At 42.1% G+C, this 60,542-nt stretch overlaps 1 protein-coding gene and 1 non-coding gene across 2 annotated transcripts; both read right to left on the minus strand.

Moving 5' to 3' along the window:
• Positions 1-21,281: 21,281 nt before the first annotated feature.
• LOC106579937 (protein O-linked-mannose beta-1,4-N-acetylglucosaminyltransferase 2) lies at positions 21,282-44,975 on the minus strand. Its single transcript, XM_014160377.2, has 2 exons — positions 44,682-44,975; positions 21,282-27,891 (listed from the first exon to the last, which is right to left on the minus strand). The coding sequence occupies exon 2, from the start codon at positions 27,815-27,817 to the stop codon at positions 26,042-26,044; it is 1,776 nt and encodes a 591-aa protein (XP_014015852.1). The 5' UTR covers positions 27,818-27,891; positions 44,682-44,975; the 3' UTR covers positions 21,282-26,041.
• A 3,760-nt stretch (positions 44,976-48,735) lies between these two features.
• Positions 48,736-48,808, minus strand: trnat-ugu (transfer RNA threonine (anticodon UGU)). The gene has a single exon. It is a non-coding gene; the product is annotated as a tRNA-Thr (tRNA).
• Positions 48,809-60,542: the final 11,734 nt, after the last annotated feature.

The following is a 60,542-nucleotide window of genomic DNA, read 5'->3' on the forward strand; positions in this document are numbered from 1 at the left end:
TAACAAAGAGTTGTAGTCTGTTTTGGAATGGGTGGCTAGTAATAAACTGGTCCTGAACATCTCTAATACTAAGAGCATTGTGTTTGGTACAAATCATTCCTTAAGTTCTAGACCTCAGTTGAATCTGGAATTTAATGGTGTGGCTGTTGAACAAGTTGAGGAGACTAAATTACTTGGCGTTACTTTAGATTGTAAATTGCCATGGTCAAAAAATATAGATTCAATCGCTGTAAAGATATGGAGAGGTCTTGCCATAATAAAGAGATGCTCTGCTTTTTTGACATCACATTCGAAAAAGCAAGTTCTGCAGGCTCTAGTTTTGTCTAATCTTGATTATTGTCCAGTCATGTGGTCCAGTGCTGCAAGGAAATACCTAGTTAAGCTGCAGCTGGCCCAGAACGGAGTGGCACATTTGCTCTTAATTGTAATCAAATGGCTGATATAAACACAATGCATGCCAGTCTCTCTTGGCTAAGAGATGAGGAGAAACTGACTGCATCACTTCTTTTTTTATAAGAAACATTCATGTTTTGAAAATCCTAAATTGTTTGCATAGTCAACTTACATACAGCTTATACACACACACTTATCCCACCAGACATGCCACCAGGGGTCTTTTCACAGTCCCCAAATCCAGAACATATTCAAGAAAGCGTATAGTATTGTATAGAGCCCTAATTGCATGGAACTTCTTTCCATCTCATATTGCTCATATAAACAGCAAACCTGGTTTCAAAAAACAGGTAAAGCAACACATCACGGCACAATGCCTCTCCGCTAATTGACCTAGATAGTTTTCTGTGTATACATTGATGTGTAGGCTACGTGTGCCTTTTTAAAAGAGTATGTAGTTCTGTCTTTGAGCTGTTCTTGTCTATTGATGTTCTGTATTATGTCATTCTGTATTATGTTTCATGTTTTCTGGGGACCCCGGGAAGAGTAGCTGCTGCTTTTGCAACAGCTAATGGGGATCCTAATAAAATAACAAATAACAATAACAATACCTCAAATCACTCTCATCCACTGTGTTGCTAGTCCAAGTGGCACAACATCAAAGCACTTGAATTACTGTTCTATTTTTCACACTTTCTCTACTAATATCTTAGTTGCCATATTTGATAATTAGGGCTTTTTTTTTTTTAAACACAGTGGTCGATCTACATTTTGTAAATACTGAACTACTGTGTTTCATCTGCATAAACGCCTACTTCGGTACTTCCGTGTCTTTCCATCTTATCTCACCATGTTAGCTAAAATATGGTTATTATTAGCACTGTCGTTGTATTTGCTAAGATGACTTCTTGTTTTTCATTTATTGTCCCATGCTGTTGTCATAAAAAATGTCAGAGAGAGAGAGAGAGAGGGGGAGAGAGACCAATCTAGTCAACAAATTCAGAACACTTGTTTTATGAGAACTCAAGTGGTCTTAAAATATTATCCACTGTTAAGACAATTAGATCCGGAAGGGTGAAGTTAAGATCAGAATGAATGGTGGATTGGTCGCTGTGGGTTAAAGAAAGAGGAGCACTTCAAGAAAGAGGAAATTAGGAATATACTGTATGTATAATTATTTAACTACAGGTACCATAGATGTGAGCGAAAATAACTGTAAGTAACAGTAGAAGTATTGTTGTCCGTTAGTTTACTCCAATCAGGGTACGGATGGTAGGGCAGGAAAGAAAAGAAAAGAAGAAGAAAAAAGATTAGATCCTTCATACATTATCTATGATCAGATAATGGTTGGCACCTTAACCCTGAGAATCTGCAGTACACAGATGTTAAACAGGTCTGTGTCCTAAATGGCACCCTATTTCCTAGTGCTTTTCCTATGTAGGAAATAGGGTGCCATTAAGGATGCGGCTTAGTCATATTATTATAATGCATAGCTAGGTGAGTCATCATCATGGTGGATGTGTTGTGAGTAAGATCCTCTGGTCTGGTGTCTTGTCAACCCCGCTATGTCAGACAAACACGCATACACATTCTTAAGGGAGGAGCACAGCACAGCACTCTCCATGCATAATTGAAGTAACAGGAGACAGGTCAGGGCTAGCATGCTATGAAAACTCAACATTAAACGTGGAGAAAATCTCCTCCCAGCTACAATGTTATTCATCATGACAGACTGACCATCTGTGTGTGGAGCGGTAGTGTATTGCTAGTCCATTTCTTTGTTACTGCAGGGTGAATAGTAATCGTTACATAGCCAATGCGTATGAATTGGGGACAGAATACAGATTGTTTCAGAAAAGAATATCTCACAATGAGACGGAAAACTATTTTGTAAGGCATAAAGAGGCTGAGAAAACATTTAAAAAATGAAATGCCTCTAAAAGAGATGAGTCACAAATTGCATTCTTTGATTGTGTTCAATATAAATTCTTTCACTTTGGAGGCTATTACAGCGTTTTATCCATGCTACCCATTTTATTAAAAATAGAAAACTATTTAATAGAACACCCAACCACTGAACCCTCAGCGGTAGAAAAATCTGATAAAGATAAAGATAAAGAAAGACTGTCTTATCTCTCTGTGAGATGGAATGGAATGGGTAACTAAAGTGTTTCCTATATAGTGCACTACATTTGACCAGGTCCCTGGTCAAAACAAGGGCACTATTTACAATAATAATATTAATAACAATCTTTTTGAGGCTGCTTATATTTGTCCTGCTACACACAACCCACTTGGCACACACTGGTTGAATCAATGTTGTTTCCACATCATTTCAAGGAAATGACGTTGAACCAACGTGGAATAGACGTTGAATTGACATCTGTGTCCAGTGGGAGGTATGTAATGGAAATATGTTTCTTGCATATCCCAACTCCCCCTGAGACACCGCAGGGATTGGGGTCATGGCCAGGGTCACCATTGTACTGTGCCCCTGAAGCAATTTGGATTTAGTGCCTTGCGTGTGCCATTCGGGACTGTCCCATGGATGGTACTGTAGTATCCATCTACAGTCCAATGGCTTAGCAGTCAGTCAGTTGTTCACAGTTGTGCTCTTATTATAAGAGCTAACCTGATCATTGGTAAAACATTTATGACAACTTTCTTGCATGCTCTGTGTTAAAAAACAAATATTTATTGCATGAAGTTACTTCATAATATCTACAGATTTAAGTAGTCTCTTCCTCAAAAAATTCTAAAAGCTTCAGACAGTGGTACTCCCAATCCATGTGAAAAGATTAAATTGGATCACAGACATTGAGGAATAGTGATTGAGTTTGCTCCCTGACATTACATTCACGTTGATTCCATATCGTTCCAACATGAGAGGAAACGCCTGAATCTGAATGATAACCGTTAGGTCTCTAAGTTCTATACGTCTTTTGTAGTTAAATAAAGTTGTGCACTTTTTCAATTAATCACGATAAGAGGAGTGTTATCATATTTTCTTGTCAGTTTGATGTAAATGTGCAGAAAGGATATTTGTCAGTGCTTATACTATAAATCCTGATTGTTTCAACAGTGCAAATCTTTAGGCTCAGCTCATTATATAATCTAGGAGTTCCCCCTGAAATCTTCCCTTGATTGGTAGTCCATTCCCTGCATGCTATTATTACTGCTACCCAGACATGAATAAAAGACATTTACACATTTGCTGCCATCTTCAGATTTTGAAATGTTCTTGACAGACGTCAATGTACCACAAATAAACCCCTAGTAGAGTGCTTGTGTAAGAAGTGGTCCAGAACCATGCTTGCCTGATGACTAACCTTGCCTGAGATTTGAGGACTCGCATTAGCTCCTGTGAGCTAATGCCTAGGCCTCAGCTCAGCGGACTAACTCAGTGTTGATGCTTGGAGGACTTGCCGCTTACCAGTTAATTCGCATGTAAATGTTAAGGTTAGTCAGTGCAGATAGACATGGCCCCAAGCCACCTGTCCCTCCCTCTTCAATCTGACTCATCCTCTGCCATTGGGCCACTTTGTAATTTGGCCTCAGATAAGGGCAACATTTTAATGGCTTTAAAAAAGCAATGATCTCCACTTCTCATCTCTGATCTTCACTTGGAAAACATGATTTATTGTCCTCTTTTGTTATTTTCAATATCCTCCATCATGTCTTATTTTTCTATGATCTGTTTGCCAATGGGTATGTATAAGCCTTTCCACAAAAGTTGCATTTTAGTGGATCTATTTACCAAAACTAACATTTAGTCTTTTAGGGGAGAAAAACCACACCACCAGACATAACATAAATAAAGGCACAGCCTCCAATCAAATGGAATGCACTGTGGTTTCAAGCTTAGTCCTTACAACAGAAGTCTCCAATGTGTTTCCTGAGCTTGTAATTATTTTTATGGCAAACTTTCAATTAATCATAACTAGGGGAGCAACTGTTATAAACACAGAGATTATGATTACACAAAAAGAGAGAGAGAGAGAGAGAGAAAGAGAGAAAGAGCGAGAGAGCGAGAGTGAGAGATGCTTTGAGGTAATTATACATCTCTCAGAGAGCTAAGGCTTCGTTCTCTTTGTAATTGCGTCTGCTGACTGGCAGGCCCATCAAGAGAAATTCCTCCAGGCAAACCAGCACTTAGCAAAGCTATAAAGTTGCAGTGCAAAACTGAGGATCCTAACTAATGTAACCTCACACCAAACACCAGTCTGGTACTTTGTCAAATAAAAGCAGACTTCCATTTCACCTGAAATCACCATGTGAGGCAATGACAAATAGGCTACATGGAAAAGGGCTGAAAGCAAAATATGTGTAAAGATATGCAGCTTTGTAAACCTCAATAATCAATCATGGAATATATCATGGAATGGTGAAAGGGGTTGAAATTAATAGTTGATGGACCAATGAAACTGGAAAAAGAGGATATTCAACAAGACATGCACACTGGAGAACAGCATGTTATTTTCACAACCTACAGTACACTCTCATTCTGCTCACTCCCTCTCCCCTCTGGAAAGTATGAACTGTTCCGGTAAATTTGCCAGTTTGGAAGTGTTTGGATGATATTAACCAGTGCACTGGCAGAGCTAGTTTCCTGTTACTAAATTGTACCGACTGCACCCAAGAGTGTTGGGACTATGTCAGCTGAGCTCAGTATAATATGGGTCATTATGGGGCACCTTGCAACAAAAACTCATAATGCTAGGGGCTAGATGTTGTAGCGGTTGCCATTTGAAGGTAATTTCCGACTGAGCCGACATATGCAGCTTTTACCGTGAATGCAGTCTCCGCAAACACAGGAATATTGCCTTTAAATGTCAGTCACGCTTTAACTCAGATCTTTCGCACAACGGATTGAATCTAGGCCTAGGTCATGATAAGTATTACTGAACTAGGGTTAGGGATAGGGTTGGTGTTAGAGCTGTGCATAGTGTTAGGGTTGAGGCTTCATGTCCACATCCCGGTTCAACCCTAACCAAAGCCTCAACCACAACCCTAACCCTAGCTTCATGTCCACATCTCAGTTCAACCCTAAACCTATCCTCAACCCTAACCCTAGTTTCATGTCCACATCCCAGTTCAACCCTAAATCTACAGTGAGGGAAAAAAGTATTTGATCCCCTACTGATTTTGTACGTTTGCCCACTGACAAAGAAATGATCAGTCTATAATTGTAATGGTAGATTTATTTGAACAGTGAGAGACAGAATAACAACAAAGAAATCCAGAAAAACGCATATCAAAAATGTTATTTGCATTTTAATGAGGGAAATAAGTGTTTGGCCCCTCTGCAAAACATGACTTAGTACTTGGTGGCAAAAGCCTTGTTGGCAATCACAGAGGTCAGACGTTTCTTGTAGTTGGCCACCAGGTTTGCACACATCTCAGGAGGGATTTTGTCCCACTCCTCTTTGCAGATCTTCTCCAAGTCATTAAGGTTTCAAGGCTGACGTTTGGCAACTCGAACATTCAGCTCCCTCCACAGATTTTCTATGGGATTAAGGTCTGGAGACTGGCTAGGCCACTCCAGGACCTTAATGTGCTTCTTCTTGAGCCACTAATTTGTTGCCTTGTCCGTGTGTTTTGGGTCATTGTCATGCTGTAATACCCATCCACGACCCATTTTCAATGCCCTGGCTGAGGGAAGGAGGTTCTCACCCAAGATTTGACGGTACATTGGCCCGTCCATCGTCCCTTTGATGCGGTGAAGTTGTCCTGTCCCCTTAGCAGAAAAGCACCCCCAAAGCATAATGTTTCCACCTCCATATTTGACGGTGGGGATGGTATTCTTGGGGTCATAGGCAGCATTCCTCCTCCTCCAAACACTGCGAGTTGAGTTGATGCCAAAGAGCTCCATTTTGGTCTCATCTGACCACAACACTTTCACCCAGTTGTCCTCTGAATCATTCGGATGTTCATTGGCAAACTTCAGACGGGCATGTATATGTGCTTTCTTGAGCAGGGGGACCTTGCGGGCGCTGCAGGATTTCAGTCATTCACGGCGTAGTGTGTTACCAATTGTTTTCTTGGTGACTATAGTCCCAGCTGCCTTGAGATCATTGACAAGATCCTCCCGTGTAATTCTAGGCTGATTCCTCACCATTTTCATGATCATTGCAACTCCACGAGGTGAGATCTTGCATGGAGCCCCAGGCCGAGGGAGATTGACAGTTCTTTTGTGTTTCTTCCATTTGCGAATAATCACAACAACTGCGGTCACCTTCTCACCAAGCTGCTTGGCGATGGTCTTGTAGCCCATTCCAGCCTTGTGTAGGTCTACAATCTTGTCCCTGACATCCTTGGAGAGCTCTTTGGTCTTGGCCATGGTGGAGAGTTTGGAATCTGATTGATTGATTGCTTCTGTGGACAGGTGTCTTTTATATAGGTAACAAGCTGAGATTAGGAGCACTCCCTTTAAGAGTGTGCTCCTAATCTCAGCTCGTTACCTGTATAAAAGACACCTGGGAGCCTGAAATCTTTCTGATTGAGAGGGGGTCAAATACTTATTTCCCTCATTAAAATGCAAATCAATTTATAACATCTTTAACATGCGTTTATCTGGATATTTTTGTTGTTATTCTGTCTCTCACTGTTCAAATAAACCTACCATTAAAATTATAGACTGATCATTTCTTTGTCAGTGGGCAAACGTACAAAATCAGCAGGGGATCAAATACTTTTTTCCCTCACTGTATCCTCAACCCTAACCCTAGCTTCATGTCCAGATCCCAGTTTAACCCTTAACCTATCCTCAACCCTAAGCCTAGCTTCATGTCCACATCCCAGTTCAACCCTAAACCTATCCTCAACCCTAACCCTAATCCTAGCTTCATGTCCACATCCCAGTTCATCCCTAAACTTATCCTCAACCCTAACCCTAATCCTAGCTTCATGTCCACATCCCAGTTCAACCCTAAAACTATCCTCAACCCCAACCTTAACCCTAGCTTCATGTCCACATCCCAGTTCAACCCTAAACCTATCCTAAACCCTAACCCTAGCTCCATGTCCACATCCCAGTTCAAACCTAAACCTATCCTAAACCCTAACCCTAGCTTCATGTCCACATCCCAGTTCAACCCTAAACCGATCCTCAACCCTAACCCTAATCCTAGCTTCATGTCCACATCCCAGTTCAACCCTAAACCGATCCTCAACCACAACCCTAACCCTTGCTTCATGTCCACATCCCAGTTCAACACTAACTCTAGTCTCAACCCCAACCCTAACACTAGCCTCAACTATAACCCTAACCCCAACCCTTAAGCGTTAAGCCTAACCCAAGCCTTAACACCATCCTTGTGTGAATACAGTGTAACAATGAGTAAATACAATACAATACTTGTTTCACTGTATTTATACAAATAATTACACACTAATAACACAGTAATAACAACAATGCAATGTAACGCGTGACCAACAATTAACATTTTAAACCCATTTTTGTAGCACTTGCAAACTCATCACTCTTTGCCCTTTGGAATCCATTTTGTGATCTTCTACCTGTTTGTGGAATACTATTTTCTGGCTCTTGGTTTTTTCCAATGGTCTTTGCTTTGTCCCTCACTTAAAGATTTTTTTTACGGACTACACTCTCTTTTGGCATTGGGGGATTTAGTAATGGTACACCACCACGTCTTATTGATGATGATGTCTTTGGGCTTGTTCCCTCGGCATGGAGGTAAGGATGGAGGGATGAGGAAAAGGTCATGATGGAACAGAGGGAAAGGAAGGAAAGGAAAGGAATGGAAAGGGAAAGCAAAAGGAAAGCAAATGAAAGGAAAGAACAGCAAGAAAAGGGAAAGGAAAAACCTCATTCCCTTTCTATTATTCCAGGTACAGTGCCTTCAAAAAGTTCACTGGCCACAATGTCAATGTGGAATAATGTTTTAAGAAATGTTTGCAAATTCATAAAAAATTAAAAGCTGAAATGTCTTGTGTCAGTAACTATTCAACCCCTTTCATCATGACAAGCGTAAATAAATTCAGGAATAAAAATGTGCTTAACAAGTCACATAATAAGTTGCATGGACTCACTCTGTGAGCAATAATAGTGTTTAACATGATTTTTGAAAGACTACCTCATCTCTTTACCCTACACATACAGATAATCTGTAAGGTCCCTCAGTCGAGCAGTGGATTTCAAACACAGATGCAACCACAAAAAAACAGGGAGGTTTTCCAGTGATTCACAAAGAAGGGCACCTATTGGTAAAAATAAAAAAAGCAGACACTGAATATCCCTTTGAGCATGGTGAAGTTATTAATTAGACTTTGGATGGTGTATCAATACACCCAGTCACTACAAAGAGACATGCTTCCTTCCTAACTCAGTTGCCGGAGAGGAAGGAAGCCGCTCAGGGTTTCACCATGAGACCAATGGTGACTTTAAAACAGTTACAGTTTAATGGCTGTGATAGAGAGAACTGAGGATGGATCAACAACATTGTAGATACTCCACAATACTAACCTAAATGACAGAGTGAAAAGAAGGATGCTTGTAGAGAATAAAAAATATTTCAAAACATGCATCCTGTTTGTGGCAAAGAAATAAACTTAATGTCCTGAATACAAAGTGTTATGTTTGGGGTAAATCCAACACAACAAATCACTGAGAACCTCCCTTCATATTTTCATGCACGGTGGTGACTGCATAATGTTATGGGTATGCTTGTCATTGGCAAGGACTAGGGAGTTTTTTTTAGGATAAAAATTAATGGAATAGAGCTGAGCACAGGCAAAATCCTATAGGAAACCCTGATTCAGTCTGCTTTCCACCAGGCACTGGGAGACAAACTCACATTTTAACAGGACAATAACCTAGTTGCTTACCAAGACAACATTGAATGTTCCCGAGTGGCCTAGTTACAGTTTTGACTTAAATCGTCTTGAAATCTATGGCAAGACTTGGAAATGGCTGTCTAGCAATGATCAACAACCAACTTGACAGAGCTTGAAGAATTTTAAAATATTAATGTGCAACTATTGTACAATAAAGGTGTGCAAAGATCTTAGAGACTTACCCAGAAAGACTCACAGCTGTAATCGCTGCCAAAGGTGATTCTAACATGTATTGACTCAGGGTGTGAATACTCATGTGAATTAGATATTGCTGTATTTAATTTCCAGTACATTTTCAAAAATTTCGAAAACATGTTTTTACTTTGTCATTATGGAGCATTGTGTGTAGATGGGTGAGAAAAACAATACATTTAATCAATTTTGAATTCAGGCTGTAACACAACAAAATGTGGAATATGTCAAGGGATATGAATACTTTGTGAGGAAATGTACCCAAGGCTCTCTCAAGTAGGAAGTTGTCTGTGATAATAATGAGAGAATCTTTACGGCTCCTCTCTCAGGTATGTTGCTGTAGTGATGAAAGGTGCATTGCCATAACATCATTTACAGCACCTTCTTCAGGCTGGTCTCAGGTGTTCTGCTAATGAACATGTCAGCGTGAACGTTTTTGAAACTTCTCAGGTGTGCTGTGGGAAAATATCAGGTGTGGAAATGAAAACCAACTCAAGCTTTCAATATCAAGGGCTGAATATGGTTTGCACATAAACCAAACCAGGCCACAAAGTGTTTTGTTAGCAGCATATTTTGTCAACATAACCTTGAGTTTACTATGAGGATATTATTGTGATATCACAGAGGAAACGTATTGTATACTACAGCACTACATTATGTTGTGTGCTAAATCCCCAAAGTCACCTTAACCCTTTACTAAGCAGTTCAAAGATAAAACACAGAGAGATGGAAAAGCTGCATTATTTTGAGTTCAAAGTAGCCTTGAGTAGCTTTCCCCTTTCGTGTATAGTCAATGAGACATAACCCTGACTTCAAAAGCCGGCAGATTAACCTTGTTTCAGCGTTGGGGCATTTCTGCAAATATAAAAAGAAAACTACTGGTGAGTCACTGTTCTCTTTTGGAGGAAAACGAGCCACTGATTTAAGACGGCAACACAATCTGAATACAAATAAGAAAGACTCATCCACTCCCTCTGCAGTCGGACACACAGGCCTACACGAGCAATTCAGTAGCTGCTACCTGCCAACTTCTGACTTCCCTAAATAACATATTTTGCACTTTGAGTGGCTTGGCTTGAGTGATGCTCACTGGTGGGACCTTGAGCAAACAAAAAGTAATACATTTCTACATCCTTTGTGACCAGCTGATTAGAGACAATGCGGCCGACGCCCTTATATTTAGACTGACACCAAGTCTGCATGGATAAATGGCTTTCCAGAAGGTTTATCACCACGGCGGCTACCATCACATCAGGCTCGCTTGTTGCTTCGCGTCATGGAGAGGGAGTAGAAGAGAAGAGTCATAAGCTTTTCATGATGAGCATCTTCCCACAAATCATATAGTCACACTAGATGTTATGTCCCTCCAGCTTGCCTTTACACTAAGTAAGGTGAAAAACCTCTAGCGCTGAAGGTTAAAGAATGGATTGGAGGATGGGGTCCACTTAAGCCTCAGCCCCTGGCTCCTTCTGTTCTGCTTCTTCATAGCCACTGTGAGAGTTATTCTCATTCTTCCTCCATCAGCCACTCACTCCCAAATGGCACCCTATCTCCTACATACAGTGAGGGAAAAAAGTATTTGGTCCCCTGCTGATTTTGTACGTTTGCCCACTGACAAAGAAATGATCAGTCTATAATTTTAATGGTAGGTTTATTTGAACAGTGAGAGACAGAATAACAACAAAAAAATCCAGAAAAACGCATGTAAAAATGTTATAAAATGATTTGCATTTTAATGAGGGAAATAAGTATTTCACCCCTCTGCAAAACATGACATAGTACTTGGTGGCAAAAGCCTTGTTGGCAATCACAGAGGTCAGACGTCTCTTGTAGTTGGTCACCAGGTTTGCACACATCTCAGGAGGGATTTTGTCCCACTCCTCTTTGCAGATCTTCTCCAAGTCATTAAGGTTTCGAGGCTGACGTTTGGTAACTCGAACCTTCAGCTACCTCCACATATTTTCTATGGGATTAAGGTCTGGAGACTGGCTAGGCCACTCCAGGACCTTAATGTGCTTCTTCTTGAGCCACTCCTTTGTTGCCTTGGCCGTGTGTTTTGGGTCATTGTCATGCTGGAATACCCATCCACGACCCATTTTCAATGCCCTGGCTGAGGGAAGGAGGTTCTCACCCAAGATTTGACGGTACATAGCCCCGTCCATCGTCCCTTTGATGCGGTGAAGTTGTCCTGTCCCCTTAGCAGAAAAACATCCCCAAAGCATAATGTTTCCACCTCCATGTTTGACGGTGGGGATGGTGTTCTTGGGGTCATAGGCAGCATTCCTCCTCCTCCAAACATGGCGAGTTGAGTTGATGCCAAAGAGCTCAATTTTGGTCTCATCTGACCACAACACTTTCACCCAGTTGTCCTCTGAATCATTCAGATGTTCATTGGCAAACTTCAGACGGGCATGTATATGTGCTTTCTTGAGCAGGGGGATCTTGCGGGCGCTGCTGGATTTCAGTCTTTCACGGCGTAGTGTGTTACCAATTGTTTTCTTGGTGACTATGGTCCCAGCTGCCTTGAGATCATTGACAAGATCCTCCCGTGTAGTTCTGGGCTGATTCCTCACCGTTCTCATAATCATTGCAACTCCACAAGGTGAGATCTTGCATGGAGCCCCAGGCCGAGGGAGATTGACAGTTCTTGTGTGTTTCTTCCATTTGCGAATAATCACACCAACTGTTGTCATCTTCTCACCAAGCTGCTTGGCGATGGTCTTGTAGCCCATTCCAGCCTTGTGTAGGTCTACAATATTGTCCCTGACATCCTTGGAGAGCTCTTTGGTCTTGGCCATGGTGGAGAGTTTGGAATCTGATTGATTGATTGCTTCTGTGGACAGGTGTCTTTTATACAGGTAACAAACTGAGATTAGGAGCACTCCCTTTAAGAGTGTGCTCCTAATCTCAGCTCGTTACCTGTATAAAAGACACCTGGGAGCCAGAAATCTTTCTGATTGAGAGGTGTTCAAATACTTATTTCCCTCATTAAAATGCAAATCAATTTATAACATTTTTGACATGCGTTTTTCTGGATATTTTTGTTGTTATTCTGTCTCTCACTGTTCAAATAAACCTACCATTAAAATTATAGACTGATCATTTCTTTGTCAGTGGGCAAACGTACAAAATCAGCAGGGGATCAAATACTTTTTTCCCTCACTGTAGTGCACTACTATTGAGCAGAGCCCTATGGTCAAAAGTAGTTCACTTTATATAGAAAGGGGTGTTATTTGGGACGCACACTCACTCTGCTGTGCTCTGCCACCCGGCTCCCCCTGCCACTTCTCCACTCTGGGAGCAGGCCACTGTCACTTACACCCGTATGCCGGCGCTGCCCGTCTGGGCTTGTCAGAGCGCATCTCATCTCCCAAGCTAAGCTGGCAGACAAAAGCCCAGTGGACGAGAGGGAAGGATGGGAGGGAAGAGAATTAGGAATGCCGGGAGGCGACTTGTCTTCCAAGGGAAATGCAGGTAGTCTACTTTTTATAGGACAACGTATGATGATGAGACCAAGAGTGCGTCCATTCACTTTGTCTCAGATGTTTGTTATAATTACATTTTGATGCAGTACAGTTTGTTCTGGAGGGCATGTGTAATTAAATAACCTGTATGTATGGCCTAAAATATCTTTAGAGCCCCAAAAAATGAACCAAGGTAATGCCCTTATTTAGAACCTAAAAATAAGCAGGTAAATACTGCTTTGAGTTTCACTCAGTCTCGGAATATCAGTTATAGAAGTTTAGGTCGCTCTTCTTTTTCGTCTGTGCAATTTCCTTCTCAATCAAACATGATATTGATGACATATGTAATATGAATGTAATTGCTTAGAACGCTTATTCTCATGAGATGTTTGTCAGAGATATGAAAAAGGGCAATATACAGTACCAGTCAAAAGTTTGGACACACTTACTCATTTAAGGGTTATTCTTTACTTTACTGTTTTCTACACTGTAGAATAATAGTGAAGACATCAAAACTATGAAATAACACATATGGAATCGTGTAGTAACCAAAAAAGTGTTTAACAAATTAAAATATACTGCTCAAAAATTAAAGGGAACACTTAAACAACACATCCTAGATCTGAATGAAAGAAATAATCTTATTAAATACGTTTTTCTTTACATAGTTGAATGTGCTGACAACAAAATCAAACAAAAATAATCAATGGAAATCCAATTTATCAACCCATGGAGGTCTGGATTTGGAGTCACACTCAAAATTAAAGTGGAAAACTACACTACAGGCTGATCCAACTTTGATGTAATGTCCTTAAAACAAGTCAAAATAAGGCTCAGTAGTGTGTGTGGCCTCCACGTGCCTGTATGACCTCCCTACAACGCCTGGGCATGCTCCTGATGAGGTGGCGGATGGTCTCCTGAGGGATCTCCTCCCAGACCTGGACTAAAACATCCGCCAACTCCTGGACAGTCTGTGGTGCAACGTGGCGTTGGTGGATGGAGCGAGACGTGATGTCCCAGATGTGCTCAATTGGATTCAGGTCTGGGGAACGGGCGGGCCAGTCCATAGCATCAATGCCTTCCTCTTGCAGGAACTGCTGACACACTCCAGCCACATGAGGTCTAGCATTGTCTTGCATTAGGAGGAACCCAGGGCCAACCGCACCAGCATATGGTCTCACAAGGGGTCTGAGGATCTCATCTCGGTACCTAATGGCAGTTAGGCTACCTCTGGCGAGCACATGGAGGGCTGTGCGGCCCCCCAAAGAAATGCCACCCCACACCATGACTGACCCACCGCCAAACCGGTCATGATGGAGGATGTTGCAGGCAGCAGAACGTTCTCCACGGCGTCTCCAGACTCTGTCACGTCTGTCACGTGCTCAGTGTGAACCTGCGTTCATCTGTGAAGAGCACAGGGCGCCAGTGGCGAATTTGCCAATATTGGTATTCTCTGGCAAATGCCAAACGTCCTGCACGGTGTTGGGCTGTAAGCACAACCCCCACCTGTGGATGTCGGGCCCTCATACCACCCTCATGGAGTCTGTTTCTGACCGTTTGAGCAGACACATGCACATTTGTGGCCTGCTGGAGGTCATTTTGCAGGGCTCTGGCAGTGCTCCTCCTGCTCCTCCTTGCACAAAGGCGGAGGTAGCGGTCCTGCTGCTGGGTTGTTGCCCTCCTACGGCCTCCTCCACGTCTCCTGATGTACTGGCCTGTCTCCTGGTAGCGCCTCCATGCTCTGGACACTACGCTGACAGACACAGCAAACCTTCTTGCCACAGCTCGCATTGATGTGCAATCCTGGATGAGCTGCACTACCTGAGCCACTTGTGTGGGTTGTAGAGCATTCAAAAGTGACCAAAACATCAGCCAGGAAGCATAGGAACTGAGAAGTGGTCTGTGGTCCCCACCTGCAGAACCACTCCTTTATTGGGGGTGTCTTGCTAATTGCCTATAATTTCCACCTGTTGTCTATTCCATTTGCACAACAGCATGTGAAATTTATTGTCAATCAGTGTTGCTTCCTAACTGGACAGTTTGATTTCACAGAAGTGTGATTGACTTGGAGTTATATTGTGTTGTTTAAGTGTTCCCTTTATTTTTTTGAGCAGTGTATATTTCTGATTTTAGATTCTTCAAAGTAGCCACCTTTTGCCTTGATAACAGCTTTGCACACTTTTGGCATTCTCTCAACCACCTTCACCTGGAATAATTGTCAAACAGTCTTGAAGGAGTTCCCCCATATGCTGAGCACTTGTTGGCTGCTTTCCCTTCATTCTGCGGTCCAACTCATGCCAAACCATCTCAATTGGGTTGAGGTCGGGTGATTGTGGAGGCCAAGTCATCTGATGCAGCACTCCATCACTCTCCTTCTTGGTCAAATAGCCCTTACACAGCCTGGAGGTGTGTTGGGTCATTGTCCTGTTGAAAAACAAATGTTAATCCCACTAATGCAAACCAGATGGGATGGCGTATTGCTGCAGAATGCTGTGGTAGCCATGCTGGTTAGGTGTGCCTTGAATTCTAAATAAATCACTGACCAGCAAAGCACCCTTTTTTAGCGTTTTGTGTAACTTATTTTTTACTTATTGTGTACATAATGTTGCTGCTACCATCTCTTTATGACCGAAAAGTACTTCTGGACATCAGAAAAGCGTTTACTCACCGCGGACTGGAAGAAACTTTTTCCTTTAACGAGTCTGATGAGAAGGATATCTTGCTTTCACTGGAACAGGCCCAGATCCACGCCTTTTGCGTGAAGAACAGACGCCGGAAAAGGGGACGCAGATCGGGGATCCTTCTGAGAAGCCGAAGGCAAGTGAGTAAACTCCCAATGTCTTCCATTCTCCTTGCTAAGATGCAATCATTAGAAAATAAAATTGTGGACCTACTATTAAGATTATCCTACCAACGGGACATTAAAAACTGTGACCTCTTATGTTTCACCGAGACGTGGCTGAACGAAGAAACGGACAATATAGAGCTGGCGGGATTTTCCATGTAGAACAGAGACGCTACCTCTGGTAAGACAAGGGGTGGGGGTGTGTCTTCTTGTCAATAACAGCTGGTGAACGATGTCTAATATTAAAGAAGTCTCGAGGTGTTGCTTGCCTGAGGTAGAGTACATTATGATAAGCTGTCGATCACACTATCTACCAAGAGAGTTCTCATCTGTATTATTCGTAGCCGTCTATTTATCACCACAACGCGAAGCTGGCACTAAGACTGCTCTCAACCAACTCTATAAGGCCGTAATCAAAGAAGAAAATGCTCACCCAGAAGCGGCGCTCCTAGTGGCCGGGAACTTTAATGCAGGCAAACTTAAATCAGTTTTGCCAAATGTCACATGTGCAACCAGGAGGGAAAAAATCCTAGACCACCTTTACTCCACACACAGAGATGCATACAAAGCTCTTCCCCACCCTCCATTTGTCAAATCTGATCACAATTCTATCCTCCTGATTCCTGCTTACAAGCAAAAACTAAAGCAGGAAGTACTAGTGACTCGCTCATTACGGGAAGTGGTCAGATGACGTGGATGCTACAGTACAGGACTGTTTTGCTGGCACAGACTGGAATATGTTCCGGGATTCATCCAATGGCATTGAGGAATACACCATCTCAGCTTCATCAATAAGTGCATCGATGATGTCATCCCCACAGTGACTGTACGTACATATCCCAACCAGAAGCCATGGATTACAGGCAACATCCACATCGAGCTAAAGGCTAGAGCTGCTGCTTTCAAGGAGCGGGAGACTAATGCGGACACTTATAAGAAATGCAGCTATGCCCTCAGACAAACTATCAAACAAGCAAAGCGTCAATACAGGATTAAGATTGAATCCTACTACACTGGCTCTGATGCTCGTCAGATGTGGCAGGGCTTGAAAACTATTACGGACTACAAAGGGAAACCCAGACGCGAGCCTACCAGGTGAGATAAATGCCTTTTATGCCTGCTTCGAGGCAAGCAACACTGAAGCATGCACAAGAGAACCAGCTGTTCTGGATGACTGTGTGATAACGATCTCGGTAGCCGATGTGAACAAAACCTTTAAAAAGGTCGACATTCACAAAGCCGGGTGGCCAGATGGATTACCAGGACGTGTACTAAAAGCATGCACGGACCAACTGTCAAGTGTCTTCACTGACATTTTCAAACAAATGTAATACCCACATTTCAAGCAGACCACCATAGTCCCATTGTCCAAGGAAGTGAAGGTAACCTGCCTAAAGGATTACCGCCCCGTGGCACTCATGTCGGTAGCCATGAAGTGCTTTGAAAGGCTGGTCATGGCTCACATCAACAGCATCCTCCCGGACACCCTAGACCCACTCCAATTCACATACCGCCCCAACAGATCCACAGATGATCCAATCTCAATCGCACTCCACACCGTCCTTTCTCACCTGGACAAAAGGAACACCTATGTGGGAATGCTATTCATCGACTACAGCTCAGCATTCAACACCATAGTGCCCACAAAGCTCATCACTAAGCTAAGGACTCTGGGACTAAACACCTCCCTCTGCAACTGGATCCTGGACTTCCTGACGGACCGCCCCCAGGTGGTAAGAGTAGGCAACAACACGTCTGCCATGCTGATGCTTAACACTGGGGCCCCTCAGGGGTGTGTACCTAGTCCCCTCCTGTATTCCCTGTTCAACCACGACTGCGTGGCCAAACATGACTCCAACACCATCATTAAAATTGCTGACAACACAACAGTGGTAGGCCTGATCACCGACAATGATGAGACGGCCTACAGGGAGGAGGTCAGAGAACTGGCAGTGTGGTGCCAGGGCAACAACCTCTCCCTCAATGAGAGCAAGACAAATTATCTAATTGTAGACTACAGGAAAAGGTGGGCCGAACAGGCCCCCATTAACATCGACGGGGCTGTAGTGGAGCGGGTCGAGACTTCCAAGTTCCTTGGTGTCCACATCACCAGTGAGCTATCATGGTCCAATCATACCAAGACAGTCGTGAAGAGGGCACGACAAAACCTTTTCCCCCCTCAGGAGACTGAAAACATTTGGCACGGGCCCCCAGATCCTCAAAAGGTTCAACAGCTGCACCATTGAGAGCATCCTGACCGGTTGCATCACCGCCTGGTATGGCAACTGCTTGACATCTGACCATAAGGCACTACAGAGGGTAGTGCGAACGGTCCAGTACATCACTGGGGTCAAGCTTCCTGCCATCCAGGACCTACAATTGAAGTCGGAAGTTTACATACACCTTAGCCAAATACATATAAACTCAGTTTTTCACAATTCCTGACATTTAATCCTAGTAAAAATTCCCTGTCTTAGGTAAATTAGGATCACCACTTTATTTTAAGATTATGAAATGTCAGAATAATTGTAGAGAGAATTATTTATTTCAGCTTTTATTTCTTTCATCACATTCCCAGTGGGTCAGAAGTTGACATACACTCAATTAGTATTTGATAGCATTGCCTTTAAATTGGGTCAAACATTTCAGGTAGCCTTCCACAAGCTTCCCACAATAAGTTGGGTGAATTTTGGCACCATTCCTCCTGATAGAGCTGGTGTAACTGAGTCAGGTTTGTAGGCCTCCTCAATACTAATTTTTTATAGGATTGAGGTCAGGGCTTTGTGATGGCCACTACAAGACCTTGACTTTGCTGTCCTTAAGCCATTTTGCCACAACTTTGGAAGTATGCTTCGGGTCATTGTCCATTTGGAAGACCCATTTACGACCAAGCTTTAACTTCCTGACTGATGTCTTGAGATGTTGCTTCAAAATATCCACATCATTTCTGAAGTGCACCAGTCCCTCCTGCAGCAAAGCACTCCCACAACATGATGCTGCCACCCCCGTCCTTCACAGTTGGGATGGTGTTCTACGGCTTGCAAGCCTCCCCCTTATTCCTCCAAACATAACGATGGTCATTATGGCCAAACAGTTCTATTTTTGTTTCATCAGACCAGAGGACATTTCTCCAAAAAGTACAATCTTTGTCCCCATGTGCAGTTGCAATCCGTAGTCTGGCTTTTTTTAATGGCAGTTTTGGAGCAGTGGCTTCTTCCTTGCTGAGCGGCCTTTCAGGTTATGTCGATATAGGACTCGTTTTACTGTGAATATAGATACTTTTGTACCTGTTTCCTCCAGCATCTTCACAAGGTCCTTTGCTGTTGTTCTGGGATTGATTTGCGCTTTTCGCACCAAGGTACGTTCATCTCTAGGAGACAGAACGCGTCTCCTTCCTGAGCGGTATGACGACTCCGTGGTCCCATGGTGTTTACTTGCATACTATTGTTTGTACAGATGAATGTGGTACCTTCAGGCGAAATTTCTCCCAAGGATGAACCAGACTTGTGGAGGTCTCCAATTTTTTTTCTGAGGTCTTGGCCAATTTCTTTTGATTTTCCCATGATGTCAAGCAAAGAGGCACTGAGTTTGAAGGTAGGCCTTGAAATACATCCACAGGTACACCTCCAATTGACTCAAATGATGTCAATTAGGCTATCAGAAGCTTCTAAAGCCATGACATAATTTTCTGGAATTTTCCAACCGACTTGCCAAAACTATAGTTTGTAACAAGAAATTTGTGGAGTGGTTGAAAAAAAAGTTTGAATGACTCCAATCTAAGTGTATGTAAACTTCCGACTTCAACTGTATATAATAGGCAGTGTCAGAGGAAAGCCCATAAAATTGTCAGACTCCAGTCACCCAAGTTATAGACTGTTTTCTCTGCTAGCGCACGGCAAGCGATAACGGAGCTTTAAATCTAGGACCAAAAGGTTCTCCAACAGCTTCTTCCCCCAAGCCAAACTGCTGAACAATTCATAAAAATTGCCACCGGACAATTTAGGGAAAAAAGTATTTGATATCCTGCTGATTTTGTGGACAGGTGTCTTTTATACAGGTAACAAACTGAGATTAGGAGCACTCCCTTTAAGTGTGTGCGCCTAATCTCAGCTCGTTACCTGTATAAAAGACACCTGGGAGCCTGAAATCTCTCTGATTGAGAGGGGGCCAAATACTTATTTCCCTCATTCAAATGCAAATCAATTTATAACATTTTTTACTTGCGTTTTTCTGGATTTTTTGGTTGTTATTCTGTCTCTCACTGTTCAAATAAACCTACCATTAAAATTATAGACTGATCATTTCTTTGTTAGTGGACAAACGTACAAAATCAGCAGGGGATCAAATACTTTCTTCCCCTCACTGTACATGTACAGATTACCTCAATTAGCCTGTACCCCTGCACAGTGATTCGGTACTGGTGCCCCCTGTATATAGCCTTGTTATTGTTATTCTTATTGTGTTACTTTTTATTATTACTTTTTATCTTAGCCTGCTTGGTAATAATTTTCTTCTTCTTGAACTGCACTGTTGGTTAAGGGCTTGTAAGTAAGCATTTCACGGTAAAGTCTACACTTGTATTCGGCACATGTGCCAAATAAAGTTTGATTTGACTTGATATGTCCATTGCTCATGTTTCTTGGCCCAAGCAAGTATTTTCTTCTTGTTGGTGTCCTTTAGTAGTGGCTTCTTTGCAGCAAATCGACTATGAAGGCCTGATTCATGCAGTCTCCTCTGAAAAGTTGATGTTGAGATATGTCTGTTACTTGACCTCTGTGAAGCATTTATTTGGGCTGCAATTTCTGAGGCTGGTAACTCTAATGAACTTATCTTCTGCAGCAGAGGTAACTCTGGGCCTTCCTTTCCTGTGGCAGTTCTCATGAGAGCCAGTTTCATCATAGCCCTTGATGGTTTCTGCGACTGCACTTGAAGAAACTTTCAAAGTTCTTGACGTTTTCTGGATTGACTGACCTTCATGTCTTAAAGTAATGATGGATTGTGATTTCTCTTTGCTTATTTCAGCTGTTCTTCCCATAGTATGGACTTTAGGCTATCTTCTGTATACCGCCCCTACCTTGTCACAACACAACTGATTGGATCAAATGCATTAAGGAAAGAAATTCCACAAATGAACTTTTAACAAAGGCACACCTGTTAATTGAAATGCATTCCAGGTGACTACCTCATGAAGCTGGTTGAGAGAATGCCAAGAGTGTGCAAAGCTGTCATCAATGCAAAGGGTGGCTACTTTGAAGTCTCAAATATAAAATATATTTTAATTTGTTTTTTGGTTACTACATGATTCCATATGTGGTATTTCATAGTTTTGATGTCTTCACTAATATTCTACAATGTAGAAAATAGTTTAAAAAAAGAACCCTGGAATGAGTAGGTGTCTCCAAACTGTTTACTGGTACTGTATATAAAACAATGTTGCTTTATTCAATAACTCACAATTACTCAATGCTCTTACTTTTTTTTATCATTATAGTAAACATAATACATATACACTAGTTCCTGACACACTTCAGTCTTAGCAAATATAATTTATTTACTGGAGGTGGTATACACAACCTAACAAGCATAACAAAACACAGAAAATACAACATCACATTGAACTACAACAGTTCAAAATAATCTCTTGAATACAAACACTGACAGAACTGCATTTGAGAACATCTTTTTTTTAAACATTTCAAGTTGACTTTCAAACCGAAACATCTCAGTCAAAAAGGGACAAATTCCAGTTAATGTGAAATTTAGTTCATCAGTAGAATACCTCAATGGGTACAGCACAATTTGTAGGATATTCACATACTAGCCAGCCAGCACTGCATTTAAATCCCTTTATTATGACACCATTAATGTCCATTAAATTATTACACCAATAATCAACAATGCAACGCATTGCAAAGTCTATGAATTGGCACTGGTGATCTGTGTGTCACTAGTGCTGTTTTAGGGGAAGAGAGAAACCCAATCCAATGCTATTGATTCAAAGATTCCTGTCACCACTCTCAGTTGCCTCAAAAACCGTCAAACTAGTTTCAAACCTGTGCCCTCTGCTGAAAACTCAACCTCGGGACAGAGAGATCTGGGGCCGCATGTCAAGCGCTCAGAGTAGGAGTGCTGATTTAGTACAGTTTAACCTTTTCGATCACAATACAGTGCCTTCAGAAAGTATTCACACCCCTTGACTTTTTCCACATTTTGTTGCGTTACAGCCTGAATTTAAAATGGATCCAATTTAGATTTTTTTTTCACTGGCCTACACACAATACACCATAATGTCAAAGTGTAATGATGATTTCCCAAAACATTCTAAATTATACTGAACAAAAACATAAATGCAACATGTAAGGTGTTGGTCCCATGTTTCATGAGCTGAAATAAGATCCCAGAGCTGTTCCATACGCACAAAAAGCTTGTTTCAAGTTGAGGAAGCATGCAATTAGCATTCTGACTGCAGGAATGTCCACCAGAGCTGTTGCCAGAGAATTGAATGTTAATTTCTCTACCATAAGCCACCTCCAACAGTTTTAGACCAGACCATATGTAACCATGCCAGCCCAGGATCTCCACATCCGGCTTCTTCACCTGCGGGATTGTCTGAGACCAGCCACCCGGAAAGCTGATAAAACTGAGGAGTATTTCTGTCTGTAATAAAGCCCTTTTGTGGGGAAAAACTCATTCTGATTGGCTGAGCCTGGCTCCCCAGTGGGTGGGCCTGGCTCCCAAGTGGGTGGGTCTATGCTGTCCCAGGCCCACCCATGGCTGCGCCCCTGGCCAGTCATGTGAAATCTACAGATTAGGGCCTAATGAATTTAAATTGAGTCATTTCCTTAGAACTGTAAGTCAGTTAAATTGTTCATTGTTGCATTTATATTTTTGTTCAGTATAATTAAAAATGAAAAGCTGAAATGTCTTGAGTCAATAAGTATTCAACCCCTTTGTTATGGCAAGCCTAAATAAGTAAAAAATATATATATATAAAATAAACAGACATTGAATATCCCTTTGAGCAGCTGTGAGAGGTGAAAACTGAGGATGGATCAACAACATTGTAGTTACTCCACATTACTAACCTAATTGACAGGGTGAAAAGAAGGAAGCCTGTACATAATTAAAATATTCCAAAACATGCATTATGTTTGCAACAAGGCAGTAAAGTAATACTGAAAAAAATGTGGCAAAGCAATTCACTTTTTGTCCTAAATACAAAGTGTTGTATTGGTGTGGCAAACAAATATAACACATTACTGAGTACCACTCTCACTTTTTCAGGCATAGAAGTTGCTGCATAATATTATGGGCACACTTGTAATCGCTAAAGACTGGGGACGTTTTCAGGATAAAATAGAAATGGAATGGAGCTAAGCACAGGCAAAATCCTAGAGTAAAACCTGGTTCAGTCTGCTTTCCACTAGATACTGGGAGATGAATTCACATTTCAGCAGGACAAAAACCTAAAACACAAGGCCAAATCTACACTGGAGTTGTTTACCAAGAAGACAGTGAATGTTCCTGAGTGGCAGAGTTAAAGTTTTGACTTAAATCTGCTTGAAAATCTATGGCAAGACCCGAAAACAATGATCAACAAACAATTTGACAGAGCTTGAAGAACTTTGAAAAGAATAAGGGGCAAATGTTGCACAATTCAGGTGTGAAAAGCTGTTAGAGACTTGCCCAGAAATACATGTATTGACTAAGTGGGTTGAATACTTATGTAATAAAGATATACTGTATTAGTGTCATTTTTCTTCCACTTTGACATTAGATTATTTGTAGATGGATTTAATTGTACGGTTTTTTCCAACGATTTTAATCCCACTTTGTAACAACAAAATTTTGAAAAAGTCAAAGGGTGTTAATACTTTCTGAAGGCAATGTATATATGCTTAGTAGGACAGGAGGGCTGCAGCTGATCCTACATCAGCACTCTTACTCTGGGGGCTTGGCACATACTGGGAAGCTAGTCATTACTTTAGTTTTGCACACCACAAGGCAATGAAATGTAACAGGCAGCATTGCACACCATCATGTAGACTTGGGCTGAGTCCCAAAATGGCACCCTATTCCCTATAGAGCACAACTTTTAGGCTTTGGTGACCTTTATAGCTCTTGGTCAAAAGTAGTACACTATAAAGGGAAGAGGGTGCCATTTTGGATACAACCACTGAATCACGCATGGTTAGCAGCACTGATGAGCCATAGAATGGGCTATTCCTCCAGTTTGATTCAGGGCATAGTAGCCATTACCAAAGCATCACAGGCTAATTATTTCACAAGTTTATGCATGCATATAACCTGCGCTAAATTTCTATGATCACAATCAGAAATGGTACCCATTAATAGTAAGTAAGGAATTCTGATCATTTTCTGCAATTGTGTGGACTGAATAAAAATAAAAAAAATAGGACAATTGAACTCAGAATTGCTGTAATGGGGACACTGAAGTAACATTAACCTTTTTGTATTTATCTTTTGACACACAGGGCAATGACAAAGAAACTGATTAAAGAAGCTCCAGTTTTTCTGAAATAAATAGAACTAACCCTCGCATATCTAGCAACTGCACCGCATAGCAACAGAACCTTTCACATAAATACATGATAATAGATTCTCTTTATTTTCATTTAGAGGAACTCTGTTCTTAAAATACTGCTAAATTTTAAGGAATGCATGCATGCTTTAGTCAGCATCTTTAGAAAACTGCCAACATATTTTCCTGGACACACTCTGAAAGTTTTTATCTGCCTTGAATTAATATCTCAAATAATCTAGAAGAGGAATAATTTATTATCCATGGGCCACAATAGTTCAAAAAGGTAACTGGCAAATATTAAAGCCTCAATGAAGCACAAGATAATTCAATTACAACTAATAACACATACTTATTGGTACTGTAGACTGGTAACCACATTTTCAAATTCACTTTGGTTTCTCTTAAAAGGGATACTTCGGGATTTTGGCAATGAGGCCCTTTATCTACTTCCCCAGGGTCAGATGGACTCATGGACACTCTTTTTATGTTTCTGATTGCGGTTTGAAGAAAGTCGCTAATTAGCGCTAGCATACATGCTAACTGGCGTTAGCGAAATGACTGGAAGTGTATGGGTATCTGCAGCTAGCAGGCCTGGGCAAGTCCAGTCCTCTGGGGCCTGATTGGTGTCACACTTTTGCCCCAGCTAACACACCTGACTCCAATAATCAACTAATCATGAGCTTCAGTTAAACATGTAATTTGTTTAAATCAGGTGTGTTTGCTAGGGATGGGGGAAAAGTGTCACACCAATTAGGCCCCCGAGGACTGGAATTGGCTAGGCCTGAAGCAGATACTCAGCTAGCAGATACCCATAGACTTCCAGTCATTGTGCTAATGCTAGTTAGAAGTAGTTTCGCGAGCCAATCCTAACAGCCTTCATACTGCACGCAGAGGCATAAATAGGGTACCCACGAGGTCATCTGACTCTGGGTAAGTAGAAAATTGCCAGAATCTTACAGTATCCCTTTAAGGTTTTGGCAACGTTCTGCAAACAATTACGTAAATTGCCAATTAGAAAGGCAACATGACAAAGCTACAACTTTGTGCAGGAGGGTAGGCTAAGCCACAAAGTTGTGATTTATCAGATAACAGTATAACAAATCACAAACCAATCAAATCTGGGCTTTGCTGAAAACCTACATTACATACTCAAATAAGTACAGATATAGATAGGTTCAGTGTTTAAGCCTAATCAAAAATGTTTTTGCTCATAAATAAGTATATTAAAGAAATTCCTATATCTCAAAAAGACACGTTGTATAGTACTTTCTGCCTAAGGTACAGACAATGCATCCTTAAATAGTGACTCGTGTTCCTGCGTCCCATGCTAAATGCCATTGAATTTCCATTGCATTTCACTCTCTGTGTGAGGACATGGTTGTCTCAAACAGCACAGTCTCTCATCCTAGATACAGATTATATCATATCAACTATCCTCAATCACAGATTTTCATATTAAAGAGATTGAACGGGATCTTAAGCACTTACAAATTCGTAACATATCACACGAATTGTAGGAAACATACATTTTTTGTGCAGGACGTAACATATCGTACGAAATGGATGACATCGTATACAACTGTGCACAATTTTCTGGGACCCATTTTGGCTCGGGAGCGCTACTTTCAAAACTACTGGCTGAAATTATACAGAACCTTTCTAGCATCACCTTCAATAATCCACAGTCCCAATATCTGATCATCTGGAACAAGCAGTCAAACTTGAAACTGTATATATCAACACAAATTATGTCCTGCACATGAGTACATCGGCAAAGGGCCCCAGGAGGTTTTTATTAAAGATGCAGCGCACCCACACCAGGTACGTCGTAAAGGGTTTGATGTTTTCAGAGAAGGTATAGTTCTGGTGGGGGAGAATATAAGGCATGTACGTGTTCTCTCCTTGCTCCTGGATCCACACTTCGTACTTCACTTCTCTCACCTTCAGATACTTTAGGTTCCAGGGGATTTGCCAGGATACAGTCAGCTTGGCCTCGTTGGTGGCCTGGACCGACGTCTGGCACTGGGGCTCTCTGACCCGGCCCGGGTGGACCGTGCTGGCAGGCTTGGCCTTCTTCAGGTTGGGCCTGGTTTTCACGATCGCTCTGATAGCCTCTAGTAAAGAAGGGATGTCCACTATGGTGTCCTGGTAAATACGATAGAGCCACTCAGGGTTGCGGCAGCACAGGTGTCTGGGTACTTCCTTACTGGCCAGGATGTGATCCTGCTCTTCCTTATCCAGGTGGGCTATACCTCCCTGCTCCCAGGGCCTCTCTGGGTAGGCCACAGAGTTCTCCTCCACCATGTTCCTCCAGGCCACATACTGCAGGTCCATGCCTGGTAGAGAGGTCAGGGTTTTGTAAGGGGTGTACTGCTCTGGGTTGACCGCATAGGGGAAGAGCTCCACTACGACGGCCCCCCGGGGGAGGAAGAGAGAGGAGACCAGCTGTGCCCCGTGCATGCTGACCAATATGGAGGCCCCGCTGATGACCTTGACGATTCTGGGGAAGTTCTGCTCCTCCAGAGACACCGTCACAGCTCTCATCTGGAACTCCTGCACTAACGCCAGGATCAGCTCCGCTTCGTTCAGGATGAGTCTGTTGATGGAGCGACTGAACACTACGAAGTACTCGTCCTTTTCCTCCGCCGCGCTCTCCTCTCCTCCTCGCGTGGTGATATTGAGCTTCTCCATCAGCGATGAGGCAAACTGCCGGATCTCGTTCCCAGAGACCAGGATGTTGGCTTTGGGGCCCTGTGGCTGGACAAAGCCGTATTGGTACCATGTGGTCATCTTGGACAAGCCCACGTAGGACTTAGTGAAGCACATAAGTTTGCCAAAGTTCCTCAGCTGCTCTTTGAGAAGTGGCTGCTTGCTGCTGAGCAGGCGGTAGAGGTCAAAGTGTGCTCCCTCACCCCAGCCCTCCATGAAGACCAAGCGGGCCTCATCGTCCAGGTCCGAGTACTGCCGCATGGTGTAGAAGATGGGCAGCAGGTCATCGTGGAACACGTGCATCAGGTTATCCGGATTGAACCGGTTGAGGATGAGGGTGACGTCAGGGACGAACACAGGCTTGGGCATGAACTTGAGGGCAGCTGCGGGCAGCTCCAGGAAGTTGAAGTACTGGGTGTTGTGATCCTCCACAGAGGACAGGTCCAGCAGGGCCGGCTGGAAGCGCCGGGGCCCCAGGTTGGGCAACATGAAGGAGGAGTTGCTGTGGAAGAAGACAAACTCTTCGGCCTCGGTGCAGTAGCACAGGTAGTCGAAGCGACAGATGCGATCAGTGTGCATCTTGCCGGTGCAGACCATGCGGGTGCCATGCTCCTGGAGGGCCAGCAGAGCGGCGTGGTAGTCTATCCGGGCCTGGGACAACTCCTGGGACTGGCGGGTCAGCTGCAGCTCCTCCTCCAGTACTGCAGTGTGCTCACTCAGCCTCACATACTTCCAGAGCAGTGCTGCCACCACCGACACCAGCAGGCCATTCAGAATGGCCGCCACGTTCATCCTGCAGCTCGCCGCACGCATCACAGCTCCACGTCCAATCTGATCTCTGATCTCACACGCATGCTCCGCCTCCCGCTAGCCAGGCGCCGATACACCTGGAGAGGAGAGAGAGAGAGAGAGAGAGCGAGAGAGAGGGGGTGGGGGGAGAGAGATTCTTTTTAGCATATTACTGATATCATGTTTCCAACTGAACATACTATATTTCAGACTTAGTAATCATAGAAATAATATCAAACAATGCGTAAGCCTATTATTTACAGTGCTATTGATGAAGGTCTACATACCGGTAGAACAATTTCAAATTTAGGGATCAAAGCATGGCTCAAAGTCCCTTCCCTTGGAGAACCCTTTATTTGCGTCCCAAATAAAGGGATACTCCGGGATTTTGGCAATGAAGCCCTTTACCTACTTCCCTAGAGTCAAATGAACTCGTGGATACCATTTTCATGTCTCTGCGTGCAGTTGGAAGGTAGTTTCTCACTAGCTTTAGCTCAATTGCTAACTACCATTAAGGCAATGACTAGAAGTCAATGGGAATAGCTAACAACTCTAGTTAACAGTGGCTTCGTCTAACTTCCTTCATACTGGACGCAGAGACATACAAATGGTATCCACAAGTTCATCGGACTCTGGGGAAGTAGATAAAGGGCCTCATTGCCAAAATCTCATAGTATTCCTTTTAAGTGCACTACTTTTGACCAGGACCCATATGGCTCTGATCAAAAGTAGTGCACTGTATAGGCTAGGGAAAAGCATGCCATTTGGGAGGTATCCTTTGTTTACCTTGGTGGATAAGCACAGACATTTCTAGAACCTCAAATCACATTCCCCTCCTGGTTATGTCTTGATGAATGACATTGTGAGGAGAGAAAGGGGAAAAGAAAAGTTCCTCTTAAAACTACACTAATCTGCATATTGAGAGAACAAGTGACTCGTGGTGAGACAGACTATTTGCGTCCCAAATGCTATTCCCTATATAGTGCACTACTTTTGATCACTCCAGGACTCATAATGCACTACTTTTTACTGCAGCCCTATCTTGGGAATACAGTGCCATTTGGGATGCAGCCACTAATTTAGATCCCAAGCAGCTGCTTCCAGACTGTGGGTAAATACTCATCTAAAGGTTGACTGCTACAAGAACAAATGTTTCTATAGGCTAGCCTCTGCCTGGAATAATATAAATATCACTTTCCATAATAGCGGCTGAGATTAAAATAATATAATTATTCTAGTATAAAAAAGTTGAGTAAATAACATACAGGTTTGAGACAAAGAATTCATTTAAAATATGCTTTATATCACCATGATAGCTTAGCAATACTCAAAAAGAAGAGTCAAGAGAGTTAGCGTAGTCATTGGCATCTATAATATTCATCAGAATCTACGGACTATCTCCCTAACCTTCAACTTTGGGCTGCAGACACTAAATACACTCCCTTCCTCTCCCTGGAGCCAGACTGTCTGCAGTAGGCTTGGTCGGTATACTGTATATGCCGTATTCCAGAGTATTTGGTAATAGCCACGGGATGGTTTTTCCAATACCAAATACTTTTTAAGTAAATACCTGCAGTCAACTTGTGCAGTATGTTAGGAAATATAGTAGATCACGTTCTTCATTTCACCTGTCAGATTATTTTTCATTGTGAATTTTAGGCCTACCGGTAGTCCCCAGTTACGTTTGTTTACAAGCACACAACAACAAGAGATCGGAGCTTTGTGAGTCACATTGTTGTGCAGCACACGCCAGGAGATCTAGTTAAAGTATGGAATTCACAACTAAATGTTTGCCAGCTAGATATCTTATAACTACTAAAGGAAAACTCCACCCAAAAACTATATTTTGGTATTGGTTTCAATTAGTCCATTGTTGATATAGTCCCAAGTTGATAAAGTCCCAAGTTTTCAAGATATGTAACTTTCAAAATAAAGAAATCTGGCCCGTATGATGAATTTTGCATCATATGATGCTGCGTTTTGCAGAGCTAAATGCTCTGAAGTTGTGCATTTGGTTTGCTGATTTAGTACCTAGCTATCTACTAAAATGGAAGTATCAATGAACATGATTGTGGGAAATTAAAGAATGCTCAGTTTGTCAGGCGCGGCACTGGAGTAGCACGTACCGCTAGCAGCATTTTAGCCACAGACTTAAGTGCTAGCCATCTAGTCTATGTTTTATAAATGTGCAATGAGTATAAAATATGATTCTGGTTAAATTTGTAACAAAAAGGGCATTTTCATATGAAGCTTTGAAAGCCAGATCAGTGATTATTGCAAAAAGCAGGTTAAACTATTTTGATAAAATAATTAAATTATTAGTGGGTCAAAGGCTTATATTTAGCCTAGGTATAATAAAGAAATCCCTGAATTCATTAGATTATTCCTGTTTGAAATCCAGTGTATTGACCTTTAATTGTGCAACAAAGCTTATTCAGAGAAAAAGTTTCAAAAATCAAGAATCGCCCATAAACTTGAAAAAGAATCTAGATATGGTTTTTAGGCCATATCGCCCAGCCCTACCTTGCTGTCTAATATAAGTTTTGTGCGTGCAGCAAACCGTGAGTAGCATTTTTTGTTACTTTTATAAACTTTATGAGCTGTGATATCTGTCCTGCAAACAGTTTATCAGAGACTGTATAAAATGTTTGCATGCACTCATTTGCATTTAACTAGCAATCGCTATGGAATTTTCCATGTACTTGTTAGCATTGCTAACCTTGGTATGACAGAGGCTCAGTGGGGGTTGAAAATAGCGCCCCTTGTGTGCGGTGCCGGTATTTCCGAATATCCCAGGATTGCACAAGGTCGGTTTGAAGGTAGGACAATCTGAATACCACCCAAGCCTATTTTGCAGCCAAGCCTATCTATCCTTCAATCCAATGTTGAGTAAAATAATTCCAGTTTAACCCTACCTCAATGTCTCTAATGCTTTGAGCAGCAGACATGGAGCACAAGATTCTTACAGCAAAAATCATGGAAACATAATGAACGGGCATTGCCACTTCTAACACACATTTGCACAGACACACATGCACCTCTGATTTCTTAAATTTTTCCTTGGTAAAATCACTCTATCCTAAAAACTCCTGGAGAATCCTCCTTTGGTACTAGCATCCCCAGAGAGTAGCCATTCCCCCACGGTCTTCCTGTCTCTCTCTCCTCTCCAGACTGAGCTCATAAAGAACTCCAGTATCTCTGGCCTGACTCGGTCTCAGTCCCAAATGGCACCCTATTTCCTATTTGGTGCAATACTTTTGACCAGGGCCCATAGGACACAGCCAGCCTTACACTCTCCTAAAGCCCCGGACTCTCTCTCCTCTAACAGCCAGCCAAGCAAAGGGCCCTGGAGGATGAAGCCGGACTGAACAAAGACATAATGGCTCCATCTCTCCCTCCCTGCGCTCTCTTTCACTCTCTCTCTTCTGCTCTCATTCTCTCTTTCCATATCTGCTCTCATATGCTGCAATAGAGGCAGGCAAAAAAAAAGTCCTCAGGCTATTTTGACATCCAAATACATAGCCTACTACTACCACTGACATATTGTAGCCTGAGTCTTTGTGGTAATACCCTGCAGTTGTAGCTAAGTTATAGGAAAAAGATCAGTTACCCAAGAGCTTTTTCACTTGTTTTCATTACGATTTGAGATTTAGTTAACCAAAAGAGCAGGTGGGAAAAGTCTTATTGTATTTATAGACGGAGATAAGGGATACAACATAATAGCAATGCAGATGTACTGGTACTCATAATACTCATATGTGAACTGCTCTACATGTGAAGATAAACAGAGACGCCCATCGTTCTTTTGGGGCCTCCTTTTTTCTCCTCTCCCCCAAATATTTGACTTGGATCGCCATTCGCCAAGGGCACTGGCAGAGGAGACAGGTTTGGTTAACTCACCTCTGCCCACTGACCCATATTGTACTGACAGGGGGCTAAAGCCCATAATTAGATACTGCTGGTGACCTTGACAGCTGGGCCTATAGGCTTCATGACCTGGATGTCATCAGGAGGACACAGTTGTCCCAAATGGCACCATATTCCCTTTACAGTGCACTACTTTTGATGTGACCTGATCAGAAGTAGTGCACTACAAAGGAAATAGGGTGCCATTTGAAAAATAAATTACCTACAGGGTTCCTCTGAAGTTTGACCAAGCCCCCTACATGGGATTTAGGTCCAGAAATTCCTTCTAAGATTTTAAATGTACCTGTATAGGCAGATAGCACAAACCCCTCGGCTTTCCCTTTTAGCCTACCCATTTAACCATTTCCTACATGCGTTTAAGTTGGTATGCTATTCAGACAATACCACTTCATTTTACTCATTCACATTCATGAAGGATGACAAATGGGCTAATAGTGGTCAATGCATTTTTTAAAGCAGCACCCTCCAATCCATGAGGACAAGGGAAATGGTGCCAGTGGTGAGCATTAATCCTCCTCAATGCACACAGGCGGCCCACAGGGATGCGTGCAGGGCCCACTGCAATTCCACTGTGCCAAGTACGGAAGGTTTTTCCAAAGGTCAGCCTGCCTCTGTGATAAATTAGCAGGCAATTCCATGGCACCATCTTCAGCTAACACTGCACTGAGCCACTGAGGTTTCGGCTTGAGATCGAAAGTTTTTGTGAGCGAAAATGTGGATCCAAACTCCACTGCTCCGCTCCCCAGTGTTCTCCCTAAAGAGGCACCCCATGATGCTTTCCATATTAAATATCCTGTTGTGTAATAGTTTATTCCAATTCGGAATTATACAGATGTATAGAAAAGAATGGTAGGATGTATTGGGACAGGCTAGCACTATGGAAAAACAGAACACTGTCTCAATTTAAGAAGTGGATTATTAAATGATTACATAGCGTAATGGAAAGTCTCGCACAGTTTGACAATAAATCTGGACTTTCTAAGAAAAGACTCTGGCACCGTAACCAGCACACAGAAATGACAGGACAAGTTAAAAAAAAAGCTTAGCCATCCTGTTACTAGGAACACAGAACAAGAAAGAGATTCTAGATAAGATTTGTTGCAAAACCGTTCACTCTCATAACCATTCAGGCACAATGACTTCAATTAGCCTACATTTTGGTGCTCCAGATAATATTGCGGTACACACACTACTAAGAGACAGCCTTCAAGTCCATTATATGTAGCTAAATACATTTTCTATGTAAAGTGTTTTTTGTGAAAAACAGACAAAGTAGGCTATATCTAATCTATCTAATCTGACTAAATCAGGGGTTTTCAAACTGGGGTCAGCAAAATATGTTTTGTTAATGGTGGGAGGGTCTTTTGGGGGATTTTGTGTGAAAAAGTATTTTATTAAATATTACTAGCTGCAACAGAATACCACCATGGCAGGGTTTCCGTTAGGAGAATATGGCACCTGACATTTTGACCGGCTGCATTTAAAATCAGGGTGTACACCCATAATGCTGAGAATGACAGATTACATTTAGATTATGGTAATTCATATTAAGAGAACATGCAAGTCGAGGATGCAGCGATGTGCAGTGCTTCTTACCTAATTCTGTTGCGCACTTTGAAGATGTTAGAAGAACTGTTCAGAGCTGAAATAAATATGAAGCATGCCAGTCTCTCTTGGCTAGGAGAGATGAGACTGACTGCATCACTTATTTTTATAAGAAACATTGTGTTGAAAATCCCCAAATGGTTGCATAGTCAACTTACACACAGCTCTGACACACACTTATCCCACCAGACATGCCACCAGGGGTCTTTTCACAGTCCCCAAATCCAGAACAAATTCAAGAAAGCGTACAGAATGACTCCAACGAGTTTTAATGACTCCAACCTAAGTGTATGTAAACTTCCGACTTCAACTGTATATAGGTTTTCAAAATGCAGTCTTCAGCTCATTGCAAAGTGTGTGACACGCTGATGAAGCCCGCCTTCCGTTGACTATGCATTTGCTGTTTGAGATGCTGTAGCAGCAGCTTCCACGCTGTCTGACAGATTTTCCGCTCAAAGGCTCTGTATATGTATGCTGTACGAGTGTGATAAATAAGATACAGTTGAAGTCGGAAGTTTACATAAACTTAGATTGGTGTCATTAAAACTCGTTTTTCAACCACTCCACAAATTTCTTGTTAACAAACTGTAGTTTTGGCAAGTCGGTTAGGACATCTACTTTGTGCATGACAAGTAATTTTTCCAACAATTGTTTACAGACAGATTATTGCACTGATCATTCGCTGTATCACAATTCCAGTGGGTCAGAAGTTCACATACACTAAGTTGACTGTGCCTTTAAACAGCTTGGAAATTTCCAGAAAATGATGTCATGGCTTTAGAAGCTTCTGATAGGCTAATTGACATCATTTGAGTCAATTGGAGGTATACCTGTGGATGTATTTCAAGGCCTACCTTCAAACTCAGTGCCTCTTTGCTTGACATCATGGGAAAATCAAAAGGAATCAGCCAATACCTCAGAAAGATAATTGTAGACCTCCACAAGTCTGGTTCATCCTTGGGAGCAATTTCCAAACGCCTGAAGGTACCACGTTTATCTGTACAAACAATAGTATGCAAGTATAAACACCATGGGACCAAGCAGCCGTCATACCGCTCAGGAAGGAGACGCGTTCTGTCTCCTAGAGATGAGCGTACTTCGGTACAAAAAGTGCAAATCAATCCCAGAACAACATCAAAGGACCTTGTGAAGATGCTGGAGGAAACGGGTACAAAAGTATCTATATCCACAGTAAAACGAGTCCTATATCGACATAACCTGAAAGGCCGCTCAGCAAGGAAGAAGCCACTGCTCCAAAACCGCCATAAAAAAGCCAGACTACGGTTTGCAACTGCACATGGGGACAAAGATCATACTTTTTGGAGAAATGTCCTCTGGTCTGATGAAACAAAAATAGAACTGTTTGGCCATAATGACCATCATTATGTTTGGAGGAAAAAGGGGGAGGTTTGCAAGCCGAAGAACACCATCCCAACCGTGAAGCACAGGGGTGGCAGCATCATGTTGTGGGGGTGCTTTGCTGCAGGAGGGGACTGGTGCACTTCACAAAATAGATAGCCTCATGAAGCTATCTTTGGGGCTACAGGTTAGCAATGAACCCCGAGTCGGGATTGCTAACAAGGCTGGAAATTCAAAACATCAAAAATCTAATAATTTCAATTTCTCAAACAATCAACTATTTTACACAATTTAAAAGATAAACATCTCCTTAATCTAACCACATTGTTCGATTTTCAAAGAGGCTTTACGGCAAAAGCATAAAGTTAGATTATGTTAGGACAGTACATAGCCACAAAAGTACAAACATCCATTTTCAATTCAAGGTCAGGCGTCACCAAAAGCAGAAACCAGCTAGAATTATGTACTAACCTTTGTCAATCTCCATCAGATGACACTCCTAGGACATTATGTTATACAATACATGCATTTTTTGTTCCATCAAGTTCATATTTATATCCAAAAACAGCATTTTACAGTAGCGTGAAATTCAGATTTTTTCTTCTCTGAAATGCTTCCGGTGAACATAACAAAATTACTATTCGAAAACATTGGTAAATTATAATATTGTCATTCAAAGAATAATATATTATCATCTCGTAATTGCTAGCGAATGGCCAGATCTCAAAATAACTTTACTGGGAAATCACATTTTGCAATAAACGGGGTGCTATGCTAAGAACAATAAGCTATGCTATACAGTTAGCATCATCTAAAATCGATAATAACATTGTAAATATCCCCTTACCTTTGATTATCTCCATCAGAAGGCAGGCATCCCAGGTCCGGAAGGCATCCCAGGTCCGGAACAAATGTGGTTTCTTTTGACAAAGTTCATAATTTATGTCCAAATAACACCAAGTACTTAGCGTTCATTATGCTCCCACAAAACGTGGTGGGGGGAGTGTAAAATCACACCGAAAAGCTAAAAAAACCTAGTAAATAATCTATTTACGTTCGTTCAAACATGTCAAATGTTGTTTAGCATTAATCTTTTGGTCCATTTTTAACGTTAAACATCAGTAATATTTTCACACAACCTATCCTATGTCTAGATAAACAATGATGACAAACTCACGCTTCTCAGATTTATGCGCAGGCGCAAAAAAATGAAGTGATGACATGTCAACTTCCTTGGATTCTAATTTGCTCTCTGTTTATCATAGACGCTTCAAACAACTTTATAAAGATCGTTGACATCTAGTGGAAGCCGTAGGTGTTGCGAAATGAATCCTTTCTCACTATGGTATCTATAAAACAATGACACTAAATAGTACAGTCACAAAATGCACATTTTTTTGGGATCTATTTTTCACAGGTTTTTGCCTGCAATATGAGTTTTGTTATACTTACAGACACCATTCAAACTGTTTTAGAAAATTCAGAGTGTTTTCTATTCGAATGTGTTAATAATATGCATATCCTAGCTTCTGAGTTGGTGTAGGAGGCAGTTAAAAATGGGCACATATTTTTTTCAAAATGTCTCAATACTGCCCCCGAGCCCCAACAGGTTAAAGCTTGGTCGCAAATGGGTCTTCCAAATAGACAATGACCCGAAGCATACTTCCAAAGTTGTGGCAAAATGGCTTAAGGACAACAAAGTCAAGGTATTGGAGTGGCCATCACAAAGCTCTGACCTCAATCCTATAGAACATTTGTGGGAAGAACTGAAAAAGCACGTGTGAGCAAGGAGGCCTACAAACCTGACTCAGTTACACAAGCTCTGTCAGGAGGAATGGGCCAAAATTCACCCAACTTATTGTGGGAAGCTTGTGGAAGGCTACCCGAAACGTTTGGCACAGTCAAACAGTTTAAAGGCAATGCTACCAAATACTAATTGAGTTTATGTAAACTTCTAAACCACTGGGAATGTGATGAAAGAAGTAAAGCTGAAATAAATAATTCTCTCTACTATTATTCTGACATTTCACATTCTTAAAATAAAAAGTGGTGATCCTAACTGACCTAAGACAGGGAATTTTTACTAGCATTAAATGTCAGGAATTGTGAAAAACCGAGTTTAAATGTATTTGGCTAAGGTGTATGTAAACTCCCTAACCCTAACTGTACATAATGAATATACTGTAAACACGGCAATTTAATTCCACTAAATTATGCAAAATAACAGACCGATATGCATGACCAGTCAAATGTACACCGAACAAAAATGTAAATGCAACATGTACAGTGTTGGTCCCATATTTCATGACCTGAAATTAAAAAATCCCCAAAGTCTTCCATACGCACAAAAAGCTTATTTCTCTCAAAGTTTGCGCACACATTTGTTTACATCCCTGTAAGTGAGAATTTCTCCTTTGCCAAGATAATCCCTCCACCTGACAGGTGTGGCATATTAAGAATCTGATTAAACAGCATGATTACACATGTGCACCTTGTGCTGGGAACAATAAAACACCACTTTAAAATGTGTAGTTGTCACATGACACAATACCCCAGATGTCTCAAGTTGAGGGAGCGTGCAATTGACATGCTGACTGCAGGAATGTCCACCAGAGCTGTTGCCAGATAATTGAATGTTAATTTCTCTATCAAAAGCTGCCTCCAACTCCATTTTAGAGAATTTAGCAGTATGTCCTCACAACTGCAGACCACGTAACCATGCCAGCCCAGGACCTCCACATCTGGCTTCTTCACTTGCAAGATCATTTGTGCTGGGGAGTATTTCTTTCTGTAATAAAGCCCTTTTGTGGGGAAAAACTAATTCTGATTGTCTGGGCCTGGCTCCCCTGTGGGTAGGCATGGGAGGGCATAGGCCCACACACTTGGCAGCCAGGCCCAGCCAATCAGAATTAGTTTTTCCTACAAAAGGGCTTTATTACATGGCTGCAGGGCCTAATGAATTTATTTCAATTGACTGATTTTCTTATATGAACTGTAGAATCTCAGTAAAATCTTTCAAATTGTTGCATGTTGCGTTTATACTCTTGTTCAGTATATTTCCATCAACTGATATTTCCATCAATGAATAAGCTAAAAAAAACATTACTTCGCAATGGGATTCCCCCCCCCCCCCTTCTCCCAGATAATTGGCCGGCACCAATTTTAATTATCGCTTTTCTATTACTTTTATTATTTTGTATTGGCCAAAAGCCAGCTTTTACCAGTTAATCGAAACCCTGCACCGTGGTTACCATTTGTGCTTTCGGAAAGTATTCAGACCCATTGACTTTTTCCACATTTTGCTACGTTACAGCCTTATTCTAAAATGTATTAATGTTTTTCCTCATCAATCTACACACAATACCCTATAATGACAAAGCAAATGTTTGCAAATGTATATAAAAAAAAACCCACTGAAATACCTTATTTACATAAGTATTCAGACCCTTTTCTATGAGACTCGAAATTGAGCTCAGGTGCATCCTGTTTCTATTGATCATCCTTGAGATGTTTCTACAACTTGATTTGAGTCAACCTGTGGTAAATTCAATTGATTTGACAGGATTTCGAAAGTCTATATAAGGTCCCACAGTTGACAGTGCAAGTAAAAGCAAAAACCAAGAGAGCTCCGAGACAGGATTGTATCGAGGCACAGATCTGGGGAAGGGTACCAAACAACGTTTGCAGCATTGAAGGTCCCCAAGAACACAGTGCCCTCATTCTTAAATGGAAGACGTTTGGAACCACCAAGACTCTTCCTAGAGCTGGCCGAGCAATCAAGGGAGAAGGGCATTGATCAGGGAGGTCACCAAGAACCCGATGGTCACTGACAGAGCTCCAGAGTTCCTCTGTGGAGATGGGAGAACCTTCCAGAAGGACAACCAGCTCTGTAGCACTCCACCAATCAGACCTTTATGGTAGAGTGGCCAGACAGAAGCCACTCCTCAGTAAAAGACACGACAGCTCGCTTAGAGTTTGCCAAAAGGCACCTAAAGACTCTCAGACCATGAGAAAAAAGATTCTCTGGTCTGATGAAACCAAGATTGAACTCTTTGGCCTGAATGCAAAGCAACACATCTGGAGGAAACCTGGCACCATCCCTACGGTGAAGCATGGCGGTGGCAGCATCATGCTGTGGGGATGTTTTTCAGCAGCAGGGAGGTCAGGGCGTCGTGATGGCCACTCCAATACCCTGACTTTGTTGTCCTTAAGCCATTTTGCAACAACTTTGGAAGTATGCTTGGGGTCATTGTCCATTTAGAAGACCCATTTGCGACCAAGCTTTAACTTCCTGACTGGTGTCTTGAGATGTTGCTTCAATATATCCACATCATTTTCCTTCCTCATGAAGCCATCTATTTTGTGAAGTGCACCAGTCCCTCCTGCAGCAAAGCACCCCCACAACATGATGCTGCCACCTCCGTGCTTCACGGTTGGGATGGTGTTCTTCGGCTTGCAAGCCTCCCCCTTTTCCTCCAAACATAACGATGGATATTATGGCCAAACAGTTCTATTTTTGTTTCACCAGACCAGAGGACATTTCTCCAAAAAGTATGATCTTTGTCCCCATGTGCAGTTGCAAACCGTAGTCTGGCTTATTTTTGCGGTCTTGGAGCAGTGGCTTCTTCCTTGCTGAGCGGCCTTTCAGGTTATGTCAATATAGGACTCGTTTTACTGTGGATATTTCCCCCGCATCTTCACAAGGTCCTTTGCTGTTGTTCTGGGATTGATTTGCACTTTTCGTACCAAAGTACGTTCATCTCTAGGAGATGGAACGCGTCTCCTTCCTGAGCGGTATGACGGCTGCGTGGTCCCATGGTGTTTATACTTGCGTACTATTGTTTGTACAGATGAACGTGGTACCTTCAGGCGTTTGGAAATTGCTCCCAAGGATGAACCAGACTTGTGGACGTCTACAATGTTTTTTCTGAGGTCTTGGCTGATTTCTTTTGATTTTCCCATGATGTCAAGCAAAGAGGCACTGAGTTTGAAGGTAGGCCTTGAAATACATCCACAGGTACACCTCCAATTGACTCAAATTAAATTAGCCTATCAGAAGCTTCTAAAGCCATGACATCATTTTCTAGAATTTTCCAAGCTGTTTAAAGGCACAGTCAACTTAGTGTATGTACATTTCTGACCGACTTGCCAAAAGTATAGTTTGATAACAAGACATTTGTGGAGTGGTTGAAAAACGAGTTTTAATGACTCCAACCTAAGTGTATGTAAACTTCCGACTTCAAGTGTATGCATGCATACATGCATACATACACTTTTTTTTTTTTTACATACATACATACATACACACACACACACACACACACACACACACACACACACACACACACACACACACTTTTTTTATATAGATACATGCATACATACATGCATACATACATACATACATACACACTTTATTTTTTATAATACCATCTTTGAGAACTAACAAAAAAAGCTATACAGTCAAGGAGAGGAGAAACTGGGCATTCTGGGCACATGCCCATTGATTTTTTGCAGAGGAACACAGCACTAGCCATTGCAAAATGCATAGAAATGCAGGAAATTCGCTTTAAAACTGCAAAATTGTCTCAGCTCCATGAAAAACTGTGTAGAATTTCAGAAAATTAGCTTCAAAACCTCAATGTTCTGAGCTCAATGGAAATGTGTAGAATTGCAGAAAATGTGGTTTATAACAGCAATATTCTCTATGCCTCCAAGATACCTTTCTTGCTAATAGACTGTTAGTTTACATTTCCTCTCCCAATGAACTGTGGGGATGTCAAAACAACTGTCTACCAAATCGCTTCACTTTAAATGTTGATTTCTTCTACTTGCCATTTACCTGATAAGACGTGATTCGATTTTTTCCTAACATATGATGAGGGTCCCTGGTTTGCCTGGCTGGGGGTCTCTCGGCAAGGAAAGTTTGAAAACCCTGGACTAAATCATAATAAAAAAATATATATAATGTGTATTGTATAGAACTACACGTCTACTAAACAAATGATTAGGCCTAAATAGACATTGACAGCCTGTGTTGTTTGAAAACTGATGTCCTTACATAGCTTAACTTCTGTTGCTACAGGGAATAACACACTCTGAATGAAGAGTAAACAGAGCGCTTTTTGCTTGACATTTTCTGTGTGAGGAAGTAAATGTTACATTAAGAGTAAAATTATCCAATTGGAAAAAGGTCACCATAGTTCCCATCATAATCATATGCATGCATGAACTCGGGCTACAACTGGGAATGCTTCACATTTAAATTATATTTCTGTCTGGCGTAATGTTACCGCTCCAGCTCCACTTCATCAGTATTCAGCCAGTCTCCCTAGAGCTTCCACCCACCACGCTTCTCAGTCAACCAACTCACCCACATCTGCTTTCCCCTAATAGTCCCAAAATCTTTGTTATACTGAATGCTGCTTATAAATAATGAAACGGGCATTAAGAAAAGTAAATATTCCCTTAGAAGGCAGCAGGCAGGCGATACAGTAAGTAAATATGCTGCGCGTAGAAAAACTGTTAAACCAGCCAGACTGGACAACACATTTCTAGCCTGAGGTTTCACCTGACTTCGCTCTATGCTTTTACAGTAAAAACAGCTTTCTCCTTTTGTCTCTCTGAGAAGACAAAAAGCACAAAGCCTGGAGTAGTTCTGTCTTTATAGATGTCCCTGGGTGACCTAGTAATCCCAAGCCTCTTTCTCAATTGTCCTGATTCCTCAGATCCTCTCTCTTTGCCTCCTCAAAATGTACAGAAGATCCTAGGTTCCTTTGACTAATCTTCTCCTCCAATGCATGTCAAGGAGGCAAAGAGAGAGGACGTGAGGAATCAAGAAAAGACAATTGAAAAATAGCCCTTGTTTCACGGAAGCTGAAAAGGTCTTTGAAATAGTAAAGACAATTCAGCATCTGGGCAATTCCCCAGTAGAGCTCAGTAGAGTACAGCACAGCAGAGAGCATTCGAGTACAGCAAAGTACAGTAGTCAAGTAGAGTACAGTAAGTACAGTACTATAGTGTACCTAACTCTAGTGTGCTCAACTAGAGTATAGTTCAGTATTCTTTACTGAACTCTACTGTACAGTACTGCCCTGTGCTATACTTTTCTGTAAGGTACTTTGCTGTCCAAACTTCTGAACCCAACTATGGTTTGTGATTATTATGATTTCCCCATTGTGGGCAATTCAACTGCAGAAATTCCGTTAGCGATTTTTTTTATTCCGTTACCAATCAAGTTATAAATCACAATAATTCATAAACAAAATTGATATCAGTAAAATAAAAAATAAACACTGACTAATTAATAGATCTACCTTTATTTGTTACTTCTGAACTTTCATTATCCTCCCCTCCTAATGAGGGAGAGAAATTAGAAAATATCTTAAAGATATGTGGGTTTAGACTATTTCTGGTAGATGTTTTCCAAAAAAATACCCCTTTTCCATCTTTGCTTACTCCTACATTTTATGATGGAAAATGTTTAAAAATTGGATATATCCCTTAATTAATTAAAAAAAGATTTGACATACTCCTATGAACTTCACATGTTGCTGCTCATGGGTTCTTTTAGATGGAAATGACCATATCCTTTTTACATAGTCACTAATCTCTTTCATCTATACATGATCAAACCTCTGACATTTGTAGTGATGGGAGCAGGAGACAGTAGTGTTTCCAAACTGCTCCTATATGGGTTTGGTTACAAAAGGGTGAGCAGCAGTAACCAAGGAGAATGTTGTTAAGCCTCTCTCTGATGACATCACAGCAGTAGCGACTGAGCTGAGGCTGAGCAGGTCTCTCTATCAGGACTTGGCTGACAGGCCTTGCACGGCTCCCTAGTGTTTTGTATTGCCGTTTGCCTTGGAGATGATAAGCACCCTGATGATGGGGATGGGAAAAGCAGCATAGAGAGGAGCAGCCTGGAGATTCTAATGCATTTTAATAAGGCTCCCGCTCCACGATAGGCAAACAGGGCTGTTAGTATCTTACTCTGGCATTTCTACTCACTGCCTGTCGCTGGCTTGTCCCTTCAGGATCACCTTGGAGATTCCCTCCCTGCTCTGCATCCTCATCCTTTTGAAGGACAACTTGCTCACCACTCCGCTCTCACAAAGAACCACTTAATAGGCCGCTCTTCTCAGCTGCTTTATTGCCTGTGTCCTCAAGGCTCGTTTGAGGCGTCCCCGTTTGTCATTTTTATTCCTGGCCCAATTGTGGCATGTCAGGTTGGATCAAGCCCCCTAGCGCTCATGTTAGCTAGAGCTACAGCCCAATACACAACAATAGCAGCTGTACCATACTCTCCCTCTCTTTCTCTCTGCTGGGGACACACAGCCTGCCACTGTCACAAAAACTCAGATGCAGTTAAAGCCACCGTAGTCTAAGGTTTCCAATCATTTAAAATGCACCCCTTGAATTATATATTTTTTTAAATCACTTATAAACCCCTGAAATAACCTAGATTATTTTCCTTAAAGTTGAGAGTACTTGGTTTGTTTCCAGTTATTGTTGCCCCAGGGGGCCCATGAGAAATGCGGGCTGATGCATCCATTCCGCAGGTTCAGGAGAAATGTCAGACAGAAGCGAGGACAGAACATCCCCTGGAAACATTGCAGCATAGCGCATTATAATTCAGCCAAATGACAGACTCCTAAAAGGCCAGAAAATAAATGCAATACTATGAGATAGAAAAATAGAATAGTTCTCATATATAGGCCTAAAAGGAAGTGTGCATTACACAGATCTTCCTAAAAAGCAGAAGCGGTATTGTCAATAACACACCAACAAATTTGGTGATAGCAAAATAGGCTACCTTCCTAATATTCAGATACACACACACACACTTCTCTCATCAACTCCCCCAGACTTCCACTTCATCTACCTCAACTACAGGCTGCCGGCTGAGCTCCCATTCACTATAGATTACCTTCCTAACAGAAGTACCGAGGCAATGAAAATTAGGCATTCATATGTAGGACAGGTTGGCTGTTTTCATGATATGTAGGCTATAGCAGTACCCACTCATCTGAGACCAAGAGCAACAGGTGAGAGAGGTCCATATTGCAGAAGAAGTCATGATAGCCTACTTTAAAAAATGAATCATTCATAGTGTTGGCTTTGGCCTATTTGTGAAACTATTAACTTAATGTGTAATCAAACGGGGGATTCAAGTAGGTCTGGACAGGGGTGATGTTTGTAGGATGTAGTCGTTGGTATGTGCTGTATTGTTTAAGACATCAAATAAAATCTTGTAAAAATGAAGGGAAAAAAAGGTAGATTCAAAAACGAAATATGAAAACCTCAAGATAATGCTGGTTTTCAACTTTAGTTGGTGGGATTTTCATAAACGTCATCCTCAGTCAACATGGATTTGTCTGTATGCGATTTAGGAAATTCTTGAAAATGTAAAGGTTAATTACTTGCGTTTGTGAGTACCCTGGTGTAGCTAAATCTCTCCAGGATTAATGATTTGAAGGAAAAACATTCAATCCCAGACCAGAAAATATTACCTGACCAAACTGTGTTAGCAGTTACCCTTTAAGTCATCCAGAGCTGAGTTGAACACAGAACCCTCATAACGACAGGACAAACGTGTTCACTTCAGTCTTGTTTAGGCCTAGACAAAACTGTTCAAGAAGAATCGCGATTGATAACAATGTCAGGGTTCAGATTACCATAGTTGTGATTAAACACGTATAGCCTTTGTAGAAATAAGCTTGACTGATATTCATGAAGACTCCATGGGCTACTTAGAAACAGGTCCTGTTCATATTTGAAGCCATAGCGTAATTTGTCCAGGCAAACTGCTAACGTTACATTCTTGCGTTAAAATAATGTGTCATGCCATGAGCAGAATACATTGATACAGTAGCGTCAAGACAATTTGCCAATGGCCAAGGTGCTTTTGAATTCGAAACTTTGTCTTTAAACTAAGTTTTCAAACATCACATTGAAAACATGACATGCACCGATAATAAACGTCTATTATTCTTACCGGGGAGTTTCGATAAAACTGAAAAGGTATTTTCTTCACTGCAGCTGAAACGTTTCAGCTAAAGCAGCATTACTAGCTCCAGAGCATACTCTCCGCAGAAACGTTCCACAGGATTGACGTGATAGAATGAACCTCCGTAACGATATGCCTCGATGTAGGTGCAACAGTACGAAATACCAATGCATTCATTCATCAAGTTTAAGTTAACCAGTATTTTTTATGTTAGCTGTCAAAAAGGCGACTTCGATTCTACTTGCTATCCTGTCTCCACCCACTGCAAAGTCAAATCCCATATCCAAAACTCGCGAGATGTTATCGGCGCTTTCTCCACACTCCTTGATGTGACCATCATGAGAACGTAAGAGGACATAAAATGTATTTTTTTTTAATATAATTCCACATAATGTGAGGTTCAGGAATTTGCACAACGATTTGATTGTATATTTTATGGAGACCAAATTATGGAAAAGTAATAATTTTCTCTTGTATTATGTTAATCTTGCATAGACCACTAGTTACAATTCAGTCATGTGCGAACTACTTTGTTTTTCAGGACAAGCTATATACACACATATCACAAATTGCATAGAGACTGTTTATATAAGAAAACATTTGCACATACTGCATTGCTTTCCTTAGCTCCATATTACCTTTGGCATTTCATTAATCACAGTTTGCACCCTACTGACAGGGGGTTAGGGGACATTACTTTTGCATTAATCATGCTCAATCTCTAAATAAAACAGAGTGGCTGCATTTATACTCTGACACACACACACAACAAAAAATATCAAATGCAACATGTAACAATTTCAAAAATGTTACTGAGTTTTACAGTTCATATAAGGAAATCAGTCAATTGAAATAAATTAATTTGGACCTAATCTATAGATTTCACATGACTGGGAATACAGATATGCATCTGTTGGTCACAGATACCAGCGTGCCAGTGGCCATCAAAGGTGAGCATTTGCCCACTGAAGTCAGTTACGACGCCAAACTGCAGTCAGGTTAAGACCCTGGTGAGGATGATGAGCACGCAGATGAGCTTCCCTGAGACAGTTTCTGACAGTTTGTGTAGAAATTCTTTGGTTCTGCAAACCCACAGCTTCATCAGCTGTCTGGGTGGCTGGTCTCAGACGATCCCACAGGTGAAGATGCCGGATGTGGAAGTCATGGACTGGCGTGGTTACATGTGGTCTGCGGTTGTGAGGTCGGTTGGACGTACTGACAAAGGGAGAGTGAAACAAATGCTCAAGTAGGGCTGCTTTCCTACTGCCATATACATTGATCTCTACCAGAAAAAGATCAATGAAAATAAAATGCAGAAACAAAACAAATCTGTAGTGGTGACATGATCAAATACAACGACATCCACAGATTCCACACATTCATCTCATATGTCAACATTGATTGCATTGGTCTCTCAAGCAAGGCCCTTCCCCCTGGGGACAAAGCTCCACACACGCCCCACCCCAGCTCCCGACCTAGGCATTAAAGATGTTAATAAATATATCTGCCCACAGGTGGAACAGTAGGCTACTCTGCCGAATTTCAATGATGTGTTGTCTGTCCATCAAATCGTGCGGCGTTGAATGATCATTGAGAAGCAAAACAGTTGTATGTTATTTATGGTTAATACGCACATTGTTTTGCTCCAATGCAATGTGTAGACAAGGCTGCATGTTAGGCTACACGTAGGCAGTGTAGTGCTGCCGGAGCACACGTCAGCCAGGCCGAAGCATATGACCCCTCATGGAAGGCCCCAGCGCGATCTGAACTCACAACCCCTGGTTTACAAGACCAGTGCACTAACCATTGAGCCATGACTGATAGAGGTCGACCGATTAATCAGAATGGCCGATTTCAAGTTTTCATAACAATCGGTATTTTTGGCCACCGATTTGCCAAATTTTAATTTTTTTTTTTTACACCTTTATTTAACTAGGCAAGTCAGATTAAGAACAAATTCTTATTTACAATGACGGCCTAGAAACGGGGGTTAACTGCCTTGTTCAGGGGGGATTCGTTTTTGCAACCTTCGGTTACCAGCCCAACGCTCTAACCACCTGCCTTACATTGCACTCCACAAGGATTAACAGGCTGACTACCTGTAACGCGAGGGCAGCAAGAAGCAAAGGTAAGTTGCTAGCTAGCATTAGACTTATAAAAAACTAACATAATCACTAGTTAACTACACATGGTTGATGATATTACTAGTTTATCTAACGTGTCCTGCGTTGCATATGATCGATGCGGTGCCTGTTAATTTTCATTGAATCACAGCCTACTTCGACAAACGGGTGTTGATTTAACAAGCGCATTTGCGAAAAAAGTACTGTCGTTGCACCAATGTACCTAACCATAAACATCAATGCCTAACAGGAATATTTAGACTTAGTCACCCGTTAGATAAAATACGGAACGGTTCCGTATGTCACTGAAAGAAAAAATCTTTTGTTTTCGAGATGATAGTTTCCAGATTCGACCATATTAATGACCCAAGGCTCGTATTTCTGTGTGTTTATTATATTATAATTAAGTCTATGATTTGATAGAGCAGTCTGACCGAGCGGTGGTAGACAGCAGCAGGCTTGTAAGCATTCATTCAAACAGCCCTTCGCTGTGCTTCAAGCATTGCGCTGTTTATGACTTCAACCTGGGTGGGTATAATTTGTGGAACGTTCCAACAGGAATCTATTCCAAAAACTTCGTAAATAACAAGGTTTCCAAAAAACAACGCATACAAAGTTGTATAGCGGCAGAATAAGATACCGGGTAGGGAGTGGTCTATTTCATTGCGTTTTTCACTCATCACGTTTATTCCGAAAAATGTCTGTCCTCACATGTCTGTTTGCCTATGGACAAACATTAAGAATAAGCTACGTGGTGAGTTGATGCCTATTCGGCAGCTAGTAGGTTTGTATGCGTTGCTACTTTGTATGCGTTGCTACTTTGTATGCGTTGTTGGTTGGCAACCTTTTACTTTACGTTTTTTGGAACAGATTCCTGTTGGAACGTTCCACAAATTAAACCCACCCCTTCAAGCCTATCAACTCCCAAGATTAGGCTGGTGTAACCGATGTGAAATGGCTAGCTAGTTAGCCGGGTGCACGCTAATAGCGTTTCAAACGTCACTCGCTCTGAGACTTGGAGTAGTTTTTTCCCTTCGTCTGCATGGGTAACGCTGCTTCGAGGGTGGCTGTTGTCGATGTGTTCCTGGTTTGAGCCCAGGTAGGAGCGAGGAGAGGGACGGAAGCTATACTCTTACACTGGCAATACTAAAGTGCCTATAAGAACATCCAAAAGTCAAAGGTATATGAAATACAAATAGTATAGAGAGAAATAGTCCTATAATTCCTATAATAATATAATAACTACAACCTAAAACTTCTTACCTGGGAATATTGAAGACTCATGTTAAAAGGAACCACTAGCTTTCATATGTTCCCATGTTCTGAGCAAGGCACTTAAACATTAGCTTTCTTACATGGCACATATTGCACTTTTACTTTCTTCTCCAACACTTTGTTTTGCATTATTTAAACCAAACATGTTTCATTATTTATTTGAGGCTAAATTGATTTTATTGATGTATTATATTAAGTTAAAATAAGTGTTCATTCAGTATTGTTGTAATTGTCATTATAAAAAAAAGAGAAAATAATAAAAATAAAATAATAATAATAATAAAATAAAAAAATCGTCCGATTAATCGGTATCTGCGGTTTTTGGTCCTCCAATAATCGGTATCGGCGTTGAAAAATCATAATCGGGCGACCTCTAATGACTGATGCCATAAAACCCAGTAACTCGCCACAAAAATGTAACAGTAAGTTTAAATGTTCTTCTGGGTGTTTGTGAAAGCTTGCATCGATAATGTCAAATGGTTACATGTTAACCTGATAGAAATGTAATTTCTGTGCTGGTTATTCTGTTGACACGAGACAAATTACTACAACAACGTAATTCTTCACAAGGTATGTATACATGAGGAGCAGAATTTAACACAAATCGGGAATGTACTGGATTAAAACATGTGACCCTTTAGTCAAGGCCCCAGCGAGAATTGAACTCGCGACCCCTGGTTTACAAGACCAGTGCTCTAACCACTGAGCTATGGAGCCTTACCTACTCACACCTTGAGACAACAGGTAATTTACATATCACAACAGATCTTGCCAATTCACAGACAGAAGGCCACACCTCATGCCACTCACTCCACCACACAGCTGTTAGTGCAGTCTGGCCCAACCAGCTAAACAGGCTGCTAGCATATGAAGCAAAGTCAACTACTCTAGGCTTGAGTGTCTGCTGGTTTTCAGTCTTTGCATTACATCATGATCTACACTCACCTCATCTCTGTGGCACTGCCAGGACTTGCCACTAGAGAGCAGCAACAGACCATAAAATGCATTGCCATTGACAGAACATCTACGCCTACAAATGATCGCTGCATTTTATTGTCTGTTGCTGCGCTCTAGTGGCGAGTCCTATCAGAGCCACAGAGAGTTTATTAGTCACATGAGCAGGGTTGCAGATGTAAATGCAGGGTACAGTGAACATCTTAAGCTCTTACAGTCCATTGGGTGGGGGCAGGTTAAATATCAGTTGAGATGGGGGGGGGGTCAAATCGGGGGAGCATCAATGTATAAACTTAATCTCCACTACAAAAAGCATCTAGACATTATCTCCCACTTCTTTTAGACTAGCGTTTAGTTCTCAACAGCAAAGATTTGTATAAACCGGTCTGTCTCTCTGACGTTTCCAATATTGAATTGCAATCTTTTTATTTAACCAGGTAGGCTAGTTGAGAACAAGTTCTCACCGTCTCACTATCTCCACCGTCCCATATAAAGTGAATGTGTCCGAACGAGACAGACCGCAAATTAAGCTGGTTATCATACAGTAGCAACATACAAAATATTTTTCAGTCAGCTGGCTAAATCAATACTTGATTGCAAAAACTAAAATGGATGAGTGGAACATTTCTTTTGATCTTCTGGCAGCATGACTATGAATGATTGGGAAAAAGAGATGGCAATAAAACCCAGGCATGCAGATTTGGGGGATACTGCATTGAATGACCTAGAGAGTAAAGCCACAATGAATAAAAACAGTTAAGAATACAAACTAGGCTGTGCATTGCTTCGAGGGCTGGCTAGCAGAGAAGAAAAAAAAGTTGTTGACTTAAACTGTCACTAAGGAAGAGTTTAACCTGTTGGGGCTAGGGGGCAGTATTTGCACGGCCGGATAAAAAATGTACCCGGTTTAATCTGGTTACTACTCCTGCCCAGTAACTAGAATATGCATATAATTAGTAGATTTGGATAGAAAACACTCTAAAGTTTCTAAAACGGTTTGAATGGTGTCTGTGAGTATAACAGAACTCATATGGCAGGCCAAAACCTGAGACGATTCCATGCAGGAAGTGGAAATCTGATTTGTGGAATCACCTTCAACACTTTGCCTATGAAACACACCATGAGTTAGGATTCATCCACTAGATGTCAAGTCTTTACAAAGTGGTTTGAGTCTTCTCCGGTAGAAACTGACCGAACGAGAGGCCTGGAAAGTTGGTCATAGGGGGAGGGCCATTACTACGACGCGGGCGCCCGTGGGTACCCTTTCGTTCCGAAACGTTTAGTAAGACAATGCAATCGTCCGCCTTGAATATTATTGAAGCTCTGATTGAAAAAGGCCCTAAAGATTTGTTATACAACGTTTGACATGTTTGAACAAACGTAAATAAATATTTTTTGCACATTCGTGACGACAAGTCCCGCGCTTCAGTACATTATGAGTAGCCTTCGGAACGCGCTAACAAGAAGGAGCTATTGGGACATAAATTATTAACTTTTTCGAACAAAACTACATTTGTTGTGGACCTGGGATTCCTGGAAGTGCCTTCTGATAAAGATAATCAAAGGTAAGGGAATATTTACAATAGTATATTTGATTTTAGATGGTTCCAAGATGGCGCTAACCTGTATCGCCTAGCCTATTTTTCTGAGCATAGCACCTCGTTTATTGCAAAGTGTGATTACCCAGTAAAGTTATTTTTAAATCTGGCAATGCGGTTGCATTCAAGAGATGTTAATCTATAATTCTTTGAATGACAATATTACATTTTAACAATGTTTTCGAATAGTAATTTTGTAAATTGTAGCGCTGATCACCGGAAGCATTTGAGGGAAAATATTTTCTGAACGTCACGCACCAGTGTAAAATGCTGTTTTTATATATAAATATGAACTTTATCGAACAAAAAAATGCATGCATTGTGTAACATGATGTCCTAGGAGTGTCATCTGAAAACTCCAAAACTTCCAGGCTCTGAATCCCAGTACACCAAGGGGTCTGGTCCAGAAAGTGTGGTTTGACCTCCAGTTACATCTTGGTCGAATAGGAAAAGAGGGGAACAGACAACTAAAGCCCAACTCATTCCTTGTAAAAAACAGAGGAGAACAGTCTAAGGTATGTTGTTCATAGCCTGTGTGTTATTTCTAAGTTGCACTCGTAATTAGGCTACTGGAAAACAATATTATAACATCGCATTCTCTCAGTTACGCCACTCTCGCATATAACGAGGCCACAAAGAATTGTCTGGACCCAAGGGAGAGGGGCAGGGACTCCAAGAGGGGATTCGTGTTTGAGCAGCCAGGGAACCCACTATGCCCGGTGGCATGACTAGATAAATATCTATCGAATTGCATGGAGAATGCCCTTGCATTTTAGCTCCACCCAAGGAGAGGAGTGTATCGGGGACTTGATCTGGTACACGTTAGAGCCGATGGGAGTCACAAATGTATTAACTCACGGCCTGTTTGCAATTATATGGTGTTGTTTAGTCTGGGAATCAGTGATTTACTGTCTAAATTGGTCTGGGTTCAGTTCAGCTGTCCTGTTGCACTTACCCAATATGACCACTAGAGGGTACCAAACATCCAGAAGAGTGCCTGCTTTCTCCACCACACACTGCATGCAGAAAACACAATGTTTTAGGTCTGGGAGAAGAAAAAAAATCTACCCCCCCCGGGGGAGAAAAGTTGGAAACGCTTCCGGTTATGCATGTCATCCTAATCTTCTCTGTATCATTCCAAGCACAAATAGTCAATTTTTACAGACTCTACCTTTAGGACCAGACTAGACTAGCAGTCTCATTTGACAGTTAATCTCTGGAACCACCCTGATACTCACAATTACTTAAAACACAGTCAACCACCGCAATACACACACAGCACTTTTGGAGGTGCTATCTAAAAGATTCTAACAGTTGCCTTCTACAGAGCCGGAGAGCAGGCTGGGGGTTATGTAGAGTAGCGGGCTGTGCTGGGCCTGTGATTGGTGTCGTTTGACAAAAACCAGGCTGTATACCCCCCCTCCCTCCCTTCCCCCATAACACTATTTGCTAGGCTAGTAGAAAATAAACTTATCTTAAATCTTTATCTAGTGGCATCTTTTACATAGAGTTATGACAGATCAAGCTTAGTGTGTGTGCCTTGAACTCGTTCACATATGTAAACAGCAGAAACTCTTACCAACAAGGAGGGTTATGAACTAAAGACATTTGTGCTACACTCAGAATTCGCCATCTTGGATTCTTTTTAAACCAGTCTTCTTTCACGTCCGCTTGTGTAGTACTCATTTTGTCCGCCAGATGGGGCTCCATCCACAGCAAATAAGACTTGGGGGTGCGCAGAAGACTGATAAACGCTGTTCCACCGAGCCAGAAAGGCAAGTCTGTTGACAACAGATAGACATTTTATAAATTTCACACGTTTGACATAACACATTTCTACAATTTTGGATATATGACAAAACATGGTCAAATACAACAATCATGTTTTCCCAGACGAATCTATATATTAGAAGACAAAGTTCAAAGTAGACAACACTGACAAACCTCCAAAATGGAGGGGAGTGAAACAGTTTTCATATAAATGGGTTGCACTTTAAAATTACAGCAGCCCTGAATAAAGTGGTGGTAATTACATGTGGTAAGCAACAAGTTATAGCTAGCTACTCCCACCGAAGTGCAGCGAAACGTGTGTAGCTAGTCTGAAGGTGCCCCAGTATCTGCGCGTTAGAGATGTCGACATCTCTAAAGAACAGATACTTCGGCTGTCTGATGGGAATGCATGGCCATAACGTAGTTAACTTTGACTTTTTCAACAGCAGTAGCTAAAACATTAGGTATTTTATAATTCCAGAGCAACTCAATCTTACCTTACGCAAGCATAAAACTTTCAAGGTGTGATTCTGGTAGCTGCTAACTCATATTTCTCGATAGATTACAATATCCCAAATGCACTACCATCAGAATAGTCCAACGCCAGTCAACGCTCGAGGCGCCCCATCACCGCAAATTGTCTACATACACCTGGAGATGGTTGAAAGAAATAGAGCCTGCTCTGTATGCACACATTATGCAAATATCCATGTACACACTAGGCCTCCACACAAAATAAAATGTGGCGGTTGTTACTCCAGTTTTTGAGTAGGTGTTCTAGAGGCATGTTTCTAATATCAGTGCGCCATAAAAAAATTATATCTGCCATTTACAGAGGCAACGTGCAAAAACAACGGTATTCAGACTGACGTCAACGTTGAAGGAAGGATCCTACTTGAAATATGGATGTCATCATGTGAACCAATTTTCAACATAGATGGAAAATATTGTAGAATGTGTTGACTTTGTAAATCTGAAAAACGCATGATCAGCTAATGTTTACTATCAGAGAAAGCAACAAACTGGGCATATATACACTACATTACCAAAAGTGTGTGGACACCAGCTCGTGGAACATCTCATTACAAAATTATGGGCATTAATATGGAGTTGGTCTTCCGTTTGCTGCTATAACAGCCTCCACTCTTCTGTGAAGGCTTTCCACTAGATGTTGGAACATTGCTGCGCTGACCTGCTTCCATTCAGCTACAAGAGCACTAATGTTGGGTGGTTAGGCCCTCAGTCTGAGTTCCAATTCATCCCAAAGATGTTTAAAGTGGTTGAGGTCAGGGCTCTGTGCAGGCCAGTCAAGTTCTTCCACACTGACCTTGACAAACCATTTCTGTATGGCCCACTTTGTATGGATCACTTTGTGCATGGGGGCAACGTCATGCTGAAACAGGAAAGGGCCTTCCCCAAACTGTTGCCACAAAGTTGGAACAGAATCGTCTAGAATGTCATTGGTCACTGCCAGATGGTGAAGTGTGATTCAACATTCCAGAGAACGCATTTCCACTGCTCCAGAGTCCAATGGCGGCGAGCTTTACAAATCAAATCACATTTTATTAGTCATATGTGCCAAATACAACAGGTTTAGACCTTACAGTGAAATGCTTACTTACGAGCCCCTAACCAAAAATGCAGTTTAAAAAAACACGGATAAGAATAAGAAATAAAAGTAACAAGTAATTAAAAAGCAGACGTAAAATAACAATAGCGAGACTATATACAGGGGGGTACCAGTACAGAGTCAATGTGTTGGGGCACCGGTTAGTTGAGGTAATATGTACATGTAGGTAGAGTTATTAAAGTGATTATGCATAGACGATAAAAACAGAGAGTAGCAGCGGTGTAAAAGGGGTAATGCAAATAGTCTGGGTAGCCATTTGATTAGATGTTCAGGAGTCTTATGGCTTGTGGGTATAAGCTGTTTAGAAGCCTCTTGGACCTAGACTTGGCGCTCCGGTACCACTTGACTTGCGGTAGCAGAGAGAACAGTCTATGACTAGGGTGGCTGGAGTCTTTGACAATTTTTAGGGCCTTCCTCTGACACCGCCTGGTATAGAGGTCCTGGATGGCAGGAAGCTTGGCCCCAGTGATGTACCAGGCCGTTCACACTACCCTCTGTAATGCCTTGCGGTCGGAGGCTGAGCAGTTGCCATACCAGGCAGTCATGCAACCAATCAGGATGCTCTCGATGGTGCAGCTATAGGACCTTTTTGACGATCTGAGGACCCATGCCAAATCTTTTCAGTCTCCTGAGGGGGAATAGGTTTGGTCGTGCCCTCTTCACAACTGTCTTGGTGTGCTTGGACCATGTTAGTTTGTTGGTGATGTGGACACCAAGGAACTTGAAGCTCTCAACCTGCTCCACTGCAGCCCCGTCGATGAGAATGGAGGTGTGCTTGGTCCTCTTTTTTCACATTTATCTCCTTTGTCTTGATGACATTGAGGGAAAGGTTGTTGTCCTGGCAACACACGGCCAGGTCTCTGACCTCCTCCCTATAGGCTGCCTCGCCATTGTCGGTGATCAGGCCTACCACTGTTGTGTCATCAGCTAACGTAATGATGGTGTTGGAGTCATGCCTGGTCGTGCAGTCATGAGTGAACAGGGAGTACAGGAGGGGACTGAGAACGCACCCCTGAGGGGCCCCTGTGTTGAGGATCAGCGTGGTGGACATGTTGTTACCTACCCTTACCACTTGGCTGCGGCCCGTCAGGAAGTTCAGGATCCAGTTGCAGAGGGAGGTGTTTAGTCCCAGGGTCCTTAGCTTAGTGATGAGCTTTTAGGGCACTATGGTGTTGAACGCTGAACTGTGGTCAATGAATAGCATTCTCACATAGGTGTTCCTTTTGTCCAGGTGTGAAAGGGCAGTTTGGAGTGCAATAGAGATGGCATCATCTGTGGATCTGTTGGTGCGGTATGCAAATTGGAGTTGGTCTAGGGTTTCTGGGATAATGGTGTTGATGTGAGCCATGACCAGCTTTCATGGCTACAGATGTGAGTGCTATGGGTCAGCAGTCATTTAGGCAGGTTACCTTTGTGTTCTTGGGTACAGGCACTATGGTGGTCTTATTGAAACCTGTTGGTATTACAGACTCTGACAGGGAGAGGTTGAAAATGTCAGTGAAGACACTTGCCAGTTGGTCAGCGAATGTTTGCAGTACACATCCTGGTTATCCGTCTGGCCCTGCGGCCTTGTGAATGTTGACCTGTTTAAAGGTCTTACTCACATCGGCTGCAGAGAGCGTGATCACACAGTCTTCCAGAACAGCTGGTGCTGTCATGCATGTTTCAGTGTTACTTGCCTCGAAGAGAGCATAGAAGTAGTTTAGCTCGTCTGGTAGGCTTGTGTCACTGGGCAGCTCTTGACTGTGCTTCCCTTTGTAGTCTATAATGGTTTGCTAGCTCTGCCACATCCGACGAGCATCAGAGCCGGTGTAGTACGTCCTGTATTGACGCTTTGCCTGTTTGATGGTTCGTCGGAGGGCATAGTGAGATTTCTTATAAGCTTCCGGGTTAGAGTCCCGCTCCTTGAAAGTGGCAGCTCAAGCCTTTAGCTCAGTGCGGATGTTGCCTGTAATCCATGGCTTCTGGTTGGGGTATGTACGTACGGTCACTGTGGGGACGACATCATCGATGCACTTATTGATGAAGCCAATGACTGATGTGGTGTACTCCACAATGCCATCGGAAGAATCCCGGAACAATTCCAGTCTGTGCTAGCAAAACAGTCCTGTAGCTTAGCATCTGCTTCATCTGACCACTTTTTTTATTGATCTAGCAGGAATCAGGAGTATAAAATGATGGTCAGATTTGCCAAATGGAGGGCGAGGGAGATCTTTGTGTGCGTCTCTGTGTGTGGAGTAAAGGTGGTCCAGAGTTTTTTTTCCCTCTGGTTGCACAAATTTGGTCAAATGTATTTAAGTTTCCCTGCATTAAGTCCCCGGCTACTAGGAGCGCCGCCTCTGGGTGAGCGTTTTCTTGTTTGCTTATGGCGGAATACAGCTCATTCAATGCTGTCTTATTGCCAGCCTCAGTCTGTGGTGGTACAGTGGGGGGAAAAAGTATTTGATCCCCTGCTGATTTTGTACATTTCCCCACTAATAAAGAAAGGATCAGTCTATAATTTTAATGGTAGGTTTATTTGAACAGTGAGACAGAATAACAACAAAAATATCCAGAAAAACGCATGTCAAAAATGTTATAAATTGATTTGCATTTTAATGAGGGAAATAAGTATTTGAACCCCTCTCAATCAGAAAGATTTCTGGCTCTCAGGTGTCTTTTATACAGGTAACGAGCTGAGATTAGGCGCACACTCTTAAAGGGAGTGCTCCTAACCGCAGCTTGTTACCTGTAAAAAAGACACCTGTCCACAGAATAAATCAATCAATCAGATTCCAAACTCTCCACCATGGCCAATACCAAAGAGCTCTCCAAGGATGTCAGGGACCTACACAAGGCTACACAAGGCTGGAATGGGCTACAAGACATGAAGGTCACAAGGCTGACCTTCATGTCTGACCTACACAAGGCTGGAATGGGCTACAAGACTATCGCCAAGCAGCTTGGTGAGAAGGTGACAACATTTGGTGCGATTATTCGCAAATGGAAGAAACACACAAGAACTGTCAATATCCCTCGGCCTGGGGCTCCTTGCAAGATCTCACCTCATGGGGTTGCAATGATCATGAGAACGGTGAGGAATCAGCCCAGAACAACACGGGAGGATCTTGTCAATGATCTCAAGGCAGCTGGGACCATAGTCACCAAGAAAACAATTGGTAACACACTACGCCGTGAAGGACTGAAATCCTGCAGCGCCCGCAAGGTCCCCCTGCTCGAGAAAGCACATATACATGCCCGTCTGAAGTTTGCCAATGAACATCTGAAGGATTCAGAGGACAACTGGGTGAAAGTGTTGTGGTCAGATGAGACCAAAATGGAGCTCTTTGGCATCAACTCAACTCGCCGTGTTTGGAGGAGGAGGAATGCTGCCTATGACCCCAAGAACACCATCTCCACCGTCAAACATGGAGGTGGAAACATTATGCTTTGGGGGTGTTTTTCTGCTAAGGGGACAGGACAACTTCACCGCATCAAAGGGACGATGGATGGGGCCATGTACCGTCAAATCTTGGGTGAGAACATCCTTCCCTCAGCCAGGGCATTGAAAACGGGTCGTGGATGGGTATTCCAGCATGACAATGACCCAAAACACACGGCCAAGGCAACAAAGGAGTGGCTCAAGAAGAAGCACATTAAGGTCCTGGAGTGGCCTAGCCAGTCTCCAGACCTTAATCCCATAGAAAATATGTGGAGGGAGCTGAAGGTTCAAGTTGCCAAACGTCAGCCTCGAAACCTTAATGACTTGGAGAAGATCTGCAAAGAGGAGTGGGACAAAATCCCTCCTGTGATGTGTGCAAACCTGGTGGCCAACTGCAAGAAATGTCTGACCTCTGTGATTGCCAACAAGGGTTTTGCCACCAAGTACTAAGTCATGTTTTGCAGAGGGGTCAAATACTTATTTCCCTCATTAAAATGCAAATCATTTTATAACATTTTTGATATGCATTTTTCTGGATTTTTTTGTTGTTATTCTGTCTCTCACTGTTCAAATAAACCTACCATTAAAATTATAGACTGATCATTTCTTTGTCAGTGGGCATGAAAACTCTCTAGGTAGATAGTGGGGTCTACTACTTATCATGAGATACTCTACCTCAGGCGAGCAATAGCTTGAGACTTCCTTCGATATTGTGCACCAGCTGTTATTTACAAAAATACATAGTCCGCCTCACCTTTGTCTTACCAGATGCCGCTGTTCTATCCTGCGAGTACAGCGTATAACCAGCCAGCTGTATGTTGATAGTGTCGTCGTTCAGCCACGACTCCGTGAAGCATAAGATATTACAGTTTGGAATGACCTGTTGGTAGTTTAATCTTCCGCGTAGGTCATCGATTTTATTCTCCAAAGATTGCAAGTTTGCTATCAGAATGGAAGGAATTGGAGGTTTATTCGATCGCCTATGAATTCTCAGAAGGCAGCCCGCCCTCTGGCCCCTTTTTCTCTGCCTCCTCTTCACACAAATCACAGGGATCTGGGCCTGTTCCCGAGAAAGCAGCATATCTTTCGCATCGGGCTCGTCAGACTCATTATGGAAAAAAAGGATTCTTCCAGTCCGTGGTGAGTAATCTCTGTCCTGATGTCCAGAAGTTATTTTCGGTAATAAGACACGGTAGTGACAACATTATGTTCAAAATAAGTAAAAAAATAAGTTACAAACAATGCAAATAAACAAACAAAAAAACACAATCGGTTTGGGACACGTAAATTGTCAGCCTTCTTCTCCGGTGCCATTTTTTAATATCTCCAGCAAACGGTTGGCATTGCACATGGTGATGTTAGGCTTGTGTGTGGCTGCTCGGCCATGGAAACCCATTTCATGAACCACACGACGAACAGTTATTGTGTTGATTTGCTTCCAGAGTCAGTTTGGAACTCGGTAGTGAGTATTGCAACCGAGGACAGATGTTTTTTATATGCTACACACTTAAAAAGAGAGGGAGAGAGAGAGAGACACAGCTGCATGTGAGCTCTCACATTTTTCAACATGTTTTTTGAGAAGGAGTAACTCTGCAAGATCATGGTCGAACCATCTGGGTCAGATAGTCTAGAAGCTTTCTTCTTTAAGGTTGCTGTCCCTATCATCGCCAAGCCTATCTCTGAACCTTTTAACCCGTCTCTCCTCTCTGGGGAGGTTCCCATTGCTTGGAAGGCAGCCACGGTTAGTCCTTTATTTAAAGGGGCAGATCAAGCTGATCCTAACTGTTAAATGCCTATTTCTATTTTGCCCTGTTTATCAAAAGTGTTGGAAAAATGTGTCAATAATCAACTGACTGGCTTTCTTGATGTCTATAGTATTTTTTCTGGTATGCAATCTGGTTTGCGCTCAGGTTATGGATGTGTCACTGCAACCTTAAAGGTCTTCAATGATGTCACCATTGCCCTTCATTTTAAGCAATGTTGTGCTGATATTTTTATTGACTTGGTCAAAGCATTTGATAAGGTAGACCATTCCATTCTTGTGGGCCGGCTAAGGAGTATTGGTGTCTCTGAGGGGTCTTTGGCCTGGTTTGCTAACTACCTCTCTCAAAGAGTGCAGTGTATGAAGTCAGAACATGTGCTGTCTCAGCCACTGCCTGTCACCAAGGGAGTACCCCAAGGCTCAATCCTAGGCCCCACACTCTTCTCAATTTACATCAACAAAATAGTTCAGGAAGTAGGAAGCTCTCTCACCCCTTTGTATGCAGATGATACAGTCTTATACTCAGCTGGCCCCTCCCCAGATTTGTGTTAAACGCTCTACCACACAGCTTTCTTAGTGTCCAACAAGCTTTCTCTGCCCTTAACCTTGTTCTGAACACCTCCAAAACAAAGGTCATATGGTTTGGTAAGAAGAATGCCCCTCTCCCCACAGGTGTGATTACTACCTCTGAGGGTTTAGAGCTTGAGGTAGTCACCTCATACAAGTAATTGGGAGTATGGCTAGACGGTACACTGTCCTTCTCTCAGCACATATCAAAGCTGCAGGCTAAAGTTACATCTATTGTAATTGCTTCTCTTTCACTCTAGCTGCCAAACTAACCCTGATTCAGATGACCAACCTACACATTATAGATTATGGAGACGTAATTTATAAATTGGCAGGTAAGGGTGCTCTCTAGCGTCTAGATGTCCTTTACTATTCGGCCATCAGATTTGCCACCAATGCTCCTTATAGGACATATCACTGCACTCTATACTCCTCTGTAAACTGGTCATCTCTGTATACCCGTCGCAAGACCCACTGGTTGAAGCTTACTTATAAAACTCTCTTAGGCCTCACTCCCCCCTATCTGAGATATTTACTGCAGCACTCATCCTCCACATACAACACCTGTTCTGCCAGTCACATTCTGTCAGAGGTCCCCAAAGCACACACATCCCTGGGTCACTCGTCTTTTCTGTTCGCTGCAGATAGTGCCTGGAACCAGGGGCGGAAATCGCGGGGGGGACGGGGGGACACGACCCCCCCATCCTGGGAAAAATATGATTTGTCCCCCCCAATATATCACTGAAACA

The sequence above is a fragment of the Salmo salar genome, chromosome ssa02 (assembly GCF_905237065.1).
Source record: "Salmo salar chromosome ssa02, Ssal_v3.1, whole genome shotgun sequence".
Taxonomy (NCBI): Eukaryota; Metazoa; Chordata; class Actinopteri; order Salmoniformes; family Salmonidae; genus Salmo; species Salmo salar.

Coding starts and splice junctions, on each gene's coding strand:
- LOC106579937 (XM_014160377.2), bottom strand. CDS start 27,817: ATGCGTGCGGCGAGCTGCAGGATGAACGTGGCGGCCATTCTGAATGGC.